This window comes from Numida meleagris, chromosome 3 (assembly GCF_002078875.1).
Source record: "Numida meleagris isolate 19003 breed g44 Domestic line chromosome 3, NumMel1.0, whole genome shotgun sequence".
In the NCBI taxonomy this organism is placed as follows: Eukaryota; Metazoa; Chordata; class Aves; order Galliformes; family Numididae; genus Numida; species Numida meleagris.
In genome coordinates this window covers 1911002-1983090 of record NC_034411.1, presented here as the reverse complement: position 1 = coordinate 1983090, position 72089 = coordinate 1911002, and the positions used below count along the sequence as shown (strand labels likewise).

General features: G+C 43.1%; 1 long non-coding RNA gene across 1 annotated transcript; it reads left to right on the top strand.

The window, feature by feature from the left end:
* LOC110396455 lies at positions 40780 to 70497 on the top strand. Its single transcript, XR_002436975.1, has 3 exons — positions 40780 to 40840; positions 65023 to 65143; positions 68289 to 70497. It is a non-coding gene; the product is annotated as an uncharacterized LOC110396455 (long non-coding RNA).

Here is a 72089-nt window from a genome sequence, read left to right as displayed (position 1 = left end):
AAGGAGCATGAGGGATGAGCAGGTGATCCAAGACAGCCAGCATTATTTCACCAGGGAAGGTCGAACCTGGCCAATCTGGTGAACTTCTATGATGAAGTGATGGGCAAAGGGAAGGCAAATGACATCGCATACCTGGACTCCTACATGGCCTTCGATATGGTCCCACACCACATCCTTATCTCTAAAATGGAGGAATATGATTTTGAAGGGTGGGCTACTGGGTGGTTAAGGAACTAGTTGGGAAGTTGCAGCCAGAGGGTTATGGTCAATGGCTCTATGTCCAGGTGGATGCTGGTGACACGTAGTGTCCCACAAGGGTCTGTTTTGGGATCGATACGCTTTAACATCCTTATCAATGACGTAGATGATACAATTGAGTGCGCCCTCAGCAACTTTGCTGATGACACAAAGGTGAGTGGTGCAGTTGATATGGCAGAAGGAAGGGATGCCATCCAGATGGACCTTGATAAACTTGAAAGGTGGGCCCCCAAGAACCTAACGAGGTTCAACAAAGCAAAGTATGTTGTTTTGCACTTGGGTGAGGATAATCCCAGATACATATACAGACTGGGAGAAGAACTTGAGGGTAACCTTGTTGAGAAGGTGTGTCAGGGACTTAAAGGTTCTGACCAGAGAATGATCCTGAGTTGGAACAAAGGATTCTGGGAGAGGACATAACTGGATGGCTATGTGACTAGAACCATGGGCCGTGTGACAGTTTTAAGGGAAGCTGTATTTGTGGCTACGGCTGTTTATCTTGTTTTGTAGGGAACTGACCTTGCCAGTTTATCTTGTTTTGTAAGTGGTTGAGCTTGCTTGCAGGCAGGTGTTCCACTCAGGCTCTTTATCACATGCTGGTCATGTGGGTGCAGTCTGTAAGAATGAAAAATACCCCGCAGACCCTGGGAGAGAATAAAAGCGGAGGGGAGGCTGTAGTGGGCTGGGGAGAAGTGTGTGTCTTGGAGCAGGGGGTGCCCTATTGCACTTCTTACCAAACCTGTTACTGGCATGTTTCCGTCTCCTCCTGCTCTGTGTTTTGTCTATTTCCAGAGGGTCAGTAAGTCATATTGTGCTTGCTTAAGGAAGCTTCTGTTTTAGTTTACGTGGATTATCTAACTGTATGCCTGTGTGAGCACGCTGAATAAAAACTTGAAGTCTCTAAGCTACCCTAAGGGTGTAGCTCCTTGCCTCTGCTCATAAGACATCTTGTCTCTCGGATCCAAAATGTACCCTGAAACAGAATAATTTAAGGGTTCTGGTTGATGAAAAACTTAACATGAGCCAGTAGCGTGCGCTTGCAGCCTGGGAGGCCAGAAGTGTCCTGGTCTGCATCAGAAGGGGTGCAGCCAGCAGGGCAAGGGAGTTGATTGCCCCTCTCTACTCTGCCCTCATGAGTTCTTATCTAGAGAATTGTGCCCAGGTCTGGGGCATTCAACACAAGAAAGAAGTGGAACTGTTGGAACAGGTCCAGAGGAGGGCCACAGAGATTATTAAAGAGCTGGAGCACCTCTGTTATGAAGACTGGCTGAAGGAGCCGGGCTTCTTCATTCTGGAGAAGAGAAGGCTATGGGGAGACCTCATTACAGACCTCCAGTATTTAAAGGGAGTTTGTAAATGAGAGAAATCCCCTTTTTACAGGGGTAGATGGTGTTAGGACGTGGGGGGAATGGTTTTGAACTAAAAGAGGGGAGACTGAGTTTAAATGTTGAAGAAATTCTTCCCTGGAAAGGTGGCGAGGTGCTGGAACAGGCTGCTCAGAGGTTGTGGATGCACTGTCCCTGGTGGTGTTCAGGGCCGGGTTGGATAGGGCCCTGGCAACCTGATCTAGTGGTTGGCAACCCTGCTTGTGGCAGGGGGGTTGGATTGTGGTGATTCTTGTGATCCCATCCAAGCCATTCTGAGAGAGTTTAAACAGGTATCTGAAGGAGATTTTGCATGGAAACTTGTGCATCAACAGCTGCACCTGAACCTTTCTGCTTCAACATACAAAATCTGACTGCTGTGGAGGAAATAATCTCAATTCAGTGGATAATGTTTTAGTATCACATAATTTATCAGACAAATATTTTATTCAGACTTCAGATTTTTTTTCTTATGAATAAGAAAAATTTCTTCTGTGTAATGTACTGTGTTTCACCAGGGAAAGATCTTTGTCAGCAGTAATTTGTAAATGTACATTTACTTCCTGACAAATATCAGCAGAAAATAACATGAAATTCAATTTTGGAAAGCTATGTCTTATAACAAATTCTCTCAAGGTTTGCCCATCTATCATGCAATATGGGAAGATATATATGGTAAGAGATAGCAGCGAACAGCAGAAGGTAGAGTTGAAGACAAATTTCAGGTGGATGGATTTAAACAATTGGTGGTTGAAGTTTTTTGTTTTCTTTTTCTTTCATGAATTTCAACAAATTAAGGGATGTAGCTGTATGAAACTCTGGTATTTGGTAACCTAACAATATATACAGAAATAGGAATTAAATAAACATTCATATTTTAAGTCAATCCTGCTTCTGCTGAAGCACTCATCTTGGAGAGCGTGATTTAAGGGGACCATGTTATTGGGATACTATATGCCTTTCTAACCTGGCTTGCAACTAATGGCTTTTAGTTTTTAGTTTCTGGTAGCAAAAAACGACAGTAGATTTTTCCAGGTTATTTGGAATTGCTTCAGCTTGCCACTGTACATTAAGCCAAGCTAGCAAAATGAAACCTCTTTCTTGTGTTCCCAGGGAAATCTTGAAAGCTTGTGACTCATCTGTCTGTGAAATTAGTTACAGTTCTTCACCTGGTCAGCAACAACAAAAGGTTATACATAAACTTTTAGCAGATTGTAAGGTTCAGTGTCATCTGGAGATGGATAGGTCGTTCCCTTGTTTCACTTCAGATTGAAGCGAAGATTAATTATGGTGTTACCTGCTTCTGAAACAAATTAGTTAATGGGAACTAAGTGTGAGCTCACCAAAGCAGCACTAATCTTGCAGCTCACAATGAAGTGTGTGTCTTTGATCAGCTTGTTCTCTCTCAGCTCTCTCTTCTCTGCAGGATATGAGTGCTTAGTTTATGATCATGTTAATTTTGCTTTTGGTTTGTCTTTAGCTGTTGGAGATTAATGAATCAAAATGGTGTTTAAATTTACAACTAGTTCTCTTCTAATCGCTTGGCAGTATTCCTAGCTGTTTTCTACTTTGATTACCTGATCCAATCATGTAAAGGTCTCCTCTACTCTGCTGTGTGACCAGGGGGTATGGCCTAAAAGGCCTGGAAACCAGCAAGAAAATGGTGGAGAGGGTCAAGGGCACTGTTTTTCTTTTCTAACTATTTCTTGTGTGGTCCATTTTCTGTAGTCATGGCCAAATCCAAAGTCACGGCTCTGCCTTTCCACTTCATGCATTTTTATCTGTACTACAATCTGCTCCTCTCGTAGAAGCAGAGTTTCCTTTGACTCCACAACATGCTTCAGGTGTAGTGGCAGTGTGTTGGGGATATTTCTTTCTTTGGAAGTGCAGACAGGACTCCTGGTATTTGACATCTAATCTCAAGAGAAGGGTATGCTTAACAGTCTGTGTATGCAAGCACTTGCATAAGCAGCTGGCATATGGCATCATGTAAGCGTCTTTGATTTCTTTGGGTTTTGTTGTGAAAGAAGAACTATGGTGGCAAGCTTGACTGTTGGGGATTCTGAAGGGTATGCATTTCCCATAGAGAACTTAGGTTTTGTTTTGTAAAGATTCGATTTGAACTCTAGTGCCCTTCAAAGGAGGTATACACAATTCTTTGCTATTGCAGTTTATCTTTAACGCGTTTCCTTTGAGGGGAGGAAAGTTGAGTGAGAAATGCACTTATTTTGGAGCGGGGGGGAAAAGAAATTACAACACAAGTGAGCTTTGCTAGATAACACCTAAAGAAGGAAAAACTTCGTAGTAGATACTGTTAAAGAATTTCTCTTGGGTCAGAATTAGTTGAGGAGAAGATATTGCCCTAATATGCAGCCTACTCCATTGTTTTTTTTTCTTTACCTGTAAAATTAAGGTAATATGGTAATACTTATCTTACAGGAGCACTGGGGCGTGTAAGTCTTTTATACTTAAAGTGCTTGCTTTAACTTGAATGGAAGCTGCTATAAATGAGAATGCTGTATTTTTGCTTATGAATAGCCTTACACAGAGAGCAGAAATATATTCTTTCCTCTGGTAGAAGAGGAGAGCAAACCTGTTTATCTTTGCATTGTTCTTTACTTTTATTTTGGGATGGGAGTGGGAACTCAAGTCTTTAGACAGCTGATGTTGTGTAGCACTGGTATTTGTTCTAGTTCATTTATAGTTGAAACGTGGCTGAGAGACTGTTTTTGGGCATTAAAGCCTGATGCAAATATCCCTGATGTACTATCTCTTATCACGTTGATAAGTCTTCTTAGTCATGAATCCATTAGTTTCACACAGAGATAGTATATAATTCTGATTACTGCTTGCAGGGAAAACTTAAAGAAAGGAATGGATGCCAATAATTACTGTAACAGCTCAATTCTGTGTGAGAACTGGAAGAGATTTTTCATATCCATTAACACTAGAGTAAGACCTTGCTGAAGCTGGTTCCCTTACACCTTTTTATGTGATAGCATTGTGACCAGCCTTGTGCAGAAGCTAATCATCTGTCCTGTTTCCAAAAAAAAAAAGTCAACTTGATTCTAAACTTGAGCCCATTAAGGAGAACTCTAAGCTGGCCAAGCTTCATCTAGCTGATTTCCTATACTTGAGACGAGATTCCCTTCCTTAGTTTGACAAAACTGATAGAGCTCTAGGGAGGTCGTATAGCTGTACTTGTTTTTAACCTTTTTTTGATCTGATCTACTGTTTGAAGGGAAATAAGAAAAACTATTCAATAATATCATTTCTGCTTTAATATGAAACACAAGTAAATAGTATTGATCCTCTTAACTACTCCCTCAACAATCAATTGGATAGACAGTGCTTAAAAATGGGTATAACTTCTGGGTGGAATTGTGCTCCTGTGGAGACCTGTTGTCTCATGGAGTTTACGAAAGAAAATACTGTTTGTTCATAGCATCTTATTTTCCCACAGAATGCTTGTTCCCACATTCCTTACACTGAAATGAGGAGAAGCAAAATGAAAGATAAAGAGAACTGAAGTTCTCTATATGCTTTCTTTCGTTCTGAGCATCCCATCTTATATTTTTGATATGGTGTTTCCTGAGCAATTATGAAGGGGCAACTCACAGTGGGTCACCATATTCCAGAAGGATGAAGAGGATGATATCTTTGAAAAAGTCAGTCTGACATAAACACTGTTCTGGCTTTTCCACTGTACTTCTCTCTCCAAACTAAGAGCAAAAAGTAACTAAACTTCACTGAAGTCTACTGCCATATTTCTTCTGAAGTAAAGTGTATAATAGAATCATAGACTGGTTTGGGTTGGAAGGGACCTTTCAAGATCATCTAGGTCTAACTCCCCTACTATACGTAGGGACACCTCCTTCCAGACCAGGTTGCTCACAGCCCCATCCAGCCTGGCTTTGAATGCTTCCAGGGAGGTGGCGTTCACAACCTCACTGGGCAACCTGTTCCAGTGTCTCACCACCCTCACAGTAAAGAGTTTTTTCCTGATATCTAGTCTAAATCTACCCTCTTCCAGTTTAAAACCGTTTCCCTTTGTCCTTTCGCTACCTGCTCTTATAAAAAGTCCCTCCCCAGCTTTCCTGTAGGCCAGTATAAGGTCTCCTTGGAGCCTTCTCTTTTCCAGGCTGCACAGCCCCATCTCTCTCAGCCTGTCCTTGTAGGGGAGGTGCTCCAGCCCTCTGATCACCTTCATGGCCCTCCTCTGTACCTGCTCCAACAACTCCATGTCCTTCTTGTGTTGAAGGCTCCAGAACTGGACACAGTACTCCCGGTGGGGTCTCAGGAGAGCAATGTAGAGGGACAGAATCAACTACCTCGCCCTTCTGGTATCACTTCTCTTGATGCAGCCCAGGATGTGATTGGCCTTCTGAGCTGCAAGCGCACGTTGCTGGCTCATGTTGAACTTCTCATCAGTCAGCACTCCCAAATCCTTCTCAGGGCTGCTCTCAAGTCATTCTCTGCTCAACTGGTATCTGTGATTGAGATTGCCCCAACCCAGATGCAGGACCTTGCACTTAGCCTTGTTGAACTTCATGAGGTTGGCATGGGCCCTGTCCAGGTCCCTCTGGATAGCATCCCTTCCCTCTAGTGTGTTGACTGTATTGCTCAGCTTGGTGTTGTCTGCAAACTTGCTGAGGGTGCATTTGATCCCACTGTCCATGTTGCCTACAAAGATGTTAAGTAACACTGGTCCCAACACCGATCCCTGAGGAACGTCACTCATCACCAATCTCTGTAATGGGGTAGCAGGTGAAGAGCTGGATAAGAGGTGAACACGGGCACAGTCTAGAGCAATCTTCTTGAGGCTTTTGTGGTTTTGGCTGAATTCCTCATCTGTATTCTCCCCTGAATTCTAACCAGAAAGGAAGAAGCAGCAAAGGAGTGAGAAGTAATGGGGTGAGAATCTGGGAAAGGATGAGAGGCAGATTAGGAAAGAAAATTATTACAATTGCAGCTTATTTGAACATCCTTAAGGACTACTTTCTTACGTTTGTACATGTGGCTATGTGTATCCAGTCACTTTTGTCTTGATGACTGGCAGATAAATATATGGGATGGTCAACACCATATAAATATGAAAGTGCTTTGAATTTGGTTTAAAATCTTCTAACACCTCTAAGTATTCTCTCAGCTATGGGCAAAATGAGTCAGAATAGAAACTGAAAACAGGAGATGAACAGCAAAAAAAAAAAAGATAAGTGTAATAATGTTCATGGCAACTGCTGGGGAATAAGGCAGTTTTGAAGGCTACCTTCAGGAACAGTGCCAGGTTGGGCGTTACAGTGTGTGAGAAGCACTGAAGTGCTTTGAGCTCCTGACGGAACACTTCATTTGCAGGTACACTGTGTTTAATTTCTTCTAAAATGCAAAGGGGAATCAGGTAGTATAAACACGCTCCATTCCTGTCTGCAACTTGTTTTTTTTTACTCTGTAATGAAAGAAAATAGCAATAGTGCAAATATTTCCACAGTCTTTCGTAATTCACAAATTCTTCACGTGTCTAGTAGTTACTTTTGTCTTTGTACTTTCATTTGCCTGATTCTGCCTAAATAATGTCTCTTTGGTCTTTCTCTTAATAATTTTATTTCAGTCTGAAAGATTGCATTTATTTGCTGTTAGCGATAATGTAATAAAAATGTGTTCCCAGGGAAGATCCCTGTGAAGACTTTTGGCTTTGACGTGCTTTTCTGTATCAGCTGCAGAAACAACCTGCACTTACAGGGAGCGAAGAGAACTACTGTGGTCCTTATGTGCCTGTAGATCTGGAAGGTGGTTCACATGTGTATGTATCCCATTTTTTAAACCACTGGTTCCTTTCCATGGTGGATGACTAGGATGTTTGCTAATACTTCTAAAGTATCTTGATTAATAAATATGAATAACAGTGAATAAGCTCTAAAGTTTGGATAAATAAAGCTTGTTGTGATGATCCTAGAAAGCAATGGATACTGTTAAGATGAACTTCCAGTTCACTCATCATCTTTCTAACAGTTGAGCTAGGCTGTACAAGTGACTAAATTCTATCCATATTGCTTTAGCGTGGTACTGCTGAAACAAAGGATTTGACTAAACTTTAACTACTAGTTTTATGAATTTTTTTCTGTTTAGTAGGCATAAGAGCTTTTCACGTATGCTGTGCAAACGGAACTCCTCTGTGACTGCGTATTCTCTAATCTGACTGTTTTCATGTGGTTCTACTGGCTATGCCATGTGATTTCCAGGTCACCTGTGTGAGGGGCATAGCAAGAGCAGAACTCAGCTCCAAATCTCGGGCTGAGAGCCTCTAGCAACAAAGCTGCAGTGATCTTCTGCAAGGACTGACCTCAATGTAGCACCCGCATGGGTGTGACAGAATTCATGAACTGTTGAGTTTTGCTTTGGGTTTCATTTTAATGTCCACAGTTTCTTCAAGAAAATAACAGGAAGTATTTTTCTTATTTTTTTTGAGGCATACTGTGATTAGGAGTTTAAATTTGTGTAGTATATGTTCTCCACCCCTAGTTTAGTCATGGCTGTGGAAAGAACCTACTTGCTAAATATCTGATTCATAACTGTGCTGTGAAAATTTTGTTGTTATGCAACAGGATGAGGTGGAATGTAAATTCGAAGTGAAGATCTCTTCTAAAGGGATAAAATAGATGCAGCTCAGCAGCTTGGTGCTTATTTTTACTTGTATAAATCTCTATTTTTCACAAGCAAGAGACTAACAAGTAGATTAATACCTTTGTCCTTAGACAGCAACTTTACAGACTGGTGTTAACTACATGTAGACTTCTTCAGTTTCTCCTTTATTTGTACTCTATCAGTGAAGCATGTAGGAAGATAAAAGTGCAAATTATGTTCAGCTACTTAAATAAGAATAACTAGGCTTTCATACTGCTGGTTTCATATTATAGTGTAATTAGTAGCCTTCAAGAGTGCCTGCCCTTGTGAAGTATGGAGCTTGAAAAAGATTGGAAAAGAAGCCTCTGTGCTATTCAGTCTTTACCACCAGCACTACAGCTTTCCAAATAGTATACAGTGGATTTACAGCCTAGTGAATATTTCTTGGCTTGCAAAAGATAAGACTTCACTTTCCTGAGAGAGTATAGACTGTAGAAAATATTGGTTTTGTAGTCACTAGTGGAATCCCTTTAATGCAGGCTAGATGATCTTGACTATTTAAAAACTAATGATAAGGAGAATCTAATTTTAGTGAAACAGAGTTCACTCTTGATAATGGTATTTCTAGAAACTTGTCCATTGTAACTGTAGAAATACCTAAATTTTCTAATCTTTCATGGAGAATGAGAACAGATTTTTTTGAATTCTTGGTAAATCCCAGAGCTGATAGTGAATGCTAAACACATTGCATGTATAAAAGAAAGAGGCTCTTTGGAACTTGCTTCCCATAAAACATTCTCTAAATCAGAGTAATAGCAGCTCAGTGAGGATTAATAATGAAGACGGTGGTCAGAGGAATGTAGCAGTGAAAGTCCTTAGAGGTAGTGGGGGGGGGGGGGGGGGGAAGGCTGATGTGGGGGTAAATTAATTTTCTGAATTGTTCATCAAGTGAATGTCTCTGATCACAGCCCTCCTTTAGGAAATAAGAAAGTATATTTAATAACAGCACTTGCAAAATAAGAAAATAATACTTTGTTCACACTAAAAAGGAGAGGAAACAATATGGACTTCTGTTGCGTAGGCAACTAAAAATCTGGAAAATACAAGGAATATAAAAGGTTACTTGAAGTTATCTTTAATGTAAAAAATGTGTAATGTGAAAGTCAGTGAGAAAGTGAGCGCTCTGCTTAAATTTGAACAGAGTTTGATATGGAGCAAGTTCAGGCTGGACTGGCACAATTTAAACCTGAACTGGTTCTTCAAATTCTGCTAGAAGATTGTTGCTGCTTCATCTTTCTTCAAACAGAAGGAAAAACGAAAGATGGAATGATGAGAGACTTAATTCCAGGTGCTTTTGTGTTGTGTTTTCATTGTTGTTGATGTTGTTGTTTTTTAAGTAAAAGGATCTTTCCTTGCTTGGAACACCCCTTTTGTAGATGACAGGTTGTAGTATTTGAATTTTTTCTTCCTAAGTTGCTTCATAAAGGTGGTTGAGGAAAAAATACCAGTGAGCAAGTCATGTTGCACGAAGATAAATCATGAATAATAAAGCCCAACAAGAAGGTATTCACAAACATATTCAATGCCATACTACTATAAGATGTGATTTTCTGTTTTTCCTCTTGCTAATTTTTTAGATATCTTCATTTATAAAGGATGAGCTAGATTCTCATCTGGTGAAGATCTGCAATGAAATCAAAGTTGCTTAGTTTAATTGGAGCCATCTCAAGCACCTCAACACTGAAGAGCATAACTTCTAGGTTGGGAAGGCCTCTGCCACTAGTGAAGGCCGCTTAATGCAGTGCATGAAAACTTAGCTTACAAGCAATATTACTCTGAAAGATTTTTTTTTCCCCCCTTCTTCTTGTGGAAGAGGGGAGAATATAGTGTGGATGTAGTCTCTTAAAATTTCTCAACAAGCTGCACAGGTAGTTGGACACGCAATTACTTCTTTATCTAACACAGTTTAGTTTTAATAGGTGGTGAGTGGCTAAATACCTGTGCAGATCTTTGAAAGTACAGTGATTCCCACAGGCCATAGTGACCCCCATGAGCACTTTAAACCCAGTAACTCGGTACTATTAGAGGAAACTTCTCTGATTCAAAACTGAAACTGGAAATCAGTCAAGTTATATATATATTTTACTCACGCGGAAAGTATTTTTTACCCGCATCCTCACCCTATGAGTGAGGACTTTTCTCTTTTCAGGAGTATAGAGTAAGATTTTTGTGATGCTCTTTCTCTGGCTATTGTAAGTTAACTGTAAACTCACATAAACTTGGACCGGCAAACAGCCCAGACAACAAGCTATATGGCTTGATGCACTTCCTAATCCTGAATACAGCATGTATGTGGTGACAGGGCTTGATTGTACTAGGTAATCCTTTTGTGATCCTGTCTGATTTCTCACTCCTGCCTTCTCTTTTCTTCCACTGGATGTACTTGCAGTGCAGTATAGAGTGGTGTGCATGTTTTTTAAACCTTGCCACCTAAGAAAGTTTCAAAAAACTTTAAAGTTTAAAAGTAAAATAATTTTTAAAATCTCCTATATAGACTTATTCCTTTATTTTCAGCCTGTGATTTCATTTGTTTCGTGCTGCTTGCTTAACATTTGTGCTTCTTAGCCAAGTAGGATGTTTTACACTTGGTGTAGCTGTTGTATGTTGTTAGTTAATACCAATGCAATTAAGTACCATTAGCACTGTTGACTCTCAGAAGTAGGATACAATTTCAGATAATAATACTTAGTTGTTGTTGTGTAGGGTAACTTCTTCATGAGTCTTGAGTGTACTCATAGAAACTGGAGATAATGACACAGGTGCAGGGACTTGCCTCTTGGTTGAGCTAGAGAAACAGAACCCATGAGTGCAGACTAAGATTTTAAAACCCAACATTCAATCATACTAATTCTCAGTCTGAATGTGAGAGATTGAGCCTGGCATTGCTCTCTCACCTAGCAGACCTCTCTGAGCTTGTGAGTCACTCAGTCCCTGCGGTCAGGAGAGAAATCTATCCTCTAGTGCAAGCCTTTGCAGCTGTTCTGCTTCTTGTTCTGCTGAGAAGTGGGCAGGGTTAACCATAGCTCATGTCTGACCAGTGCCTCCTACTGTGTTATTTATACCTCTCTTCATCTCTTTGAGAAATACTTGGCCTGATATGTTCTGTGATTTCAATTCTTTTCTTTTTTGTTTTCCAGGTTGAGATAATCACCATCTGGAAGAGCTGGAAAATACGTAAGTTTTTAGTTTAGGGTTTTTTCTTCCTCTTCTGAGTCACCTTCTGCAAGATGATGTCACTTATCTTGACAGTAGAGAGTTCACAAAGACCAGCAACAAAGAATTTTAAATGCTTAAGAACAAGTAGTGCAAAGGAGGGCCATGAAGGTGATCAAAGGGCTGGAGCACCTCTTCTGTGATGAAAGGTTGAGGGAGTTGGTTTTGTTTGGCTTGGAGAAGAGAAGGCTCCAGAGAGCGAGACCTCATTGTGGCCTTCCAGTACTTGAAGGGAGCTTACAAGCTGGAGGGGAACTGACTTTTTATGCAGTCTGATAGTGACAGGACAAGGGGGAATGGCTTTAAACTAGAAGAGGGGAGATTTATATTAGATGTTAGGAAGAAATTCTTTACTCAGAGGGTGGTAAGGTGCTGGAATATGTTGCCCAGAGGAGCTGTAGGTGCCCCATCCCTGGAGGTGGTCAAAGCCAAGTTGGATGGGGCTCTGGCAGGCCTGATTTGGTGGGTGGCCACCCTGCCTCTGGCGGGGGGGGGCGGGGGGGGTTGGACCTCTATCATCTTTAAGGTCCCTTCCAACCTAGGCCATTCTATGAAATGTTGAATTTTTCCAGAATTCTTGAAAACTTAAGTCATGTTTCAGGTTTTGCTGCAGGGAAACTTGAAGCAAAAGTGCATGCATGCATTCTGTTCTCCATCGGCAGCAACAGAATCTAGAAAAACACTTCTTTTGGCTATTTTTAATAAAACTTGTATAACAGGAGTAAGAGGAGTGGGAGAATCTATTTTTATTTGACCTTAATATCACGTTGCAATGCTGTTACAAAGTGGAAAGCACAGCAATGACAGCGGAGGATCAAGGTCCTAGGCTGCAGCAAGTGAGGACTTGCTCAATGCAACAGCTGTGGGTACAGAGAGAAGGCAAAGAATCTTACCTTCAGAAGGCCTCAAGTATGCAGGAATCTCCAGAGAGGTACCCTTGCCCACTGCCAACCCTTACATGAGGTTTGGGAAGTGGGTGGGTCCTGACTCCATCCCTTCTGGTCACTCAGGTGCATTGCAATGCACCTGAGCCCCCCGGGGTTGGTGCTGCCTTCCTACCAGGTGCTCAATCACTATCTCAAGCTGTGACTTAGCATTTCTGCTACATGTGTTTTGGCTACCATCTGTACAGTTACATGATTGCAGGTGATCTGGATTTGTTGTGCCTTGTGCTGTGTAAGTGATGACAGAGCTTGCACAGATTAACCTGTGTAGACACATGCATATCTTTCCATCAGTGTGTGAGACTGATTTTTACGAAGCCTAGAGATAGCCTGAAATTCTCCTATGGCAGATGCTCTTCTCTCAGAGTGTGCAGCTCTTCTTGATGGGGGAGGAAAAAATGCCTGCAGCTGGCCTTTAAATAGTAATAATAATAAACAGGATGAAATCTTTGTCCCTTGGGGAACTGAATATACAATACTTGCCATCTAGCGTGATTTTTCTTGGGGAAAATGTAACCTACTGCTCCCTCTCCTGGCCTCATAGGGGAAATATATGGAATTGTCAAAAGGGGGCATTCTTGTTTTTTCAGGAACATGAAAAAGAAGTCGAAGTATTATTGTTAGACTTGTCAATTAGGTAAAACAGAAATAGCTCGAGTTGTCAAAGTCTCTAGCCAAAGCAAACATAACAGATGTAATATTCCATATCAGAAGTGATTTGCAGGTTAATTTAATCTTTCCCTTTGTGGACAGAAGTTCTGTCTACCTGATCAAAGGTTTACCCAAAGCTTCTATTAATTAATGAAAATGTCCTCTGCACAGTTGTACGCTCTGTATAAATATTAAAATAATATAAAAGCACTCAGCCAGTTAATTCTGATTATTGTCAGAATAATTGTCACTATATCTATGAAAATATGAGAGTCCTGCCAGCCTGGTATAAGGATTTACTAAAAAATATTTTGCAGCTTGATCAGGCATATACAGAGTTGCATAGTTATAATCACAAACAATGCATGGTTATTAGAAGGAGAAGAACTCTTGGAAGGACAAATCATTATGTATCACCGCTCTCTATGTGCCTATACAAAACTGAGAAATAACTGATGTGCTGGGTAATCCTTCTTCACTGAAACAAGCAAATCCAGGTTTGATGAAACAAATAAGAGACTATGTTGGTTTAAGCCCCTATGCTAAGAGATGTGAACAAAGATGCTCAGTTCAGAGTTTGCCAGAGCACTTAAGGATTAAACCTGTTAAGAAGTAGGTTCAAATAGATGCCAGTAAATGCTGTTTATAACCTAACTGTTATTCTATTTCTCACTGATGCTTGTAATGTTATACTCTGGTGAAGAAAATCTTTGTTAGGGTGTGTAGGATTAGTTAAGTTGCCTTAAAAATATCGCAACTAATGTTTTACCACTAATATTATCAACCTTGGGGAGAAAAAGCAAACATGAACTGAATTTTAGAAAACAAAATCTGAAATTATATACTTATCTAAAGACTCATTTCATTCTCTCTGTATTTCAGTTTATCTAGCTAATGTGCATAGAAATTATTTTTACCTGCCCTAAGATTATAGCATTTTAGTTAATATGTTCTAGAAATACCTTGTTTTAACAGTTTCTCATTAAAATGTAGTTCCGCTTAGGTTTGGAGTAAAGATATTCCATAAGCTAGAAGGTATACTCTGAATACAGCTAGCACAACAAATAGATCTAGCAGTCAGATTTCTGGAAGTATGTGTCTCTAGAGCAGCTAAAATATTTAGGTTTAAAACAAGCAGAAAAAAAAACCTCAATGACCTTTCTCCTCTAACAGTCACCTCTTGTAGTCACTTATACTTGAAAGTCAATTTAGGGTGCTACCAGATAATACTTACTCAGCAAATCTATTAGGTAGTCATTAAGCTGGAGAGGAATGGAAAGTGATTACCATGAGAAAATTCAGTGTAATAGAAGAATTGCTGCATTGGCCTGCAGCACTTGCTTCTGAGCTCCTTGTGTCTGCTTAGCCAGCGTGAGAAGTTAATTTGGAGTTAGATATTTGCATTAAGTACTCATGCTTGTTATGCTTTGTCTTGCTAGTATAGGTATGCCCTTGTAGAGAAGGGGACCTGGATACATAAAAGAAATCAAGTCAAAATGAGAGAGAAGCAGAAGGAAAAGCTGAAATTGTCAGGAAGAAGTCTACTAGATGCAACCCTGACTTTTTTTGTCAACTCAGTAAAAATGGAACATGAACAGATAAAAGAATTGCAATGAAACCTCCAAGACAATAGTAAAAAGCTTTAAAAAAATGAAATATGTTAAAAAGGTACTAGGAGCAGAATGCACAGGGACAAGGTGACTAGTCTTCTACTTGGATTTAGTGAATGAGCATAGGTTTGCTGACTGTTATAGGGAGTGAGAAGAATACTCTTCCATTTCATGGCAGTTTTGTACTTCTTTGCACCAGGTGGTGCTCCTTAGGGTTGACTGCAGCATGAAATAGATTGCCATTTTTGTTTTGGTCAGATGATGCCCAAAGGCATGCTTTAAGCATGGCTTCACTCCACTGCAAATCAATAGGTCTCAGAAGATAAATGGTAATTTATTACTACAACTCTTGATTAGCAGTTTTTGGGAAATAAAATGCTGTACTAGAAGTGTTGTGATTAGAATGCTTATTAGTATGCTTGCACAAGTAGGAGGGAGTAAGATAATTAACCTTTAAAACTGTCAATTGTCTCCATGCCACGTAACCCATTAACAAAATCTCTATTTCATATAGACTACCTCAAAATGATGTATGTACAAAATTATGCTTGTGTCCCTCCTCCTCGAGGTGAGGGAGTGAAATCCCTTCCACTGTAAAAGAAGAGCAAGTCCAAGACTGCCTCTTGAGCCTGAATGTGTGTGAATCTATGGGACTGGATGACATGGGTCCTGAAGAAACTGGCTGATGGTGTTGCCAAGCCACATCACTCCCATTTTTAAGAAAGGAAGACATGGGGAACTACAGAACAGTGAGCCTAGCCTCTGTGCCTGGGAAGGTCATGGTGCAGATTATCCTGGAAGAGATATTAATACACATGTGAGACATGGAGATAATCTGAGACCAGCCAGTACAGCTTCACCAAGGGCAGATCCTCCCTGCTAATCTGGTGGCCTTCTATAGTGGTCTTCTATGATCCAACAAGCTGAGTGGTGCAATTAATAGAACAGAAGGAAGGGATGCCATTCACAGGGATCTGAACAAGCTCAAAATGTGGGCCCATGAGAACCTAATAAGATTCAACAAGGTCAAGTGCAAGGTGTTGCTCTTGAGTTAAGGAAATACCAGATATGCACAGACTGAGAGGAGTTCCTTGAGAGTAGCCCTGCCAAGAGGGACTTTGGGGTTGTGGTAGATGGAAAACTTAACATGAAACAGCAGTGTGCACTTGCAGCCCAGAATGCCAAGAGTATCCTGGGCTGCATAAGAGGAGGGATGACCAGAAGGGAGAGAGGTGGTTGTCTCCCTCTTCTCAGTTCTCATGAGATCCATCTGGAATACTGCAGCCAGGCCTGGGGCTCCCAGCACAAGAAGGGTACAGAGATAATGGAGTGGGTCTAAAGGAGGGCCACAAAGAGTATCAGAAGGCTGGAGCACCTCTCCTACAAAGACAGGCTGAGGAAGCTGGGCTTATTAAGCCTGGAGTGAAGAAAATTCCCAAGAGACCTCATTGCATCCTTTCTGTACTTTAACAAAGCTTATAAACAGGAAGGAAAACAAATTTCTTTTTTTTCCACAGGTAGATGGTGATAGGACAAAGGCAAATGGTTTTAAACTAAAAGAGGGGATATTTAGATTAGAGGTCTTAGGGAAATTTTTCACTGAGAGGGTGGTGAGGCACTCAAACAGGTTGCCCAAAGAACTTGTGGATGCCCAGTCACTGGAGGCATTCACAGCCAGTTGGGATGGGGGCTGTGGGCAGCCTCTTCTAGTGCCTGATTTAGTGGTTGGCAGCCCTGCCAGTAGCAGAGGTGTAACACAATGTGAAGTGCAGCAATGACAGCAGAGCAGCAAGATGGCAGGCTGTAACAAGTGAGAATTTGCTCAAACACAACAGTAGTGGGCACAGGAACAAGGGAAAGAAACTGCTTACCTTTGGAAGGCCTCAGGTATGCAGGGATTCCAGCAAGATACCCTTGCCTCCACTGCCAACCCTTAAATGAGGTCTGGGAAGGGGTGAATTCTGGCTCCACCCCTTCTGGTCCAGCTCCCCTGGATTGGCCTTGCCTTCTTACCAGGTGCTCAATCACTGTTTTAAGCAGTGACCTAGCATTTCCACTACACTCCACCCCTTCACAGCCTGAACCAATGACTGAGCAGGTTAAAGGTATGCCCTTTCCATTATGGCAATCCAGTACACTGTGATGCTTGTACGATTTGCCTGTTGTGATGTAGATTGACAAAATGAGACAACAATGATTGGTTTATGGTTGAAGTCTGTGTTCCTTTGTGGGCTGATACTCCATGGTTCTCCTGGAGTACCATAGTTGCTTGGACCAGGGGACGTTTGGCTCATGTTCCATCAGTCACATATAGTCACCTCTGGATGTCACACTGATCTTATAGTGACACTAGAGCACCTTGATGCCACGTTGCTCCTCCTGGTGATCCTGTGGACTCAGTGAGACTCAGAGAGAGTAGCACACATGTTTCAGAGATACAAGAAGGGGTAGGTCTGCCCTCCACAGCAAGATACAGGCTGCGTTCCTGTCCTGGATCAACACTTTGGCTTACATGGGGCATATCCTGGCAGTCTGCACCATTCTCTTTGGCTTGATATCTGAGGCTGCATAACAATATTGGGTACCAGTGCAAGGGGGTATGGATTTGCCATAGGGACATGATTAAGGTCCCCTTAGTGATGAAAAGTGGACTGTTGACCACGTCTGCAGGCCATGTACCTGTTACAAAGAGAACTACTGATTCCCCAACCTCCAACAATCTCCAAGGTGCACACCACTTTGGTCCTACTTGCACCTTCCAAGGCCATTCTATTCTATGGGTACCTGGTTCTAGATTCTCAGGAGCAGGGAGTGGATTATTTTCATTGCCAGTAGGAGGTCTTACCCAGTTATCCGTGCCCATAATTTGGATCCTAAGCAGGGAGGCCCACGTTGTCTGTAACATCTTCAGGGCACTAGGTCTGCTGTCTCTAGGTCTTTCGTTCAGATCCCGCAGGGTTTTGTGGAGTCTCTTTGTCTACCCCTGCAGGGACTGAGAGTCTGTCTTCAGGGCAGCCTTGAGAATACCATTATAACATTCAATAAAGCCTGCCCCTGTCAGATGATATGGAAGGTGGAATTGCCACTCAGTGTTGTTTTCTTCTGCCCAGCACTGTACTGTTGCACCAGTGAAATGAGTCCCTTGGTTGAGGTGTCCCAAAGGCAGCCATCAACTTTGTGAGTGCTGTGATGGTATATGCCTGGTTTGCTCTTGACACTGGATAGGCCTGCATTAGCCCACTTGCTGTGTTGAAGCAGGGCAGGGCATATCTCAGCCCCTTGGTCTGAGGGAGGGGCCCAGTGTAAGTCAGTTACCCTGAACCCATCCATATACAAGCATCATCAGGAATGGGATATTTCCCTTTGTGAATGGGACTCTTCTCCAGTGGAGACACCATTGTACCTTCTGGCACATTGCTGTAGTACATCACCAGGCCTATGATCTTCTGGAGTTCTTCTTTTAGTGGTGATGATGGGTGGGTTTGATCCCACCCTTCCATCTAGTCCAGCTGGAAGGGTGGGATCAAATATACCCAGCGTCTGGGCCTGTTTAACAGCTAGTTTTGCATTCTGGAAGGCCTCTTGTTCTGTTCTCCCCCAGTCCCATTTTTGGCCCTTCTTTGTGAGTCGATACAGAAGCCTCAGCAGCTGCACTAAGTGGAGTATAAAGGAACGCCAGCATCCCAATATACCCAAAAATTCTTGCAGCTGCCTTGGTGCAGCAGGGACTGGGAATGCCTGAACCTTGTCTATTATCACACTGGTTAGTACTTTGGCCTTACCCGACCAAACTACACCCAGCAATTTTACCGACAAGCCTGGTGCTTGCTCCTTCTGTGGGTTTATAGTCCACCCTTTCTCTTGTCATTGAACCTACTGCCTTTCCTAATGCCTCCAGTGAGTCAGACATCAACATGAGATCATCAATAGAGTGGTACAGTTTGATGTTATTAAGATTATCCCCATCTGCTAGGTCATGCACACTAAGTTATGACAATATGTAGGTGAGCACACGTACCCTTGTGGCAGGACCTGAAAGGTCCACTGCCTGCCTCTCTGCGTAAATGCAAACTGATATTGTCATTCTTCATGGATGGGAATACTGAGGAATGCATTTGCCAAGTCTAGGACACAATGGTAGGTTTCTGTCTCCCTACTCAAATTATCCATCAGGGAGGCAATATTGGGTACGTCTGCATGAGCGGGTGGTATGACCTTATTTAATTCTCTGTAATTCACTGTCATTCTCCCTGTGCCATCTGACTTTCGTACTGGCCAAATGCAGGAATTATATGTGCTATGTGCCGGTCTTATGATTCCTACATTTTCTAGTTCCTGCACTGTTCTTGGGACTTCCTCTTGCTCTGCCAGGAGTTTATACTGTTTTGTATTAATAATCTGGCACAGCTCTGCTGGGCAAATAGTCTCATGTTTCATATGGCCTGTTTAATATTGCCTGCACTGCCAAGATACTAATACATCTCTCTCTTAGTCTGAACGCTCCCACGGTCATCTGGAGAGTCAGATCCCATAGTACATCTATGCCCAGTATATACTCTGGGACTTGGGCAACAGACACCTTATACTCCTGGGACTGGAGATGGCCAACCCTCAACTTCAATCATGTCTCGGTTACAGGGATGAGCCGTCCCCCAAACCCACCAATCATCACCCTCTCTCCATGGAATTTAGTTGGATCACCATAAATAGAGGTTTCTGTGTGTCTACTAATGCCATCACTCACTGTGTGTTCTTCCAGGACCAAAAAAAAAAAAAAATAGTCAGTTCAACATAGGGCCCCCAGGAGGAACCAGAGGCTCTAAGTATAGGGGAACTGGCATCCCCTGTCACACAAGTAGCTGCACAATCACCAATTTTTTTTTCCTCAGATGGTTCAGGCATAGTGGCCTGGGTCACTTGAGGAGGCTTTTTCCTTTTGTTAGGAACTATGAAATCTTCCAAGTTCCGTGTTCTTATTTGAATTTGTTCAATAGTTCTTACCCCTGCTTTTTTGAGTGTTTTGAAGCTTTTGATTTTCCTCCAGCTGCCTTCATAGCTGGAGGAGGACATGATAGGGCTGGCAATCAATTTTTGCAAATTGAACACCAGCCCAGATTAAATTGTTAAACAGCTGTTTTTGGGATACCCAGATGGGTCCAGATTGAGATGTCTGCAGGGCAGGCCTCCTAGTTTTAGTTATAGGGAGGACCTCTGCCCCTTCCAATGTCTGGATGTTGCGCCTGGTCCGAAGGTGCTGTTTCCCCTACATCAGCCACCAACTAGGCAGCTTGTTGGACAATGGCCTCCGAGGCTACCAAAAGGTTTAGTATGGACACTAGTGCGCCATACTGGTGGGGAGGCACTTGTTGTAAGATGAAGCCCCTCATCCCTTCTGAGAACTTAACTAGGTCTGGACTCTCAAAAGTGTCATCGTAAGTCCCTCCTTCATTCCCTGATATAATTTTGAATTTCGTCCACCAAACTCCATAGACCAGTATTTATTGGGACATCTCTTTTATTTGGCTGTGTGATTCTACCTGCAGCCATTATCCATTGAATTAGAGAATATTTTTGTCATTATGCATTACAGTTGCATGTAGTCTTTGTCTGATGGCCAGATGTATGGTGATGGATGCAAGTTTAGAGATCTCCAGTCCATTAATAATTACACTTTTGGCCCCCATGGCATCTTAAGAGCCAAGCTGGTATGCTTTCTCATGGTTTCGGTTTAGATCATTGTAATAAATCCATGAGTTCGGCAGCCATGTATGGGCACACCATCACATGCAGTGTAGTGTGGTCCGGGGGCCACTCTTTGAGTGACAGCCCCACTGGTCTACCTTGGACTTGCTTAGATTTTTTTTTTTTTTGAGTAATTATGAGGTTCCCAGATCCTCTAGTAGGACTTCAGACTTCTTGATTTTCCTTTTATTTTTAGATTCAATTGGGATCCAAGGATCCTGTTGATCTAAGACCTTTTCCTCTTCTAATGATATAGTTCTTAATTTTAGAGGGGAAATGCCATTTAAAGATGAGGCATTTTGCTCCGTTAGAAGTGTAATTTTATTTTCTAGTTGTCTGATATGGACTTCTAAAAGCTCACTTTTGTCTTTCAATCCTTCTTTGGAGGAAGGATATGCGTTAATAGTTAGCAGTGGCCATGCTACAACAGATGCTGCTACTGCTTTTTCCTCAGTTGTTAGGAAAGCTTGTTCTAATTTACTCAAAAATTTGGCCATCTTGGAAGGGGATTTAATAATAGGGACCTATAAGGGACAACGGTTCCATTCTTCAATAATCCATGCAGCACTTAGCCATGGGGAACACAGAAATCCCAGGGCTTCCCCCAGGAGTTCCTCCTTTGGGGTATTAGGGGTTCTGATGACCAGCCAACACATTATCCTTTTAAGATAACCCATCCTAAATGCATACACTGCTTTCACACCCACATGACTCACCAGCTGTAACACAATGGACAGCAGAGCAGCAGGATCCCAGGCTGCAGCAAGTGAGGATTTACTCAAACACAGCAGCAGGCACAGAAATAAAGGAAAGAAGCTGCTTACCTTCAGAAGACCTCAGGTACACAGAGATCTCCAGTGAGGTGCCCTCACTTCCACTGCCAACCCTTAAATGAGGTCTGGAATGGGGTGGATCCTGGCTCCACCCTTTCTGGTCACTCAGGTGCATTGTGTACAGGTGAGGTGAGCTGGTCTGGTGCTGCCTTCCCACCAGGTGCTCAATCACTTTTTCAAGCTGTGACTTACCATTTCCACTACAAGAGTGTTGAAACTTGGTGATATTTGAGGTCCTTTCCAACCCAAGCCATTCTATGACTGTATGTACTTGATACATAAAGCATGTAGTTTGGTCCTTGGATGAGAGATTCCAAATGATTTTGTTACCGAGGAACACAGTACCTAGAGGTGAGCCGTGCTGAAGTATTGAGCTTGTTCCTGAAGTTAACCAAGAATGCTTCATTTATGGCATCATATGTCACTGCAGATTCACAAACTTTAGTATGCTTTTCCCAAAGGTTCTTCACATTTCTTTATACTCTGGTTTAGTGGTATTTTATATGTCTCTAGAAACCAGTGAAGATTTTTGCTGGTCTTTGAACTGCTGCCTTATTACTGAGGATTCTGGTCTGAGAATGATAGCAAGTTTGAAACAGTACAGCTTTGTCTGTAATTGTTTTATTGAGCTATGGGTTGACATCTCTGGAATAATTTTGACAACTTTCATTTGCTATTGGCTCTGAAGAACATCTTCCTGTTTTTCAGCTTTGGTCAGCAATCATCCATTTTACATTCTTTTCAGCTCTTACGATAACTGCAAGGTCCCAAAAGAAGCTTCAGAACTTCAGAAACCTGGTATTTATTTGTCCTTTTAATGCCTCTTTTGGTTATACAGCGGAATCAGTGAGAGATTTAGATAAAATTTGAGCTTGGAAACTTAGCATCAAAACTGTCAAACTTTGCATATCTCTCTGGCTGTGAATTTCCATGCACGCTGCTGGACATGCTTCATTTGAAACTGCATTCCTGTAGACCTTGGTCTCTTCAAAAAAGGAAGAATAAAACCTTTTGGGGGGGAAAGCTGAAGAGCTATGACACTAGTCTTCAAGTCTATACCTGCAATGAATGTTGTGTAGGAAAATAGAGAGAAATGAGGCTGATCTGTTCTTCAAACTCTCCTACAGAAACTACTCATCTGATACCACATGGGTAGTTAACATAAGCCAAAATTTCCTAGTCAAACATCCAAGTACCTTACCAGTAAGAGAAAAACTCCAGAGGATTGCTGGCATTTGGAAAAATGCAAGTCAGTTCTGGAATGCTTCAGGTATTAGTGCAAATATTGTATTACATAATAAATGAGGTTAGGAGGTGTTTTAGAGTTGTGGAGCAGTGGGTGTCAAGAAAAGGTAAACCAGAGCAGAATGATAAATAATGTGTTAGTCTCTGAAAGGAGAGGTGTTGTGTTATCCTCAACACTTCGACTGTCAAAAAGATGTTTTACTGATTTGACTTTGTGCTGAAGAACGCACAATAGTCACATACTAAGTGGTTTTATATGGAATCTCACCTATGTTATGATAAACCAAGCTCAAAGATAACGTGTCTTTTATACTTTTATGCTTTCTGGATGATAACTGAAAAATTATCTAGTGAAGGTTAGCAAACTGTACCTGTGCCCATTTTCTCATGACCTCTGAGCGATAAAGTTTACAATTCTGGATCATTATACATTGTCAAATAACAGGTTTGCCTGGCCAGCCAACAAGAAGTAATTGAGGAGTTTAATGGTTTTACAATCCATATTTCACCAAATTTTAGCTTTTTGAGCTGTTAGACCTGAACAAAATAGGTCAACACTGACAGAATAAGGTTGGCTCTACTCCTTCTTCAGTTTTTAACCACTTCTGTGTCTATGTGCCTTATGTCTAAAAGCAGTTTATAAGAACCACATTATTTCACTTACATAGCCCAAGTTAGGAGCTTTAGTCTTATAGTACAGTATTTTTGTGGTTTTGAAAATCTGTATCTTGAATCCCTGATCTGCATTAATTTAAGCAATTTGATAGGCTCCTGCAAGTGGGGAATTAAGAAACCCCTGCCAGCTGGAAAGATTTATTAGTGGAAGCTTTGCTGACCTAAGGTCAGCAAGACTTTTATTTTTGTAGGTATGGGGCCAAGATATGGAGAAACAGAGTTGCATCTTTTTCCAATTCTCACTGCTTCCCTTCAGCATTGGTTTCATCTGCTACAATCAAGTCATGTCCTGACTTGATTGTAGCAAAACAAACCACCCCTCAAAAAAACACCCAAAACAAACTGTTCTTTAAGAAAACACTCTTAGGCTTTAGGGCGGCAGTATCTGTGCACATAAATCCCTATGGCTGGTTTTCCCTGAAGCTGCTCAATACCTTCTGGCTCTGTCTTGGTGTTTTAGACAGTTTTGTCCTCAAATAACTTCATTCTCATGAAGTGTCTTACCTTGCCACTTCGAATCTGTATGAATCTAATAATAATAAAGGTGTAACACATATAGGCTCTAAGACAGGATGGTTTACGTTCATTCTTTTCCAGGCAAGCTATCTCTAGGAAGGGGAAGCTACAAAGAAAAGAAGCTGCTTTGGCTACAGAAGACTAAAACCCCTGTAGGATAAGAGAGTATTCAGTGGCAGCAAACACGAGAGATAAACATTACTTTCAAAAAGCTTTGTGTGTGGTACTGTACTAATTAGTATAGTGTGCAAGATGCTTCTTTTTGAATTTTACTCTTGTCTTAGGTTTTAGGGCTTGTCTCAGAATTGCAGGCAAGCAGTGATAGGTGAGACTTCTCACTGTGAACTGCAGCTTCTCTGTGCTTTAGGATATTTTCATTGATCTGAGAGATATACTCTTTAGGAAGCCTGCTTCGGAGTTCTTCCTTCCTCATTCTCAAGTGGGGCTGGACAGAAATATTGACTCTCTTTCAAGGGCATTCTTTAGCCCTTTTTCACTTTTTACAGGATAGAAAAGCCACCTTTAGGAAACAGTCTGATGTCATGCTGGTGGCCAAAGGAAAACTAATTGTTCAGAATTTTGTAAAAAGATTAGATTTCTCAATTTTTCCCTGAAGTTTTCTTTCCAGTGACAGATTTCTGAGAAACCTTGTATGATTTTATTTGTTTGTTTTTACTGGAAAAAGATATTTAGCTAACATTCTAGATGGCTTTGTTCCTTGCTGAGCACAAAACAAAACCTTACATTAGTCAAATGTATCAGCAAGGATGACACAGGACAGTCTATGCTTTGATACCTGTGTGGTGCCTGTCTAGTTCAGTCAAACAGTTTGGTTAAATAGACTTCACTGTAATCTGACAGCACAGGCACTGAGAATCCTCTGCTTCCACGTACGGGGAAAGCAGAGATCAGTATTTGTGCTATAGCAGTAAGATATTTCGTGATCAAACACAGAGGGGAAAAAAAGCTTTGATTTGAAGTGTTGGGAGAATGAAATGACTCTACGATGAAAATGTGTTTTTCAAATTAGACACAGTGTAGCTGCGATAGCACAGCTGAGACTGGTGTTGAATATACTTGAAACAGTAGAAAAGGAGTTAAATAAGCTCTGGAAATGCAATGATAGAACTAGTATGGGAGCCAAATGGTTTTCCTTTATATGAAGTGCCTGAACTCCTCGGTACAGACATAGTGAACATATGCTAAGGGCAAATGAACCAATTATGATATAGGAGAAATTATGAATCAAGATTCTGAAGTAAATGAAGTGCTTAAATATATGCAAAAAAAGAAAATACTGTTATGTTAGCAATGGTCTTCACCGAAGTACGTATTGGAATGAGGCAGCTTTGTGAAAGAAAACATCTGTGGAAGAAAAATGTATAACGGAGAAATCTTAAGTTTATAGCTTGTACCTTAATATTTTAGCATGGAATAAGATGAAAGATTTTTGAAAACAAAAATACTTATTCTGTTAGGAAAATATGCTTCTTCTACATATTTGATATTAGGAAAGATTTTTAAAGCACAATAGGTACGTTTTTTCCTCAGTCTTCAGTTGTCATGGTTTTGTGGAGGGAAAACAAAACATAAAGGTACACAAAAATAAACAGTTGAAGGATTTGGTAGCATATTGTTTCGTCCTGAGGCAAGATCAACTTCACCTGTGCTACTCAAGATGGAAGTTTGACTGGCTTCCCTTAAAAATCCATTATGATAAAGACTGTCTTCCTGTGTTCATCTATTCATATGCTTGGATTCTTCCTGGTATGTAGAAGTCTAAGGCCAGTACTTCTTGTCTTATCTAGGTTGATTAGCCTTTGCCGCAGCCCTTCACGTAGCAGAAGACTATTACAGTGTCCCCTCACATGGGCTTTGTTTCACAACTCATTTTTGTTAGAGGCAACCAGGTATAGCACAGATACAAAATAAATTGTGGGAAAGACAAAGATGATATTTGGAGCTGAACCCAAATGCTATTGTAGAAACACCCACCCTGTTTACTTCTCATATCTTCCCTTCCCGAAGCAAGAGTTTTTCCTTTGAAATATTCCCTTATAGGGCAGGAATAATTTTTTGGCTTTGCATCACTGCTCTGATTGATAAAGGGTATGGCTTCCTCAGCATTTTTTTCCCTCAAATTTCATAGCAGATGGCTTTTTGCTGTACTCTGTATTGGACAGCATAAAATCCTATGTGTATTTCATTTCCATGCTATTGAAAGGAGGGACTGGGTAAGTTGTTTCATGAACTACTCTGTCAAATAGCCTGAGAGACACCTAGGCTCCCATAAGACTTCATACATTTGAATCTCATCTATCAAAGGGAAGTCTGATATTTTCTAGGATGCCACAATTTGTGGAAATGAATGAGCTTAATTAAGCTCATGGGAAGCTCTCAGAAATGGCTAGAGATAAATATCAAATGGGGTCAACACACTGTCATGAGACTTTTGGCTTATTACTGGATGTTCTCATCCCTTTGGGATGGCCTAGAGGGCAAGGACTTCTGAGAAGATTGGGGTCGGCCATGATTAAAGCTATATTTAGAAACTTTTTTAATTGCATAGACTTCAGGCGCATTAGAGCTGGCTGATTTTTTTTTTTTTTTATGGAACAGTTTTCCTTTAGAAAATGTATTTTAGTGGAAATCAAAATGTTTCATGGGACTATGGCTATCTGACTACAGCTTTTGATTGGAGGAGGAGAAAATGAACTCAGTTTTTTGGTGTTTTATTAATATGAGTGTCATTTGGACTATATATTCTTTATTGAACTATTTGACATGTTTCATGTTGAAATTCCAAACAGAGTGAAAGTGATCATCCTAATCTACCGAGGTAAGAGTTTAAGTCTAAAATACTAAATATTTTATGTATTAAACAAATGAACAGTATTAAAATTGAACACTTCGATTGCCAAAAACGTTTTCCCCAACATGTCACTTCTGTAGAATGTTATTTTTTTTTCTATTTCAAGTTGGAACAAAATTACAATGAGCTTGAGGGATTGCATAGGAGCAGGGAGGTGGCAGCAGCTGAAGGAAAAGAGAAAAGCACCTTTGACCCCAGCACTATAGGACAGCTGTGTCTCTGTAGAGAAAAATATGTTGGTCTGTTCCTAGGTACTTGTTTAATATTGTGACTAGTTTCAACAGAAGCAGTAACTGAGCCTTACTGGCAAAACTTGCTTTGTCTCCAGACTTCGGGTGAATTTGGTGGTTGCCTCAGATGATGCAAGTACCCTGACTTCCAAAAAGAAGATAGCAATCTTCTGCATCTGGATAACAGCAGTTGTTGTCAAAAGTGGAGCAAAAGCTCTCTTTGTATTGCTGCATGCCTGAGTACCTGTATACTGGTGTTTTGAGCCTGCACAGCCTTGTTCAGAGCACCAGCTGTGTGAGGCCCTCTGTTCCACATCACGTAACTTCTGCTGTGCTGCAAAATTCCAGAACTAAGTTATTGACTTGTTTTGGAAATTTAATTCCTATACTTACAACTTGCCTGTTGTGCCCTTCCCAAGGAAGCTTGGAGAAATGTTTGTGGAGGTATCTACTCACAGATTTACGTTGCACCTTGCCAGCTACACAGGTGGGTTGATTGGCAACACAATTACGTGTGGTTGTTCTCTCTGGAGAGAAGAGAGTACTTGCTGCCTCTCAGTTTTGAGTTTAGTTTAAATGGTAGGTGAACTGCTTAGGACCTAGAACTGAGCAAATAGTTTGTGGTTATAATGCTGGAAACAAAGTGTAAAAATGGAACACAAGATGAGAGAGTATCTTCTGTTAATTTCTTATTTTAGCTCCTACTTGGGATTCCCTCTGAGATGTTGTTACAAAGAGCTAAGAATCTGCCTTCTAGTGCTGTTTCTCAACAATAATTTCATATCTAGGTTTGTGGTTCCTAGTTGGGCTAGGGAGTAGCTGGTTAGTATTGAACTTTCATAGCACAATGTAGTTTTGTACACTTGTTTTGTGGCCTTGCTTCAAGCTGGTCATTGTAAGAGAGAGTGATAATGCAATACACCCACGCTTCCTTGAACGTGGATCATAATGTGTGTGCTTAGAGTTTATGTGCAGATAAAACCCTGCAGGGTGGGTAGTTTTGCCTCTACTTCCAAAAAATCAGTTGCACTGCAATTGGAAATCTAGAGTTAAACGCTTCATAAGCAACCTATCAGAAGAGATATTTTAGCGTTATGGTTTATTTGGGTATTTTCCTTTAGCAGCATGATTGCATTGCATTCATGGCTTGAGTATTTTCACGTAGCTTGCCAACTTTGAAAGATGTCATCAACATGGTTTGGAGCTCCAGGGTACCAAGTTCATAGAATCAAAGAGTTGTTTGAGTTGCAAGGGACCCTTAAAGATCATCTAGTCCAACTCTCCTGCAATGAACAGGGACATATACTTCTAGATCAGGTTGCTCAGAGCCTGGTCCAGCCTGATGTTGATTGTCTCCAAGGACAGGGTAGCCACTACATCTCTGGACAACATGTACCAGTGCCTCACTGCCCTTATTGTAAAACGCTTATTCTTTATATCCAATCTAAATCTTCCCTCCTTTAGCTTGAAACCATTTCCCCTTGTCCGATCACAGTAGACCCTGCTAAAGAGTCTCCCTCTTCCTTCTTACAGCTCCCCTTTAGATATTGAGAGGCTGCTCTCTGGTCTTATCAAAGCCTTCTCTTCTCGAGGATGAACAGCCCCATCTCTCAGCCTGTCCTTGCAGGGGAGGTGTTCCATCCCTTGGGTCATTTTTGTGGCCCTCCTCTGGACACAGTCTAACAGGTTCACGTCTCTCCTGTACTGGGAACTTCACATCTGGATGCAGTACTCCTGGTGAGGTCACACCAGCGCAGAGCACCTCCCTTGACCTGCAGCCCAGGATGCAGTTGGCTTTCTGGACTGCAAGTGCACATTGCTGGCTCATGTCCAGCTTGCCATCCACCAGTAGTCCCTGGTCCTTTTTGACAGAATTGTGCTCTATCCTTTTGTCCTGCAGCTTGTATTGATGGTGGGGGTTTGCTGCAACTCAGGTGCAAGGCCTCGCAAGATCTTCTCCCAACTCTAGATCACACTATGTGTAGCGGCCATAGAATAGAAGTAATGGCACTGAAATAAAATATACTTAGGTTACCATTTTCGTAAGTTGTTGCTTTTTTGCAGAGCAGTACATTCAAATGATGTGTCTTCTTCTGAAGGGTGCAGAAAATGTAAAAAAAATCCAGTCACCCTTGATGACTAGGATACATCAGTCATGCACATAGTTATGTCAGCAGTGACAAGTTGCAAGCCCAGGTATTTCTGTTTGCAAATCTAAATCTCAGGTTATGCCCCACCTAATTTTCCTGATTAGTTCCCAGTTAGCAACCTCACCTTTACTGCTGCATCCAGGAGGCTGACAGAGCTTCAGGCGATATTTCCTGTTTTGCCTTGGTAATTGTAAGTTCTTCATGTATCTCACTGAGAAGCAGATCCGTACTTTGGACCCACAAGTTAAAATTCTTAAGTTGATGGATTTTTAAAATTATTTTCATTATTTAAATTTTTGCATTACATTGGCACGCGTGAGGTTTTTTTTTTTCTTAGTACATAATTCACACTAAAAATACACATGAAAACGATTCAATACAATTTAATGTATGTGCTCCGTTCCATCTTGGGGGGATGAATATGTCATTCCATATGCTGTAGCTAAACATAAATGAACTGTTATTAATGACTGCCCTAATGTTTTCTAGCAGTTAGCTGGCTGTGATTCTAGGAATTTTTTTCCACTGTGTTTTGAAGGGTTAGGTTATTTAAACTTACTATCAAATAGAATCAGATCAAAGTGAGCTAATTTTTCTTAAACACTAATCATTTTAAGGCTATTGAACTAAATATAGAGGCAGTTCATTAAATCATTAAAATAGCCTGCAATAATGCTCACAAAGTCATTATAGTGCTATTCCCCAGACAGAGAGGTGGTGTTGCCTTAAGCACAGTTTAATCAAATTAGATGGTGGGCTATGTCCTGGGGTTTCTCCTATTGATATTCATTAAAAATACATGATTTATCACTATTCTCTGTAAGGTATATCCTACTCCTCCAAATGAATTTTGTAAATGTCAGGGGGAAGAAAACAGAATAGTTTATTGTTATAAGAATTTAAGTGTGGTGTGATCACATTTACATTTATATACTATGTAATTTAGCAATAGATAATATTTTTAATGTGCCTTTAAATTTTTTGTCCTTAGTTAAAAAGCTAGCAAAAATGGAAAACCCTCAGGAACAGACATTTTATATTTTACTACTGTATGGGCATATGAATTAGCTTTAGAATTAATTATTTTATAGTTCTTCATACTGCTTGCTCTTATAGTTTGTCTAAGAAAGTTCACAGTTTAATTTCATGCACTCCTTTTGGCACGGTTTTTCTACTTCCTCTTTTTTTATTTAGAACAATTTAGAGTTGTCACTTCCGTGCCCTTCCCCTATCACTTTTTTTTTTTTTTTAATTTTACTTTTAAGTGTTTTCTTAAGTTTTTATTTGGCAGGAAACATTAGTGAGAAGACCAAACAGATAAACATCCTTCTCGGTACTATTCTTTTTTCAGTAATAACTTCTTCATTTCTATCATGTTCTGAAACACTTTATGAATGAAGTAGATTGATCATGTCACCTAGCACCTAGGCATGCAGCTGATTAATAGTTCAGTGAGGCTCTGCCACACTTCAGACAAGGAATAAACGCATCTATGATGACTGATAATTTGGAAGTAGTACAATCTAATTACTCAAACTGGAATTTGCCTGAATAATCCTGACTCTTGTAAAAAACCTTGTAAACCTAAATCCTCTTGGTAGGGTTGCTATTACTTAAAATCTCTGATCGTGCTTGGAACCTCGGATAAACATCCTGAGTGATCCCTCTGTTATTTTGAGGAATTCTTCAGATCATGTTGTGTCTGAAAGCCACCTACCAAACTTACAGTTATGGGCGCCTGCAGAGCTTAACCAACCAACCAAAGCCCTGAAGGGTTATCTGGGGGCTGTTGATCAGGCTGACAGTCTTAAAGTCTTCTGTCAAAACTTTGAGCTTACCTGATGCTGCTTAGCTTAAGGAATGTGGTGCTAGGTGGACACAAATCAGTAAAAAAGTACCAAGTCTTAGTCACGTTACCACAGAATTGCCACTTCACTGAGAGTGACATGAATATGAAACTGAATAGTTTTCTTGAAATTACTGAGATGTTCACATAGTAATCGTTGCACTAGGAACTTCGGTTGCGTTTTTAAAGTGCTGTGCCACTTGCTTTTGTCAGATGTGCCAAAAGCTATTCTCAATTACAGCAAAAGGTAAATTTGAGCAAATTGCTCTGCTGTTGATTTACACTGGCACATCTGAAAGAAGAGCTTATTTCTACACATTTTAGAAAGTGAAACATTCTTCAAGGCAAAGAATTACTCTGCTGAATATTTGAATACAGGTGTCTTTGGTTTCACTGGGCTATAGTTAAGTGTATCTGTGATTCCATAACAGTTCAAGCCATTTTCAGGTGGTGGTGTTGGAGGTCCACCCTGCCTCCCTTACTCTGGCGTGAGTTTCTCATACGTATGTCTGTTCAAGAACCTAAATCTGTAGAAAGCTGTTTGTATTAGCAGCTGAGCTCTCACTGTGGAATTTGATGAATGCTGATTCTGAGTGCAAGAAAGAGGACAGTGATGTACAATGAGGTGAAGAGAAAGCTAGACCAGAGCAGTTCTAGTTGGGAAGGGCTGAAAAGGACACTGAGCTGGTGTCTGAGTTGAAGAACAGCAGTTGTTTTGGTCACGATCTTAATTTCGACCATATATGCCTTTTTTTGTTCTATTTTCTTTTTCCTGTGCTTGGAGAAAATTCTTGTGATCACGAGGTTAGAAAATCTGAAATTTTTGTTTCTAACCTATCCCTGCTGGTAGTGTGAAGGAAAGCTTGAACATACAACCTGACTCCATTGGCAGATTTCACAGTGGAGTTCAAAAGGAGTTCAATTAGAGAAAAACACCCCCTTTTCTGGACTGTCTAATAATGGCATGCTTTTTAAATTAATTGTGTGACATGTCTGGAATGGAAAGTGTGTTTTATTTGCTTTTGGAATGCCTTGAGTTGGCAAAATTAGACTAAAGGAAGCTAGCTGGATGGCCCAGAAGATTTGTATCATTGGAGGTGCTGCTTCCATAGGATGCAGCATGGATGTGAGCAGCTCTGGCTACATGCAACTCCAGTGGAGTTTTAGTAGATCTATCAATCAGCCCGTGAGCCTTAATTCTGCAAATATACATCAGAGAATCACAGAACTGTGGGGTTTGGAAGGGACCTCTGGAGATCACCAAGTCCAACCCCCCTGCTAAAGCAGGTTCCCTACAGTGAGATGCACAGAAAAATGTCTAGACGGGACTTGAAAACCTCCAGAGAAGGAGTCTCCACAACCTCTCTGGGCAGCCTATTACAGTGCTCCAGCACTCTGACAGTAAAGAAATTATTTCTGGTGTTAATATGGAACATCCTGTGTTCTAGTTTCTGCTTGTTGCCACTTGCTCTATTGCTGCATGCCACCAAAAACAGTCTGCCCCCATCGACTTGCCTCCGCAGTTTAGATATTTATAAACAGTTATGAGATCCCTTGGCAGGCTTCTCTTCTTCAGGCTGAACACTCCCTGGTCTCTCAGCCTTTCCTCATATGGAAGATGCTTCATCATGCTTGATTTTACACTTGTGAGAAGCCCAACCTAAGTGAAATCCTATTAAACTGTGAGTCTACGGATAATTAAACACCTGCTTTTCAGTGTTGTATTGTTGTTTTAATTTTAATGAGATTATTTATAGTGTATTAGAAAGTACACATCTGTAGGATTGGTTCTACTGATTTGGGGGGGGGGGGGGAGGAGGAATTCAACAGATGAAATATTCTTTCATGATCTGTGATTTCCTGTAAAAATCAGTGAAGTGTTGAGGAAAGATAGCATGTAATTTACCTGCATTTACTACTTCATTTCAAAAGTTTTTTTCCAAAATAAAGGGAGAGGTACAATAGGGCACCTGGCTATTATTCATAGGCTCTTCAGCTCCAAAGGCCTTAAAATAAGTGAAGAGAGCTGCACCTTAATTATTTGCAATAACCGGCTTTGAAAAGAAAGTAATATACTGGAGTTCTTACAAAGTCTCTTCTTTAGTAGCTAAATGCATAATCCACGTGGGACATTGTTTTAAAATTCATTTCATCCTCAGTAATTTGATCAGAGAGAGTTGTATTGGTCATTTCTCTTGTGTATGAACTGTGTTGCACCTAAGGGCAAGGAACATTTATTTTCATGATTAATGCCTGTGAGTTTCATGGCCTAATGAGAGAGCCCCAGCTTTATTTGGAATGAAGAGTGGGAAAAACAGCAGTATCATTCAATTTATGTAAACACCTTGACTATTGCTCCTCTCCAATTGTGCACAAAGACCTTGTATTACCTGCTGGCACAGTGGCAAGAATATTTGTATTTGTGGTTGTAATATTGAGGTATGTGAGTTCCAAAATGAGTAATTTTATGTGGAAACCTGTGTGCATGTGTGTAATTTATACTTTTTAAAGATGAATAGCCCCAGAATTATGATAATGATTGTTAATGAAAGATTTTCCCCTGCTCTCTGTGGTACCCATCTGGCCTGACAAAGAAATCCAGTCATAAGTTTTGCATTGCTGTAGTGAAAGTTTGAGTGTTCTCATTGCAATCTCCAATTTGTTGAAATTCAGTCTGAAATATGTATGTACTAAAAAACAAATGAAGAAAAATCCGCCTTGGAAATGGTGCAGCTTGGCATGTATCTTGGCTTGGAAGAATTTTGAATGAATTTTAAGTGTTCTATTGCTTTTACCATCCACTCTCTGTGAGAATGAAGTATTGGTGTACTTTATAATCTCTCATTACAGTGTCCTTTTGCCTTTCTCTCATGTTGACTCTCATGGTGAACTACCTGTCTTTTATTTCCCCACCCAAACTCTCCACACTCATGTGGCTTTGTGTAAATACTAAAACAATCATGCTTAATTTGCTGGTATGTTTTTACATTTTTTTTTTTACATTTCTTCTCCCTGCTTCCCCCCATTATTATTCACTGAAACAGTGATTTGTTGGATTGTTAGGTGAGACACACAACAAAATGAAGGGAATGCATTTGGGGGGCTGAATGATTGGGGGAAGAGAAAGGAAGTGGAGCCTTCATCCATAGATAACCAGGAGAAGGCCTTTAGGCCTTTAGGATCTCCTTTAGGATAGGTTAATCTAATTACTGCTACCAGCACAACTAAATATTTATCCTATGGTGCCAAAAAGTACTAGTGGCTAGCCAGAACTCCACTGCATTCAGCAATTAATGAGTACAGAACAATAAAATGATTGGTGTCTTGTTGAACTGGCAGCCTAATAAGTGCTGCTTTAATACTTGTTGTCCTGTTTTCTAGCATGTAGTTGATTTTTGCATGTTGATAACTAGCTTTCTTCATCATTGTTTTAATGTTGTATTCATGTTTCTGTATTAGCCTTTGTGGTAGTGAAGTCATCTTCAAAAATGGGAGCTGATGGTGCATGTTCAGTAGGGATGTCCTGAGAAGGGCTTTGTAGAGCTAGCAGGGGTTTTTGTCATTCAACTCAGCTGGGGGTTAACATGAAAATCTATTTGCAACACCAGCAAATCCAACTGCTTAACCATTTCTGTGCACACCAAAACAGGCAGGAATGCATTTCTGTCAAGAGCAGAAGTCTGTTCAAAAAGGGTCCAGAATGTTGGTGAGCAACCTTACTGGGACCATGTTGTATGGTCCAGTGTCTTGCAGAAAGAATGGACCTACCTTTGGATAACAAATGTAACCATCAGAAGACAATCAGTGTTAGACAGTTCTTCAGTTGATAGGCAGGGAGTAAGCTGTGACAGCACAGCTGTATTTTCACCTCAGATTTTGGCATCGTGCTTTGCAACTGACTCAAGTTATCTGGTTCCCCCATCTGAGACAAATGCCACTAGCTTTAAGATGGTGAGCCTGGTTAAACGAGTTGTTTCATTAAGACATAATTGAGCTAAATCACTGCAGTGTAAGCTGTGACTTAGAAGAGATAGCTCTACTGATGAACATCCATGACAGATATGCAATCTCCACACTGCTAGCCCACTACAAAAACAATGCTGGTGGAAACAATGCCCTTTGTTTCCATTTGAGACACTGCTGTTACAATTTATTTGAAGGCTTAATTTTACCCTGTGCAGAAGAAGAAACAGTTTAAATATCGTGGCGGTTTATATTTAATGAGTTCCAAAAGAAGGATACAATAAAAGAGAGAAGCAGTTTTGTTTTACCAGAGAAGAGGAAGTAGTAATCTTGGGAAAGTCTCTGAGGATGTTTGCCATGAAGCCAAGTCCTGAGACTGTCTAGGGTATAGAGTAGGGTAGAGTTCCGCTCTTGTCTCAGCATATGAAACGTGCTTCTTGTGACCTATTGCATTAGAATCATCTGCTACCCGCATTCCCCCCCTCCCCCGAAAACCTGCAAATAGAATAAAACACTTCTTTGTTATTTTGCAGGAAGATAAATATTCAAAACATACATTTTTTACTTGACAACTTGTATGGCAGATTGATTTTGAAAGGTGGAAGTAGACGGAGGAGTATTATTTCCATTAATTACATGATGATTACTTTCCAGCAGGACAAATTAGCCCCTGCTGAGCTCCAGGCTCCCACAGTTAGTCTGCTACCTGTGCTTACATTCAGTATTCAAAGCTTCCTTCAGTATATCCTTCAGAGAACCACAGAATGGCTTGGATTGGAATGGACTTTCCAGGCCCACACACTGCTGGATCAAGTGAAGCATTTCATCCACTGCAAGCCCCATGTTCTTCTTAACAGGGCTGCTCTCAAGGAGCACTTCTCCTGGCCTGCACATATATCTGGGATTTCCCTGACTCCAGTGCAACACCTTGCACTTGACTTTGTTGAACCTTATTAGGTTCTTGTGGGTCCACCTTTTGAGCTTGTTCAGGTCCCTGTGGATGGCATCCCTTCATTCTGTTCTATCAGCTGCAAGTTTGCTGATGATGCTAAGATGAAGGTGCACTTAATCCAGCTGTCTATGCCAATGATAAAGGTGTTGAAGAGCACTGGTGCCAAGATGGACCCCTTGGGGCCACCGCTTATCACCAGCCTCCACCTGAGTATAGAGCCTTTAGCCACAACCCTCTGGCTGCAACCAATTCCTTATCCAGGGAACAGACCAGCCTTCAAATCCATAGATTTTAGTTTAGAGATAAGAATATGATGTGGACCATATCAAGGGCTTTGCAGAAGTCCAGGTAGATTGTCTTTCCTTGGTCCATCAGTGCCACTGCTCCATCATAGAAGACCACCAGATTGGTGAGGCCTTATCTGCCCTTGGTGAAGCCCTGCTTGCTGTCTTGGATCACCTTGGCATCTCAGTGAGCCTTAATATCTCCCGCAGGATGATCTGCTCCAAGATCTTCCCAGGCATAGACATAAGGCTCACCGGCTCCCCATATCTTCCTTTCTTGCTTTCTTAAAAATAGGAGTGATGTTTACCTTTTACAATCACTGGGAACTTCACCTGGCAGCCAAGACTTCTCAAGTGTGATAGAAAGTGTCTTGGCAACCACATGAGCCAGTTCCTTCAGGTCCCTGGATGCATGTCATCTGGCCCCGTAGGCTTGGACACATGCAGCCTCATTAGTTGGTCTTAAGCTTGCCCTTTTCTAAAAGAGGGAGGGATTTTGCTCCCCGTACCCTACTTAGAGTTTTAGATACATGAGAGATGTGGGAAGCCTGTCTGCCAGTGAAGACTGAGGCAGAGAACTTGTTGAGTACCTCAGCCTTCTCTGTGTCCATTGTCATTTCTCCCTTCTCATTTTTCAGAGGGGTACACTCTCTCTGGCCTGTCTTTTCTAACCAACATACCTGCAGAATCCCTTCTTGTTATTTTTCATATCCCTTGCAAGCACAATTCCATCTGTGTCTTGGCTTTCCTGATCCCATCTCTACACATCTGGATGGTATCCCTGTATATGTTCTCAGGCCACACATCCCTGCTTCCACTGCCTGTACGTATTCTTCTTACCCCTCAGTTTAACTAGCAGGCTCTTGTTCTGCCGTATTAGTTACCTACCTCCCCTAATTTCTTACACTGAGGGACTGAGAACTCTTGTGCTCTCAGAAATGTGTCCTTAAAGAGCTGCTAGCAATTTTCTGTTCCTTTCATTTCCAAGGATAACTTCCCAGGGGATCTCATCCAGCAATTCCTTAAATAGCTGGAATTTTACTCTCCTGGAGTTCAGGGTGCTAAATTTGCTTTTTGCCAGGCCCATAGTCCTCACAGTCGCAAACTCTACCAGGGCATGGTCACTACCACTCACAGTTCCTCTAGTCTTAACCTCTTTAATGTGTTCCTCTGTCTTGGCAAGCACCAGGTCCAGGAACACTTTTCTGTTTTGTTTGTCCAACACCTGGACCAGAAAGTTATTCTCAATGCACCCCAGGAGACTTTGGGATTCCCTGTAGCCTGTTGTGTTGCTTTCCCGGCAGATATTTCAATGGTTGAAATCTCCCATCAGGATGAGAGCCTGTGAGTGCAATGCTTTCTGTTGTTGAAGCTAGGAGGCCTCATCAACAAGCTCCCCTTGATCCCCTTGGCCTGTAATGGACCTCAGCCACCAGATGTCCTTTATTGGTCCAGTCCCTAATTTTAATCTACAACCTCTCAACCTGTTTATGACTGTTTCTCAGAGACAGCTCTTCACAGTCTGTCTAGAGGGCAACACCCACATCCCTCCTACCTTGTTTATCCCTTCTAAAAAACATATAGCCCTCGATCATGGTACTCCAGTTACGTGAGTTATCACGCTATGTTGCTATGATACCATAAGATCGTAGTTTTCCAGTTGCACCATGGTTTCCAATTCCTCCTGCTTAATTCCCATCCTGTGTGCATTAGTGTAAAAGCAGTTCAGCTGGGCTGTCAGCTGTGTTACCTTCTTGGAGGAGCCCTCTCAAATTTCTCTGGGACAAATCTGGGACAATTTTTCTTTGACTCCTCTCTGTCACTCAAAACTACATCTCTTTCCACCATCAATTCTAGTTTGAAGTTCTGTTAATCAGGTTAGCCATCTTTCTGCCCAGAACATTTTTGCCCCTCCCGGTCAGTTGTGTCCCACCTGACAACAGCTTGCCTGGTTTCTCAAAGTTGTGTCCAAGATCACAGAATCGAAAACCCTGAGCACCACATCATCCATGCAGCTATTCATTCAACTGATCCATTCTTCTCCTTCTACTTGAGTCCAAGTCTCCAACCAGTGGGTCTGGGGAGAACACTACACTTTAAGAACCACTTGTATATGTCAAGCCTCCTAGACCTGACCATAGATGCATATAATTTCAGTAGAATGCCTGCCTACTGGGCAAGTATAAATCACTTCTTTTCTATTGTATTTGAGATTAAAAAACAATGAGAAAACATACTTACAGAACTTTCTTATAATATTTCTATAAGGTTGTAGTATCACATAGAAGTGTCTGTATTAGTGTACATCTGAACATGTATGCACAAACATATAAAGTGAGCTCAACTCTAAAGCATCTGCTTATTTGATTTGTAAATTAGGTATTTCCCTGTTTTGCTATTGTCTTGACTTTTTTCTCTGGTTAGTTTGAAAGTGTCCATACACTCATGAGCTTATCTGCTTGTGGGCTGCATTTTTACTGTTCTGCTATTTAACCTGGAGCTAGAACTGTATTTTCCACATTCATGCATGCATCTGGTAGGTGGGTTGTTTACACGTTAGTGAGAGAGATCCAGCAAGGCTATGTTATGTGAATGAGAATTTCTGTTGAAGGTACCACTAAGAGTGCATGATTTGCCCAAGGAAATGATTTTACTACAAAGACATGGCTGGTTTTAGCTCTGGTCATATCTTTTCAGCATAGGTGGGTTTTGGCTATTGCAAGTTTTTGTGCCCCTCCCTCTCATCTCTTGCCCTTTCCACCACTGGTATTTGTGAGAGCACTGGGACTTCAGGTTGCTCTCAGTGCCTTCCCAACAGATGTTTCCCTTGCCTGGAATGACTTGCCTATTGTTGCTATTTATAACTGCTGAGCTTACCAATTCACTTTTACCTTTGGATGAGTGCGGGGTATGGTGATACTGTGGTGTAGCTGAATCCTTTTTTATTGATAACTCCAAATTTACTTCGTGAATCAACACAGTTTGGGACATTTCACCACTTTGGTTATCATAGAATCATAGAATCAGCAAGGTTGGAAAAGACCTACAAGATCATCCAGTCCAACCATCCACCTACCACCAATAACCCCACTAAACCCTGTCTCTCAACACAACATCTAAATGTTTCTTGAACACCTCCAGGGACGGTGACTCCACCACTTCCCTGGGCAGCCCATTCCAGTGCCTTAATAATCATTATGATTATTACTGTAGTAGTACAAGTCATCATACCCAGTTAGCAGAAGTCAGAGCAGTCGTTTACAACAATGTCAAGATTTAAATGAGATGGGGAAATAGTTCTATTCTTGTTTTACTTCATGGTCTCTTAAGAGTTCTGTTTTCACAGATTTTTTTGTTGCTTTGTTTGCACTTCCACATGTGTCTCATCTCTACTCGTCATGAGGCTGATATTATTTAACACACTTGGCCAGTATATGGCATCTGTGATTTTCCATACTCAGGCCTCTAGAATTAACAGTAGCAAGAAGCACTCCTTGTTTTAATGACCTCTGCTTCATAACTTGAATGCTCTTGTGTATAACTTCTGCCTGCTCAGTTCACCCCGTATTTACACTGTTCCTGCAAAGCACCTACTGAGTTACTGTCTCTTTGAGTAGCCATCCTGAGAGAGGATGGTTACAAACACCTGTAAAAACATTCCCTCTTGTAGGGTTTGTTCTCATATTCTTTCCATCCCGGCCTTGAGAGCAGTGTACACAGCATTACCCGAGCCTATTACCATCTCACTTTTATTTTCTACATTTCAATTAGTTTGAAGATCTTACTTAGGCCTTGCATCTTCGTGCCACAGTGCTGCTGCTGTCAGAAGCTAAGTATCATCCTACAATTTTTTTTTTTTTAATCACCTGTATTTTAAAGCTATAACATAGCAATTTTTGTAGTACGTGATGAAATATTCTGGGCTGCATCTCCTAGTGGGGAGAGCACCTATTTCTCTTTAATCGCTTAATCAATGGTGATGGAAAATGAGCACTTGTACATTGAACTGGAGTCGAATTGTACTGACCAGCCATGACTGTGCATGCAAGCTCTGGCTGAGCACAGGTTGCAAGCTTCTAACAGCGCAGTTTTGTGACTTCTGGATCCTTCTTCCACTCCTGCACAATAAGTAGCCAGACTTTCACATTCGCACTGTGCTGCAGGAGTTACCTGTTTGGTTTGGGTGCATGTTTTTTTTTTTCTGATGTCAGTGCTGACTTTTAAACTCTAAAGAAAGAAAGCCTACATCCTACTTCACTGAACACCTCCTTCTCTCGTGACATTGAACATCCCCATTCCTGTGGCTGTATTGGAGGCTGTGCTCACCAGCTTCTTAGGAAGGCTGTGCTGAATTCATGATGTCTGTATCACAACTTTGTCTACTGTTTGTACCAGTAGTTTGTTTGCATCTGAGAGCTCAACAGAAATGTTAAGAAGCACTAACAACATCTGATCCTAGCTGGATTTTTAGCAGCTCTTCTGAGTTGCTTTTCAGATTCAGCTTGCACCTCCTGTAGTGAGAATGGGGATGTCCTGTGTGTGGTTTTACAGCTGTTTCCAGCTTCACCTTGTTTACCTTTACTTTGGTGCTTTCTTGCCATCAGCTGAAGATACAGCAGTGCTCTGCCACTGCTTCTGCTATGCTGTTTCCTGTGCCTACATTCCAGAATATCATCAAATGTGATTCTGAATCTTGGAACTCCCATTGGTTGTTTTTGCTGATGTCATTAATGTTCCTCTGTGGCAGATCAGATCGTGCACATCATTCTTAGCCACCCGCATCCATCTGCTGATGTTCATCGTGTGGTGAGGTAACGTGTCCTACAGTAACCTATATCAATCTTTCTCAGTAATTACAGAGACAATTTTCTTCTGCCAAGTTAGGTAGTATTTCTTGATCAAAGCTTTTCAGTGGCTTTACAAAATCTGTGTATGCAAAGATGCAGTTTACCTCATTTTTCAGTAGCCTGTATGCTGCTTATCCAGCCTGTGGGCACTGATGCTTTCTCCAGCATTCATTTTTGGGCTCTCATTATTTCTCTGTGTGAAGGGTATTTGGTAAAGCAGGTGCTGTATTGCCTAGATTATTTCATTTGTTTTCAGGTGTAGCATGCCTGGAAGACATCCAGGTGTTGCAGAAACACCTTAGCAATATCAAAGATGTGTCACGGTTTTTGTTATTTGTTTGTTTGTTTGTTGTTGTTGTTTTTCCCCCAGTTTATGTATATGACTAGTGATGTCTCCAGATATGCTCTAAAAAAGCATGGCTGATCTACTCTCTACATCTTTCAGGGACTTAAATTTTAACGAGCACAGGCCCCTCTGCTGGCTCAGTCATGCTCTTCTCTAATTCAGAATTCAGTTTATTTATATAAAGTGAAAATAGGGCTTAAAAGGGGAAGCGGGGAGACGTGTCCAAAACACTAAATGCTCTGGTGATTAAGGTGTTAAACTGAGATGCAGAGGGCTGAAATTCATGTGTACCCACTCAAATTAGGCAGAACGGGAACACGAATTTCTGAGGTGAGGACTCTAACAGGTAGGTAGATGATTACTGCAGGAACTTTCCCTTTCTTTGTTTCCAAGAAAGTGTTTGGGAATTCCTGATGGTGGAAAGAAACTCTTGCTTGATGCCATTGAGTGCAGGGGACCATCCTTGTGAAGGCTGACAAGATACTGACATGCTACCAGTTCCTACACGTTTCGTGCCTTAAGAGACTGGTTCTAGAGCCTTCTCTGTTTAGGTAGGTGCCTCTCAGCCCTCATGGAACAGCTCGTGTCCTGGAGTGGGGCCCTGCAACAGGCAATTGCCTGCCTTTGGGTGTCTCAATGCAGAACATTGCAAAATCAGAGGGCTTTGGAGAATCTCTCTGAGGATGGATTTTTCCCAAGTGTTCTCAATTTCCTTAGGCAGAGCAGTGGCTTCTGTGCTACTGTTTATTTTAACCATGTGTTCTTTCTCCTTAGTCTCCTTGCAGTTTAATTTGTGGGATACTTTGTCATTTCAATTTTGCTTTTGTGGATGCAGTGTTGCTCTATTCTTTTGTCTAATGTTGAGGAATGCTTTATAGTTTCTCTGGTGACCTACCAGCAATGTGGCATCTTTTTCTTTTTGTGTACTCTTGCCCGGTCTTTGACTCTTACTCCATTTTATATTTCACAAATCAATTAACCTTGCTGTTCTGTATAACATTAATATCACATGTGCCCGAAAGTTGAAAGCAATTATTTTTTATTTTTATTTAATTAAAAAAAGAGCTTTAAAGGCTTCAGAAGGTAGAAAAAGTCAAAGTCCAGACTGCCTGGAGAACTTTAATCCAGGCTTCTTGTTAGTAAAGAGTATGTCACAAGCTTTAATCAAATGATTATCTGTTAGTTCTCCTTATCATTGTTCCCACTTGATGCCTTCCTCCGCACATGTAAAACACATACAGTGATCATTTTGTAAAAAAAAAAACAACAAAACTATAACAGACTTCAATTCTGTTGTCCTGTGATTGCCAGCTGTCTAACTTTACAGTCATTCTGTGGCAAATTCAAGATATTATCCTGTTTTCAGGGCCTTAATCATATGAAAGGACAAGAAGCTAAAGCTTATAAGCTTTTTCAATGTTAAGTCATACTTCATTTCCACAGCTCATGGAGAAAAAAGGAATCTGAAGGTGGGAGGATAGTAGTATATGGTCATGTAATTAAAGACTTGTTTCAATATGCCCCAAAGGGTCAAACTCAAGCAATCTCTGGTGATCTTCATCTTGCTATTTCTTAACCTTTTAAATCTTGAAGCTGACCAACTAAAAGATAAAATTCACGTAGGGTTTAGTAAATAACTTCCCATGTTTTGAAGATAATAGTAGGCAGTGTCTTTAGGTCTACCCTGGGGATATTCGCATTAATAGGACAACTGAAAGCTGCAGCAAATTGTCACTCTCTGTACAGCCTGGAAGTAAGCAGGGTTGCTCAGTTTTGCAAGAGTTTTATAGATATTTCCTGATAGTACAGGTGAAGCTTAAAAGATACTGAAGTCAATTCCAAGGTGTGGATATGAAGCATATAAGTGCTTCAGTGTCCACCCAAAGAGAGGATGACAAGAAGAGTTGCGGGATACGACGATTGTTCCCTTTGTAAGAAGAGTGAGCAGTATGTGTTGGTAGCTTGTTCCAGAACTGAGAAGGCTTCTGTTCCAGTGCTTGACTACCAGATTTCTGGTGAGAGTGCCATTCTCCAATGGGAACACAAAGAAGAAGAGCTCTTTGTGGATTTTAATCTGCAGTGGGGATCTCCCAAGCCAGCAGTGTGAAAAACGAAGATAATTGAATTGCAACTTGAATTAAATTGTTTCTTTTATCTAGATATGCAGGATTCACTATGCTGTATCAGTAGACACAATAGGGAAGTGAATTACCATGAGCCCAAAAACTATTCTGGGGGAAGGAAAAGATAAGTAGATGTGAGTTAACATATTTTGACAACTGTTTGCCAAAGCCATTCATTACATCTACCTCTGCATTAGAAGGGGCACAATATTTCTTTTTCCATTTCTTTTCACAAATAGAAAACTAACTGTGAAGACTTGCAGAAAAGTGCAGTTATAACTCGTTATGTATTGTTGAGGCTGTCTGTGATAAATTTATCAAGCTTAGACAAAAAGTACTCTGAAATCACAATAAATCCATCTTCATTAACATTCTTTAAGTGACAGGTACACCTGTTTGGAAATGGGAAGTGAAAAGCAGGCAAGTTTTCTCAAAGTGCAGCAGTTGTGGTCTCTGATTATAAAGGAAGATGTAAAATCTAAACAACATTTAGATTCATGCTCTGTTGCTGATTGCCGCCTTTCAGAGATCAAATTCAAAGCCCTGTTTTGCAAATGAACTATCTGTAGAAAGATACTGGACTGTTATTTCCAAGAGAAGTTATCCCTGATGAGGGATGTAATCAGGCAGTCAGTGGTTTCAACTTCACCCCTTATAGAGTCTGGCTCTGTAATAACTATGACATATTCTGTTTATAGAACTCTCCAGCCATAAAACTCTCTTATAATAGGTACCCATCCTGATACAGCTTATCTCTGCTGGTGCCATGCTGTGCACTTGAGCGGTGCTGTGGAAATTGTCAGAAAAGATGATGCAGTGCAAGGAAAATGAAACAGTTAACAGAAGGATGGGGCCATGTGGACATGTCAGGGCAATATGCTGAGTTGCCTTAGTAAGAATATACCAGAATACAGAATGATGAGGAAGAAAATGGAGATTACTGCACTTGTGCATGAAGGCGGGTGGACTTGCTGATGGATATCTGTCTGCTGAGAAGAATTTCCAAAAAGCTTGCATTTCACTGTTTTCCTCCAAATTCCTGAGCACAGGCAGCACAGGAGAGGGTTGCCGATCAACTGTCAGCCAGAGGCCTTACATGGCAACTTCTGCAGGGCTGAACAAGGTTTGTGTAAAGGGAGAGCATGGTGAGTGCCAGAGTACCCATCACTGTCAACCTAAGGCAGAGCACTCCCCAGAGAAAGACAGCCTTGGTGTATGTTTGACGCCCTACAGCTGTAAATTGTGATTTAGTTGTTAAATAGTTACCTGCAGTTTCAGCTGTTACCGGAGCACTAGAAAAGTTTTCAGAGTCACTCTCTACCTTTTGAACTACTTGCTTTATGTCTCCCTCTCTCCTGTTAGGTTGTAAACAGTTTTAAACTTCTGCTTTTCCTGTGTGCTTTTCAAATACTGCCCTCCACTCCTGCATTTCAACCCTTCCTGTACTTTTCTCCCACCTCTCTGAGTTTTTTGACTGCTGAGATCAGCCTTCTGTTTTTGCCAGTACTTCTTAGGCTTAAACTCCAACAACAAAAACAGAAAGAAGCTACATTAAAGTGAGTTCTATTTTTCTTGATGTGTTTTCCAAGAAACACAATTAAACTTTCAAAGAAAGGCAACTTTCAAAAGTCCGTATCAGCCTACTTCCTTAATTGATTCAAGTTGTTCCAGAGTTTCCTGAGTTCTTCTATTAAGCTATGCAGATATGAAACATTCCTCCTTCAGTCTGAGCATGTACAGGCCTCTCAGAGGTGGAGCATAATGGAATCTGTGTGATGCGCAGGAACTCATTCCTCTTGCAAGTTTCATTAGCAGAAAAGTATGTCAAAATTTTCACCAGATGACAAACCTCAGATAGTTAAAACTTCAAAACACAGGCGTAATTCTTTCTTGCCTAAGATGGCATCTGTTTAACTTTGTTCCTCAGATTTTCGTGGATTTAGTAACACAGATATCTGTCTAAGTTGGCACATTAAAAGTAAGTCAGTGCAGAATGCATCGCCGTACTTTTTGTTTTGACCTGTAGGCTAACGTGCAAGTGTAAAACTGTGCTTCCTTCAGTCCACAGCGGCACTGCAGTGGATGTCAGTGGAAGGTGTTCACAAAGACTCTAACTGTCCTAATGATCTCACTGTTTTACTGATAATCCCATTTCCTGTACATTTACAGCCTCACTACATCATTGCTCTGTAGGGACACGTGCCCTGTTTTAGGGCTAATATATATATGTGTTTCCCTCCCTTTCATTTTCTTTATTTTTCACTTCTTTCCCTTCAGTAGCTCCAAATCCTACTCTTCGCTATTCGCCGCTTTCCCATTTTATCTGTGATAATGCTTTCAGCAGAGCAGCTGACGCTGACTTTTTATCTGCCATTGTTCTGTTTTGGCACTGACATCCAAAGGTGGGTGAGAGAGTTTTCATTTCTTGACTGTTATTTGAGATTCTAACTTGGGTATGTTTCACCGCCTTGGTTAAAACTCCGGGCATGAACTGAAGATTCTCTTTTACAGTCAAACAAAAAAAAGTTCAGACACTGCAGGATTTGGATATACTGTTCTGGCTCAAAAAATATACCAAGTAGGAAGAATGGAGATACTAGCTTTGAATTTAGCACACCAGTGGTGTGTGGGCTTAAATTTACGATGTCTCAGTCTTATTATTCTCCTGCACTTTTCAGTAATGGTTATGTTACTGCTCTTTTGATGTTATTGATGGAAGAGTTTCAGATTTAGTCAGATGTGACTTTGACTTCTGCTAGTGTCACTTCTGGATTAGATTAGAGATTAGGTCTGTCATCTTTTTTTATTGTCCCATGTTTCTTCTCCTTCCTCTATATATTTGAGTCTACTGACTGCTGCCTTCAATACGATTTCAAATCTACTGCATTCAGCGACAGATAAATCTAGGGTTGATTCTGTGTGATCTAAGAAGTTGCTCCCTTTCAGTCAATGATTACCCAGAACATTCTGGGATATTCATCCTTGTCGATTCCAAAACGATCAAGCCTTTTCTTTTCAGCCACTTAGACAGTGGAAGGTGATGGGGAAAAAAAAGAAAAAAGACTGTACGAAAGCTGTGATTAATTGAATATTCTTGTCAGTTGCTATACAGCTGCTTCCCCATATCAGGCTTCTGAATTATATTCCTGAATCTTTGCCTTAAACCTTTTGCTGATATTGGAGAAAGACATTTTCTATGTCAGTAACATTCTGATATATCTGAATGTTTGCTTCTGTAGTCCGGCTTTCCAAAACATGATCTTTCATAAAGGGTATTTATAAAAACAGATAAGAATGACCTGCTTGAGTAATGTTTGTCTCTGGCTTTTGTTGCTTGCATTTGCAGATGTAAAGTATGGCTTTGGATTGTAGGTACTAGATATTATGATGCAGGGATATGTATTAATAGGATTGCTATGTATCATATGGTAACTTGAGCTCACATAAGCAATGACTTAACATGGTATGTGAAACATCTAGATAACCTGAAGCAATGGCCTGATTTCAATTGAATCCTTATCAGAACTACAGTAGTCAATTTAAGAAGTAGAAGCAGCAGCATGCAACTCATGACAGATTTCATAAATAGAATCATTCATAATTAAAATAATGCAGAATTTTAAGTAGAACAGTACATGGATACCCTTTTGGTCTCTGTGCACGTAATACTGAATACTTACATAGAATCCCACTTACATATCCCACAAAAGTTTGAGTGAAATTGAAGATTTAAGGAAATTGTGATTCCTAATTGACTACAGCATAAAATAGGCAGGATTGTCAAGTAAGTTTTTGTTTTGTTAGCTTACTCGTCTCTAAAATGTTTATTTAAGCTGGTGTTTTTCTAGATACGTGAAGGAGCACAAAAATTTAAACTAGAACTTAGTAGTGTGATTTTTTGTTTTCTCCAAATAATTAAACAGATATAAACCTTTGTGGAAGTACAAATATAGTTGCAAAAGTGCCCTGCTTCCATGTTGCTCATTCTATTCTTTCTTAGGAACAACTAAGAGAGAGTCAATGTCTTCCCATAACGTGGTGACAGAGGAGTCTGTTTCTGGCTCCCTCTCTGTTGGCCAAGGAAGCGCTTGCCATAGCTGCTGATCCTGCAGTGGCAGTGGGAAGAGCTGGGAGGCACATGGGCTTCAGCTCTCACCCTGTTCACACAAAAGCAGCCGGCTTATCTCTATCAGTACAAACAGTTGGCTTGAAATCGCTTGGCTGATTTTTCTGACATGAATTAGAGAATGAACATCTGAAGAGATGGGCCAAAGAGAGCATGCCCCCTCTCGTAAATGAGAAAAGTAGCTACAACATGGAGAAGGGTGAGGTACAAAAGGAGTTCCTTGTCTCAGTCTTCACTGGCAGCTAGGCTTCTTGTGTCTCTCATATTCCTGAACCTTGCATCTCTGAATCTCTACATGGGAGCTGGGGGAGTAAAACCCCTCTCACTGTAAGAAAAGAGCAAGTCTGAGACTGCATTATGAGGCTGAATGTGTATAAGTCCATGGGGCCCGATAGCATGCATTCCAGGATCTTGAAGGAGCTGGCTGATATGGTTGCCCAACTGCTCTCCATCAGATTTGAAAAGTTGTGACTGTCAGACAAAGTCCTCAGTGACTGGAAAAAGAGAAATATCACTCCCATTTATAAGAAAGGGAGAAAGGAAGACCGAGGGAACTACAGGCTGGTGAGCTTCACCTTTGTGCCTGGGGCAGATCCTCCTGGAAGATATGTTAAGGCACATGTGAGATGCAGAGATAGTCTGAGACAGCCAGTATGGCTTCACCAAGGGCAAATTGTGCCTGACCAATCTGGTGACTTCTATGATGGAGTGATGGCATTGGTGGACCAAGGAAGGGCAACTGATGTCATCTACCTGGACTTCTGCAAGGCCTTTGACACGGTCCCACACCACATCCTTATCTCTAAAATGGAAAGTTGTGGATTTGAAGGCTGGACTATTCTGTGGATAAAGAACTGGCTAGAAGGTTGCAGCCAGAGGACTGTGGTCGATAGCTCTATGTCCAGGTGGAGGTCGGTGATGAGCAGTTTCCCCCAGTAGTGTGTCTTGGGACTGGTACTCTTTAACATCTTTATCAATGGCATAGACTGTGAGATTGAGTGCACCCTCAGCAACTAAGCTGATGACACCAAGCTGAGTGGTGCAGTTGATGGAACAGAATGAAGGGATGCTATCCACAGGCACCTGAACAAGCTCAAAAGGTGGACACACGAGAACTTAATGAGTTTCAGCAAGGTCAAATGCAAGGTGTTGCACCTGGGCTGAGAAAATCCCAGATATATGTACAGACCAGGAGAAGAGCTCCTTGAAAGTAGCCCTGTTGAGAAGGTCTTGTGGTGGATGAAATGCTTCACTTGATCCAGCACTGTGCACCTGCAGCCCAGAAAGCCAACTTCTTCCTGGTGTGCATCATAACAGGAGTAGCCAGCAGGGTGAGGGTGGTGACTGTCTCCTTCTACTCTGCCCTCGTAAGGCTCCATCTGCAGTACTGCATCCAGGCCTGGGGCCCCCAGCACAAGAAAGAAGTGGGACTACTGGAACAGGTCCAGAGGAGGCCATGAGCATGATCACAGGGCTGGAGCACCTCTCCTATGAAGAGTGTGTAAGAAGCCTCTAGTTTTGGATATTACCAGCTCACCATGAATTACTTACCTGTAGAGATGACCAGAACTGGTGGGTGTATACTTAACTCAAAAAAGAGCTAGCTCCGTTTCACAACCTATCACAGTCTTACATTCTTCTGTATCATAGAATTGTTGTATTTCACTCTGAACTCTATTTTGAACTGAGTTCAAAGCAACTATATTTGATGCAACTGCTCATTTGTAAAATGAACTATTTTCTATTCCACAACTAAAGCTCAGTATGTCAGAAAGAAATGTCAGAAAGTTACTTCTCTTGCACTCTGGAAAGACTACCTCTTTTCTTGGGCAGGAAACAAAAGGTTATGGTACAGAACATATTTCTTGGAACCTCAACTCTATAAATAACTCTTCTGTAGAGCACATAAAATACACTGAATTTCTAAGTCTAATTTGGGCCATGGAGGAAGTTTTTGCAGAGCACGTTTGCGTCAATGCTCAATGTTCTTCTCCACTCCGCAATATATCAGTACAGAAGATGCACGTTTGCAAGTGTGACATGATTGTGCATTCTTATGTTTGCTGTCTTTACAGCAGGACTCAGGTTGTATTTCTGTACCTGGGCTCAGAAAGGAATTTTAACTTTCTAGGTATGTGCCTCTGCTGAAGTTATGGCAAAAGATGGAACAAAACGCTGTGTTAGCAGACTGGACTGTAAACACCAGTGTATAGCAAACACCAGGATAAAGGGAGCTATATTCCAGCTGATGTCTGAAGCAGCATCCTGGGGTGGAGAGAAGTGACCATGCATGCTTCTCTCAGCCTTCTGAGCTAGCTGCCTTCAGGTATTTTCTGTCATAACCCATCGTCAGAAATGCTTCTCGCTTTTCAGCCTCTTCTGAAGTCTCTGTTGTATGCAGATTAACTAATCTCTGTGAAGTTTTTATCTGCATTTCAGAAAAGCTTGGGGGGTAGTAAAGCATCTTCGGAATTCTGGACAGTCTGGAGTTGAGGAAAGCTGCAATCATGACTTTGCAATCTAGTTTTGAGAAATTACATTTTAAAATTTATTCACTTCTGCTGCTCATATCTGGAACTGAATCCAGTAAGCATAAATGACATACAAGCAGTGCAGAAAAGATGCTCTGAAGATGTACGTTTTTGTTACTCTTCTCTCTTTTAAAAACAGATTATTTAGCTGAGATTTTTAGAAGTACTCATACTGTTGTGGGGTCATATCAGTTTTTTGGGTTTTTTTTGTATGTGCATGTTCAGAAACATTTTTCTTAAAGCTTAATTTTTTTGGAAGGGAGATGCTCAGCACAGATCTGTTTCTTACCTCAGAAAAAAAAGTGATACTCTTATCACTACTGAAAATCTTGTACCAAAGTAGTCATTAATATCTTAATTACCATCAGATCAGTCTCTTATGGATGCCACAAAAGCAGGGTCTTATATGTTGATTTATGGAGGGAGTGAAGGTGAGAGAGGAACCTTCTGGACGTGTGACTATGTGTGGAGCTGGTGATGGTTCAAGTAGGAGAACTGAGAGTGCTGAGGCTACATGGCAAGAGATGAGAATGAATAAGCGGTGAGGAGAAGCTCGAAAATAAGAACAAAGCACTTGACAGTGTGATGGAATAGTGGGGGATGTTAGAGGAGTCTAAAGTGCAGAGGGTTGGAGCAAAAGGCAAGGAACATTGCCTTTGTAATCTGCATGGGGTGGGAAGGATCTAGAAGATGCCAAAGGGAAAAAGTGGGCTGAAAGAAGGGTTATTGTGACATGCTGCATGATAGGTGATGAGTGTTCTATTCTCTGAAAGCTATTTACCTTAGAAGGGCCTCAAAGAGTGCGAGTCATTCGACTGACTGCGGGCACCTGTCTGGTAGATATCACTACCTCAGCTTACTATTTAAACTATCTATATAGCCAATAGGAATATAAATCAATTCTAGGGCCTGATTCATGTTCTATTCAGCCAGGCACCTGAAACAGGTTGGTTGAGTTGCATTTCCAAATGGTGTCTTTTTCTCCATTGTTTCTAAAAGGAATCTAGACAATAGCTTTAGAGGTAAGTGAGCTACTTTGCATATATATATATATATCTACATATTTATATATATGTATATATGTATATGTTGTATATACGTACACATGAAAGTGAGGTGAGGTGGAGAGGCCAAGCCCTCTATCCTGCCTGTGAAAAGAGGGCAATATGAGTCGCATGACAACTGATGTTTCTAGCATCTTTGAGCACTGACTGCTACTCACCAGGGCAGTGAGTACTTGTCTTGTCTGTTGAGCTCGGAGTTGTGTAAACCACCCTGTAAGTGTACAAAGTAATGTCTTCTGGGGTCTGCCAGTTGCTGTCATAAATGGGTTAGGTTTCTTCAAAACTGTAATCATTATCAATGCAACATTAAAAATTTCTATTCATCACCAGGTCCCATTACACTCAGAAGATCCCCTGAGTTGCCAGTCAGCAGTCCTGGGGGTATTGGTCGATGCTTGTCTGAAAATGATCCAGCAGTGTGCCCAGGTGGCCAAGAAGGCCAATGGCATCCTGGCTTATATCAGACATAGCGTTGCCAGCAGGAGCAGGGAAGTGACCATCCCTCTGTACTCAGCCCTGGTGAGGCTGCATCTCAAGTAATGCATTCAGTTTTGGGCCTCTCACTACAAGAAAGACATCGATGCCCTAGAGCGTGTTCAGAGTATGGCAACAAAGCTGTGAGGGGTCTGGAGCACAGGCCTTATGAGGAGCAGCTGAGGGAGCTGGGATTGTTCAGTCTGGAGAAGAGGAGGCTCAGGGGAGACCTCATCGCTCTCTACTACTACCTGCAGGGAGGTTGTGGTGAGCTGGGGGTCAGCCCCTTCTCCCATGTAACTGGTGATAGGATGAGAGGGAATGGCCTCAAGTTGCACCAGGGGAGATTCAGGTTGGACATCAGGAAATACTGCTTCTCTGAGAGAGTGGTCAGGTGCTAGAACGGGCTGCCCAAGGAGGTGGTGGAGTCACCAACCCTGGAGGTGTTCAAGGAACATTTAGATGTTGTCTGAGGGTTCAGTGGGAAATACTAGTGATAGGTGGATGGCTGGACTGAATGATCTCGGAGGCCTTTTCCAACCTTGGTGATTCTGTGATTCAATTTATAGTATCAGACTGTTCTGTTGCATAGTACTACTTAAATGGAAGCTGAGCTCTTCTGAAAACAGGATAACAAAATGAAGGTTTGTTAGCACTTATAAATAGGTGCCCACTCAGACCCAAATTTCACTGGGAAGCCTTGGGTGTACCTGAAAATTAGAAAGCAAGTGTCTCTAATTCATAAAAGTGTAATCCGAGGAAAACAGAACTGTGGTGTCTAACAGTATGACTGTATTATGTAGTAACTATAGTCATAACGGTAGCTGAAAATTTAACATTTAGTTACTCTGCCAGTTTCTTCCAAACTCTTTAGGAAGGAAAAATAACATCTGTATCATGGATGTTGTGAAAACTAAATTTCCCAATGATAAGAACATACATAAGTCTCTAGAATGTCAACCCAAATTCTCATCTAAATGTTTTGTCTCTGAGAGTGACTGATAGAAGATGCCAAAGGTAGAAGAGATTAAAATATAGCAAATGGAGTGATGCTGTCTGGATTACTTTTAGCAGTCTGCAGACTACGAATTTTCTGAGTATGAGGTTGTTCAAAATACCTCGGTTAATAAGCCAAAATGGTTCTTTATGAAGGTGTTTATTCGATTTTTAAGACTGCTTCTGTACTGTAGCATCCAGGTCTTGTTATACAGTTATGTGCTACATGCAGTGCGCTCCAGTTGACTTAGGAGCCTAATGCACATTTTCAAAAGTGTTCTAAGAAACCAGGTGTTTTTGAGAGCCACTGGCTATTGTTGACAATGGGAGCTGAGGTCTGAATTGATCTTTGAAAAATGTTGCCAGCTTCAGTGTGGTGTGTTAGAAATGAATGTGAGGAAAGGATCAGAAAACTGTTGTCCTTGCAAAAGGAGTAAAAATTAGAAAATTGTTACAATCCTAGGTAACTCTAAGTGGAGAATTTGACTTGTGACAGTAGAGAGAAAATAGAGGGAAGGAACTTCTCACTTTTCTCGATGGAGGTGTTTGTAAGAACAACCTTGCAAAGTTTTTGTAACAGTCTGCAACAAATCTTTCACCTGAAAGTGTCCTTCTGTCTCCAGGAGAGCGCCAGTGACATGGGGTTCACAGTTAGAAAGAAATGACACAACTGGCTATTTTGGGACATCAGCACCTCCTGATTCCAAAGGGAAAATATACAGGTAATAGAAATATGTTAGCAGTGCACATATCCCAAATGAGCTGAGTTACCTCTAGGTTCTGGCATGCCCAGTGTCCTGACTGCTGATCAGTCTCTGACTTACCTGCCCTACCTGGAAGTCCCTTAGTGGCTTATATATACCAGTTATATAGTGAATATAACTGGTATCATCAGATGGTCTCTCCAGCAACTTGCCGTGAGCATACTTTCTTCTGTTATTTCTGTTATTATTATTGCCACTGGCAGCAGATGACTATAAAATGCTTACTCGATGGAGTACTCTGGCAGCTCTTTAGGTAAGCTGTAAGCAAACTGAAACCTGTATCCTCTGTGGCTACTGAGCAGAAGCATAAATGATCATTATGTATTAGCCAAAACTCTGGCCTGCTGAATAGCTGTCTCTGTTATAGGCAGAAACTTTAGTTTCTTTACCTTTTGTAGGTGGTTGTTGTCAAAGGATTTGAGGGGGGAGAGGGAGGTGGATCCCTGCTGTTCTTCTTTTCTACTAACTCCTCTCCTAGCACTTTCTAAAAGTAGCACTGAAGTCAGTCCAGGTCCCTCAACTTCTCCCAAAGGAGGATGTGAAAAGAGGTGAAAACGTCTACCACAAATACATAATTTTCTTTTCACTTCATTGCTCTCTCTCCATTTGACTTGGCAGATGTGCTGAGAAGAAATGGTGTGCAAATCAATCCTGAGGCAATCAATGACACGGCAGCTGGCCAGAGCTGAGCACCAATACGTTGATCGTCTCCAAATCAATTCACACACTGCTCTTGCTCTGGTTCCTTGCCACTTCAGAAGAAGAGAGGGATGGGGAAGTGAGAAGAAAATTGCAAAAAAAGTATTCTGGGTCCTTTCTAAATAGGCCACTTAGTCACAAGCCTTCCTCTCTTATACATGTATTTGTAATAGGCGTATAAGGTTACAATACAATGACTTATTTGGTGGCTTAGATGCTGCTCAAAAAGAACAGAGCAGAGCCCTGGTGAATGACTGGCAAGTTACGTGGAAGAGACAGCAGTCCTACATCCTCCCTGTTCCATGCCTCATGCATTAGGTATTTAAACTAGTTGAGCATTGCTGCTTGGATGTGGACAAGCTTAAATAATCACACGAGGCACTGAGCTGTGAGGAGCCATGCCTTCTAATTCCTGAACACTCCTTAAGGTGAATGGTTTTTGTTTTGCTTTAATAAGCCAGAAGTTGTGCATGTCGAAAGTGCCTTTTGTGCAAAGATCTCAATTTACTTGGCAAACTTCCATGAGCTGAGTCTCCCTGCTTTGCTGTCAAAGATTGAGGTATTGTTATCTCCATTAAGAACAAGTGAGCCAAAAATAAATGCTTAGTCTCTTTGTATTGCTGCTGCTTCTTTTTCTTCCTTTCTTCAGATGGATAGCAGCCCTTAATTTAGAGCACAAATTGCTGGGGCCAGAGATGGTTCTGGCCCCAAGAGAAGAGGCAGGGCATCTCATCCCTATGCCAATACCAGGACTTCTTCCTTTTTCTTCTCCTGGCTGTGACCCAGTTCAGCGTAGTCTTTGGGGATTCTCTTATCTGTGCCACAGTTGCCATGGTCCCTAGAGAAGCAGCCAGCAAATAATTTAAGCGTAGGACCACCCAGCATCTGCTTCTCCCAGCACTTCACTGACATGACTGTGCCTTTTGCCAGAGTCTCTTGCCCAGGAGCACAGATACGTACGCACAGAGGATAATCCAAAAGGGAGACTTCTCTTGTGCAAGGGCAGCGATGAATTGCATCCTTTGACTTCATGAATAGTACATAGCAATCTTAAAATAATAATGGTAAAAATGCAATAGGCTGAGTGAATTGCTCAAAGCAGTCCAGAAAGACTGTGGCAGATTTGAAAAAATAACATCATATACTCCGGCTCGTACTGTTTCTTCTTGCAATAACACTAGTGCTGTGCAGTTAAATATATTCAGAGAGAATCATTGCAGGACTGTGTGTGTGTGTCCTCTTACAGTTTAGGGCACCATGTGGCCTTATGTGGCATAGGAGCTATGGTCCTCTTAGACCGAAAGCTAATAACAGCATGCTCAGGACAGGTACGGCAATGTCAATAAAGAAGAACTAGCATTCATCTATTAATTTTAAGGAACGTTGGTGTACTTGTCTATTTTCAGTAGTATTATTCCAGCTAATCGTAACAGAAAGTAAATAATGTCCGCTGCCTTAGGAACACAGTGGATCACAAGCAATTTGTGGCAGAAATTGCCTTTTTGTTCAGCACACACGTGGTGAGGCCCTATTCCTAACTGGCAGCGAGAGTTCAGAGGGTGCCTGTCCCATCTTCTGCCTGTCCCATCTTCTGCTGCTCCAAGACAGAAAGAGAATGCAAGATAATCTGAGTGTAAGCCAGAGTTATGGAATTGCATAGTTGTGGGTTTTTTTTTTAATACACATTTATTATTTTAATATACGTTTAATATACCCTTCAAATTCCAAATCTCTAAGCAGCAAGTATTGTAGGGAGGCAGTACTTGGAATTGATAGACTGTGCTAGAAGCAGGCTGTCTTCATGGGCCATGCCTGGAGAGTTTCAGAGTTTGTGACTACAGAAAGCTTTGCCAAACTCCAGATACTGTAGTTGTGCAACACGTAAGAGCAGGGCCAGGACCAGGTGCTGAAGGTGGGAAGCAAAGTAATGGAGTGCTTTACTGATCTGGTTCTTGTGGTGATGCTTTTCACCTGTAACAGATGTCTCAAATCCGTGGCAGGTGCATTTCACCTACTCAGCGCGAATACTAGCTGGATTGTGCAAAGGACTAGAGATGGGCTGTTGAGCTTCCAGAGCCACCCATAGCTGCTTTGTATCGCCTTGCATGAAAGAATCATGGCTACAGAGATTGTCTTGGCACAGGGCTGGTGGCAGAACCTGCTTGCTGGGGGTCCCAGAGCTGGAGCTGAGAAACTATTCACGGGAACCCCAGCAGCTGCAAAACACTGTGGGACAGCCCTTGTAGGTGAGGGGCTCACACAGGTGCTGCATCCAAGCTACAGAAAAATGGCTGCACATTTCTGTGCCTGCATGGTATGCAGGCTTGGAGTGATCGCTGGGAAGGGAGGCGAGGTAAAAACGGAGGCAGAATAAGAGCTGGAAGAAGCCCCGCTCAACTTGCAACACTTGGTTCTGACTTTGGCCTGTACTTTCTCCGGGAGCCGGCCCTTGAACCCTTCCAGGGCACGTTTGCAGCTCCTGGGTTCTCTGGTTATTTTCCCTTCAGGGCCTCCCAGACTAAATTGCCACACTTCCTTCTTCTCGATCGTTCTGAGCAGTGACACAGAATGGAAATGCAATGCCACTTGACCCAGATGAGCAATAAAGGCTGGGTAAAACTGTACATTTTTGCCCGTAGTCAAACTTAGGCCATGCAAAGTAATAAAACTTAACTTGACAAAACCCTAACAATTTCTCTCTAGTAACCCGGCATGGGGCAGTACACTGATAACATTAAAAGCAAGAAGGCGATGGGAGGAGGGCTTTCCTCTGCAGCGGGGCCTGCAGCCACTCGGGCTTTGGGGCGCTCTCCCCTCCGCCCCGCGCTGCTCTCTCCGAGCTCCACCTCCGAGGAACGTTCCGCAGCCGCGGGAGCCGCTCCGCTCCCCGCCCGCCGCCTCCCGGCCTGCAGTACCGCGCCGCGGCCGCACGGGGGCGCCGTCCGCCAGCGGACAGCGCCTCGGGACAAAGGCTGGCAGCGGCGGGGCCGGGCCGCGGGACCGGAGCGCGTTCCTCCGCGGGACAGCCCGGGAAGGTCGGGGTTCTGCGGGGCGCGCAGCAGGGCATCCTCGGGCAGGATCCATGCCGCTGCTGGGCCAGGCCGCGACGCGACACCGGGTTGTGCTTTCATCCTCCCTTTCATTCCAGCCGATGTGTGAAAGAACCACGGTTAACACTCGGGCAGCTCCTGTTACCCCACGGCGTACAAATTCAAACACGAAGCAGTCGATCAGCTCCTTCCTTTTTCTTTTTCTTTTTCTTTTTTTTTTTCCCCTTTTCTTCCGAACTCCCCCCCCCCCCATCCCCCCTTTTTTTAAAAGTCCTGAAAAAAGTTTCTGACTGTGGTCCTTGGCTCTTCCCTGCTCTTCTTCCCTTCTTCCCCTTGCGATCTCGCTCTTGTTGGCTGTATGGGCTGAAGTCCCCTGGGTGGCAGCCTGAGCTACTCATTCATCATCATAACAACCATTTAGTGTAAAATTAACAACAACTTAACTACTACAGCAATAAACACGGTCCTGCATTACCACAGATTGATGAGGATTACTTAGCTACAGTCAGCTGGGGCACAGACAGGCGGGAAAGAAAGGCTGCCGAATCGATAGCTTTCCTAAAGTTTAAAACGAAACCTCCCCTCGTCAGTAGCGCTGGTGCTCGGGGCTGGCTGGGCTGGGCTGGGAGGAGGGAGAGGGAGGGAGAGGAATTTCCCACCCGGCCCGGAAAGTTGGCACTTCGTATTTGCTTTGCGGAAAGAAAAGTACAAAGTCTATTTTTATTTTTTTTTTTCTGCGCCTTTATCTGTTCACGCACCTAATTTCTTCGGCTCGACTCGAAAAAGGTCTGGTTGGTTGATTATCTAAATGTGTTTTCTCTTTAAATCCCTCGCCGTTTAAATACGCCGCTTAACCTTCTAAGACGCGAAAGCGAGGCCCCTAAACGAGCTGACAATCGATCCCAAAACAACATTGCATGAGAAAGAGAAAGGCTATAAGGCAGATCGGTTCAGACTCCAACTAATACAATTGCTTTGGTATCCGCCTCTCGTTTCCCATGTAAACTCAGAAACGCTCATCACGAGAAACAAAGGACAAGGGGAAAATAGTTAAGTACACCTAGAGCTGCATCCAAACAAAAGAAGAAAGACTAAACAAGCCCAAGGTTTTCCATTTCTCCCCGAGCCAAGTAATCCCTTTGATTACATCTAATACCTGCCAAAACCCAGATGGTATGCCCACCCATCTCACAGTGTGATAATGCCACATTGTGAAATCTACCCATTAATATTAATTGTCAGCTAGAGAATCTGTCTGAACTACTAAAGCTCGAGGTTGCCTTGAGAAAGCAGGGCATGATTTAGCAGGGATTTTAAGATAATTCTTATTCTTTCTATTCTCTACCTTACTTACCTAGAATGTTAAACAACAGCCTTAGAATGTGATTCGGGTTTCTGTGGATGTCTGCTTCTCACAATCCCCATCTTAAACCGCCGCGTATTTGGGGTGTCCACTTGCTGACCAAGATATCACCTTAAATTGCTGTGAGTGTCCAGGTTCCATGCGGGTACACTGTACATCACTGGCCAAGCCCTGGCTCCCCGCTCAAGACAGATATGCCTTACCAGGCCCTTGTGAATTCTCTTCTTTCCTTCCATCGCTTCCCAAATATCATTTCAGTAATGGATTTGATAATCCTCGAGAATTATTTGAGAAAGATTTCAGGAACTTTTTTTTTTTCCAATTTATTATACACGTTGCAAACTCAGAGGCTGAATTGTGGGGGGGGGGGGTAGGAAATGTTAAAAAAAGCAATAGCGTAGCAGTAGAGCTGTCCTTCATAAGTTTAGAGGAACTGCTATTGGGGTTGAGACAAAAAGGTTCCTATATCCTCTGAAAAGGAGAGAAAGAGAAGTGTGAGCAAGAGAAGGCAAGATGAATTTCTGTCACCATAGTTCTCACTGGCTCATTTCCAGCCCTATTTTCAGAATAAGAAGTGGTCGTTATTTGTTGTAACACCTGTCTCTTATAGTTCATCTCTAGACCTAAAAAGACTGACAGTGGCTTTGCTCATGTGACAAAGTAACCACAGGATGCTGCTGTGGCCCAGGTAGAGCCCTGCAGAGCCAGGTTCTGGCCTCAGACAGCGTTGGGCTGCCCAGGAGGCAGTGAGAGGGTTGTTGTATGCTCATGGCCTGTCTCTCTATACCACTGATCTCACCTGGCTTAGAGAGGAGCTCTAAATGTTGAACCTGCAAATATTACAAACATGTGTGCTTTGACCCTGAGACAAGCTGCTTTGAAACCGATCCCAAGCAGGGATGTTGTGTATACCAGGGGCTCGGTGTAACCTGGAAGTTCGAGGAGAAAGTAAAAAATATACACAAACACGACCATGGCAAATCTGCTGAGGCCTGGAAATTTGGATTCCAAAATCTGCTGTTCCCTCCTTCCCTCATTTCTTTGCATCTGGCTATTCTGCAGCAAGTTCGGTCATGAGGCTCAGAAATGGGAGCAGTCTGACATATAAATATATGAATATGTAAATTACGCGCATAGTATCAGATGTTCATATCAGCATAGGCGTGCATGAGGCCATGCTTCTTCCTTTGCCACATTTTTTCCCACTAAAACTCCATGTGGCTTTTTTGTCTCATTGGAGCAGCACCTGGATTTCCCAGGACCCTGCCAGAAGAGCTTCTTGGGTATTGCTGACGCTGACGTTCCCCTCTTGGAAAAGTACAAGCAACACGTACCTAACACTACCCAGAAAACACGTTAGCATGGGCTCTATAGAATGCCTGAAAACCTGTGTTGCTTTCCCAAGATGCTGCCACCCCCCAACACCAGCTCTGCAGTCACGAGCAGCCATCCTGGGCCTGCTGCACTGTGCTTTCACATTCTCTCTCTGCTAACAGCCGAGAGGCACCGGGAAGAAAGAGATGTGAAATACGAAGTGGAACAAAGGACCCTTCTCTTGCCGCCACTGAAGCTGATGGCAAGAGTCCTGCTGTCTTCAGCAGCACTAACGCTGCTGAGAACAGGTCTGTGCTAAAGCCACTGTGGTGTCTCCATCTCTTGTAGAATTCTCTTGGCTTACAATATGTGCACACATGCATGGTGAGGGGAAATGCACAGGTTTTTTGGCAATTGAAAGTTTAATCAAAAGGCCACTTTTCCCGCCTGTTATTTTTGGGCCCAGCCTCCCGAGGGTCAACCCAATGACATTTCATGCTGCTTCTAATCAATTTTATACCAGGAAACAGTGTGGGAGCTGACTAGCAGAGAGCTGGTGGGATGAAACCCAGCACAGGGAGCAGAGCTGGAAAAATATGTTGGGGATTTTGGGGCATAAACAAATGTTTCCTAATCTGGACTGCAACTCTGCTAGGCATGTACCAACAAGTAAATGGAGCTGAAAACTAGCAGGTTCAACTACAGCGTAACCTGTAAATCCACATCTTGACAGGCATGTTGTGGTATGCAGAGGAATAGTCTCCGGGAAATAAGGTAACGCAGCAATCAGATCACAGAATAAAACAGTGTGATTATTGCTTTGTTTCTTGCTTTGTGTAGCCAAAGGAAGTAAGTAGTGGTTCTTACTCATTATTTCCTGTATGACTGTTTAGATCCAGCTCGATTTTTTGAAGCTCACAGCCCTGGAATATTAAATGATTTCTAAGACATGGACCTTTTCTCCTAGCCTGCTTTTATTCTGTATCCTTTCCTTCCTGTGACCGTCTCTTCCACGGCTGGGCTGGCACAGATATGTACAGATATATCATTCCTTGGGGCTCTGTTCCTCGCTCCGCACACCCTGCAGAGAACCACACGGGAACCACACACCAGAAGAGGAACAGCTAAGAGTACTGGGGTCAGAGCCGGAGCAAGACTTCTCAGCGGCATTGGCAAGACTGAATTTTGCTGCCTCAGCCCTGAGAGCTTGGGACCAGGCTTGGTGACCCCACAACTGTCAGGTTGGAAGGTGGAGAATGACTGCTGCTGCCAGAAGGGAGCTGCTTTTCCAATACAGGCTGCAGCAGCCACCCCAAGCACTTGCTTTGTGGCAGCAACAACAGCAGCAACCTGGAGCTTGGGGGATTCGACAGGCCCTGACTGGCCGCTTTTGTAGCCCGTCCCTAGAAATACAGGAATCTATTTATTTGAAAGTCCTTAAAAATATCGAGAGGAATCTGCTGGAAATACACACCTCAGTGTTCTCAATCTGCAGTGTGCATTTGGAAGCGTGGAACTTCCCTTTAGGGGAATTTCTAGTACATTTGCAGGCAAAAAAATGCGAAGAGCACACCCCCATGGGCTGTTTGCACTTCTGCCTTTTCAAGTAGGTTAACTCTATGTCGTTCTCAATAGAATCCGCAGGCTTTGGATCTAATGAAGCCTCAGTAAAATAACACCATACGGTTTCCATCACACACAGTTGTGACTTCCTGTGTCCAAGGCTGGTGCTTCTGACCAAGCAGTCCTTAGTTTCTGAGGACAGGTTTCCTTGGTGCAAGTGACACCAGCAGGGATGGTTGCTGCCTGTATCAGCAGTGACACATGAGATGCTGAACTCACTTCAGGGTTAAAAAATGAAGCTGCTGCAGGGTTAATAGCGGGCAGTTTGGGATGCTGTTCACCATGCTGCACCTACTTTGAAAATCAGGGAAGAGGCAATATTTTAAGGCTGTTATTTTTTTAGTTTAACATACAAATGCTACTGTAAGAACACGGCGTGTGAAGGATTTTTACCATTGCAGCCCACCTTGGAGGGCAGGCCCTAGGTGACATAAGGAACAGAATTCTGGGTTTTTTTTGCTCGTATTGCAGAGCAAAGCTGGGAGAAAGCATCACGTTCAAGCATTTCAGCTGCTCCTGTGCCAAAGTTAACCCTCAATAGCAGCTAAATCTAACAGTGTGGTTCTGTAGCTGATCCACATCAGTACTGCACTGGTTTGCTCTCTTCTCCACCCTGCAGCTGTGGGGTCTTGTTGCTTGCCGCTTCTGGTGCTCAGCTCTCCCTTCAGTTACTCGCTCCAGCTTGCTGAGCACTCCGAACACCGTCGCAGCAAGAGGTGGGCGTTTTTTTGTCGGCTTAGAGAGCTGCTGGAGGTCGGCGAGGGGGACGGTGCCAAGCGTGGCATGGAGGCATCTTGTAGGGGCAGCTGTGATCCCCATGGGTGGAAGAACCGCTGGGCAGCTCACCCTGCCTCAGGCAGCACTCCCTGCTCTGCCGCATGCTGCTGGCCCTGTGGGGGGCTGTAGGGCAGGCCCAGCCCCTTCCACGGGGAGATTCAAGGAGCGTTCCCCATGGAGGGCCTTGGCAAAGCTTGCTCCTGATTACAAAGAAAGGCAGTCACAGAGCCAAAATATCAAAATAATTGCAAAGGAGGAAAGCTTTTTTTTGTTGTTGTTGTTGTTTTTTTTTTTAAAGAAGGAACTCCAGCGCACCTTAGGAAGAAGACACTTAGAAAGAAGCATCCTGAACTTGGACTTCTTTTTTTTTCTTTTTTTTTTCCCGAGCACATCCTGGTCGGGTTGAGGTGAAGCCGTAAACCGCAACAGGCAGGGCCAGGCCTTCAGCCCAAGGGAAGGGCTGCAGTTCTGCTGCTCCTCCACCGGGCTCCTCTGCTGCTACGGGCACCGCAGCCCAGTGCTGAGAGCCCGGCCTGCACAGCGGCCCAGCACTCAGAGCCCAGCCTGCACAACAGCCCAGCACCCAGAGCCCGGCCTGCACCGCAGCCCAGCACCCAGAGCCCGGCCTGCACAGCAGCCCAGCACCCAGAGCCCGGCCTGCACCGTGGCCCAGCGCCCAGAGCCTGGCCTGCACAGCAGCCCAGCACTCAGAGCCCGGCCTGCACCGCGGCCCTGCTGCTGCTCACGCCTGCCTTACCAGCACTAGCAGGTGCCTCATGGGTTATGCTGCTCTTAGTGTTAGTCTGAGTTAGAAAAAATCCCGAAGCATTAAAACCATCTGAGGAGAAAAGGTGCCGCTGAGATACTGGAAATCCTGTTACATGGCGCTGCTCTTCTTTCTGGGCTGTCCACATGATAGGTTATGGATGATACTGAAGCTTGGAATTATACAATGACTATTGTGTTCCGTGCCCTCTGACTGAAACAGATTTCTTTTCCTATTCACGTTTATTTTACGCCCAAGTGAAACGAGACTTTAGTTTTATACATTCTCTCTATTTTTCTAAGTGTTCATGAAAAATGTGACAAGATGTCCACTAAGGTCACAAATGCAAGCATAAACGCTGCAATTTAACATTAGTAGTTAGCAAACAAGATACCCTCGAGGTAAGAAGGCTGATAAAAAGAGGGCAGCAATGTATTATTTGAGGTCTATGGATATAATTTAGACTTCGCAACAAGGTCAGAGTGATTTAATTCTCTCTACAAAGGTCAGTCTGAGGCTTGGCTGTACTAACCTCTGTGCTCTCCATCTGTCTGCACTCTAAGCCAGGCACTTTCAATAGGTGATTGTGTGTTCATGACCGGTTACAAACAAATTGAAATTATCTCCAGGTCTAAGCCTCCTAAAGTGTTTACTTGGAGCCATCCCTGCCTGGGAGTAACTCTTACCTATGCAACGTTACACATGGCTGCTGAGATCGCTGGATATTCGTGATTTCCTAATGCTGCACATGCTGATGAGTATTTGGCTTCATAAACACACCGTGTAGAGTCATAAACTCATGATGCAGGTTTATTCTGTGGCCCTTGAAATATGACTTTTTTCAGCACTGGTAAAGGCATAATAGTTAAGTAAAAGGGGGAAAAAAAACCCTGCGCAGTATCCACTTTCTCCAAAATGAGGAAAAATGAAGAAACAGGCGTTTGTGGGCATCTTTATTTAAAGGTCCCAGTCTTTTAAATTTTTTTTCTCCATAAACAGGGAATTCTTTAAAAATAATTGACAGGATGAAACAAATATGCAGCATTCTGGTGTCTGTTAGTCATTTTCTTGCTTCTTTTTTCACTTCATGCTAAACATTTCTGAATTCTCTTTTCACTTTAACTAGGAAACTGGTTTATTAATCTGAATGCATCAACTAGAGAAAATGAGGCCAGTGAATGCTTTGAGCTTGCAATAAATATTTAGCTCACTGATACAGCCACATAAAGTAAACAGCGCTTGCTTTCATGAAAAAGGCTTGTAAGTTTAGTGGAAGATACACTGCATTTGAAAGAGAGTACTGGTGATTGGGACTAGAATGAGGTTATGAATTGATACTGCTTTCATTTTAGGTGTCAGGTAGCAGTATTAATTGATAAATTATATAAAATGCTGTGGAATGATTGAATGTGCTGTGCTAAAAAGCAAACAGGAGAAGCCCCTCACAATGCTCTTTCTCTCTGAGGTAGCGTAGGCCTTCTTAGGTACAATGCTCACATACACCAGGTTTCATTAATTATTTCACAATCATGTGATAAACGGTCGTTTTCAAAAAAGGCTCTTTCAAAGAGGGGAATCTGATTTTCAACAAACAAAATCCAAACCTGGAATTCCGAGGTTAGAATAGACCCACAGAGCACCTCGCCCTCTGCTGTCTCCAGCCTGCCTGCTGTATGTTTGCCCAAGCAGAGGACACTGCAGGGACAAGAGTGCAGATCAGGAGGTAATTTTAAGTCACATTTTCAAATTTCTGCCCGTATCCCTTATTTTAAGTAGCACTCTGGTAACTGAATTCCAATCTCACAAAATGCAGGCTTTTTTTTCCCCAGATATCTCACAAGCTCAGCTATTGCTCTTATGCATGATGTGCGCTGAAGGAATCACAGATAGTGTCTGGCTCTCAAGGCTGTTTCAGTCGCCCAGTTTTGTTTTGTTTTAAAGTAGATGAAGATGAGGAAAGAATCTATGCAGACATTGGAGAAAGGTTTAGGAAAGTGGTAGGTGCAGAACCCTAGGCTTAGAGCATTTGATGCCTGACCCCACACATCCATGCATGCACGCACCCATGCATGAGCATCTCTTTTCTTTCTGAGAGTGCCTGCCAGCTCACTGCCTTTGTGCTCACCGCAGGGCTTTGGGGTACCTTGGCTTTTGGAAAAAATGCTTGGAGTAGCCCAGGGAATCCCAGAGAGCGACACAAGGAGTCACCCTGCCTCTGTGGGGCCCTGGCTCCTGCTGGCTGAAGGAGCAGGTATGTGAACTTGAGTTCTTTTCATGGAGCGGGTATGTTTAGAGTAATTACCATTTGTGGTATTGTTGTCTAGCTACAGGAGTATTAAGGTATTCATTACACAGGCTGTTTGCAGTAAAATACTTTGTGGGCGAGCTTTTATTGCTCAGGAATGGTGCCAGATGGACAGTCCTGTGGAGCAAAGTCCTTGTGCTATCTGCAGAACAGCCATGGCACCGGCAGTGGCACCGTACATTTTCCTCCTCTGTCTCCCTCCACCATCAGCCTGATCTCAGGAGGAAGAGGATACCCCAGAACCTGTGCCTCCTCAAAGAGAATGGCATCGGGGCCACCTGTTGGAGTAGTGGCTTTGGAGATGTTGTAGCTGACACACCTCCTCACACCTTCCCCCAGAGTTCTGCTTGGGATCAGGCTCTTGGCAGCCTCCTCAAGCTCCTGTTTTCCCACAGGTGGCGGCAATGCTTTTGAGCAGTTGCTGCACAAAGCAAGCATTACATACATTTCTGACCCCAGCATCTGCAGCTGTAACAAGCCTTTTGGAGTCAGTTCTAACTCTCCCTTCGGTTGCATGTGCATGAGGAGATGGAGCAGCAGTGAGGAGCTGGCAATATCCGTCCTTGTGTAAATAGCGCGGCCATTCACGCAGAAGAAAATACCTGTTGCGTGTGGTTCCCTAATGACAGTCCCTCCGCTTTGTTTGCATCTCCCTTAGAGTGCCATACCATGCTTATCAGATGCATCTATATTGCAGACTGCTTTGTAAAATAGGGGCACTTTCATATGCACTTTTCACCCTCTCTGGCTCTTCCCTTTCCTGAAGAGGCGAGGTCAGGACAGACTGAAAAAGCCACCAGCACCAACAGCTGTGCCCACCCCCTGGTGAACGCGCTGCTTTTCAGATGGCCAAAGGAGGGGCCCCTTCCAGCAGCCAGCACTGCTGAAATGCTTTGCTGCTGGAGGAAAGGAGCCCTGCCCGCCTCTGGCAGGCACCTTGGGGTGCAGAACCCTGCCTGTCAAACTGTGCCTGGCTCTGATACGTGCTGTCAGACAGAGCTGTCATTTGTTTGAGACAAACCCACGTGGCTTTAGGAAAGCAGTGAGGTATCTAAGTTGTTTCTTTACAAAGTCTCCGAAGTCCCTGTTCTCATGCTGCAGATTCATGACCTGGAAGAGGTTCTATCATTCCTGTGATACAAGAACAGGCATGTGAGCCTCTAAAACCAATAAAACTCCCTTTGTTCCTACATTATAGCTGGTTAAAAATAGATAACTAGATAAAAAATATGTGATTTCCCACGTGTACTTGCAAATGGAGCTACCTTCCCCCACTCGAACTCAGCCTGGAGGTGTTTTAATACCCAAGAATAAGCCTGTCTAAGTCTTAGAGTGGACAAACCCTGCAGAGGACAGCAGCAGCAGTTTCCTGCGTGGCAGTGCCCTGCTGCAGCAGCTTCTCGGCTCGGGCGCTTTGCTTACTTCTGCACAATGTAACAGGAAAAAAAAAAAAAAAAAGAAAGAAAATCTGGGAGTCTCATAGAACTGTATGTTTTTCTCAGCACAGCAATTAGTCCTGCCATATGGCTTGGCCTCGCGCTGCTCTCATATGGAGCTGGTTTAAGGGCTCAGGCTCACCTCTTCCCAGAACATGCATTTCACCTTTGAAACCTTTTGCCACTGAGCTAGGCAGCTATTTTTGATCATGCACTCGTGGCATTTCTTCTTGTGTGAGACATGACACACTCTGTCAAGCCACGATGTTCAATCTTCCGCTCCGGTATTTCATTTGTATTAGTGATGGAGGACGGGGGATTTGAATCCTATTGCTACAGAGGGCTGTGGATGTGAGGTGCAAAGCACCCAGCGCGTGCTGTGCTGCAGCTATTGCAAAGAGCTTGTGTGCTCTGCATGTAACTCTTGAGGCAGCTTGCTGGTCCCGGCCCTAATGGGAGCACGATGGAAATCAAAACGTGAGGGGTGCAGGCCTATCTAATGCCACCGTATTTGCCTTTCCTTCTTCCCTTACATTGTATTTACACTCCAGCCAAGTCCCAAGGGAGCACGAGATCTGCCCCTTGCACTCCCTTTTCGGAATAGTGCTTTTAACAAATCGGTCTTTCAGAGAGCAGGAAGTGTCAGACGTTGGGCAGCGGAGGACAATTTATGCTTTGCAAACTGGCCACGTGAAACACACGCTCCTTGTGTGGGGCGGGCCTGTAACAGCTCACAGCTCCCTCCCTAGCGCTCCTGTGAAACCCAGCTCCAGTCTGCGTGCTCCCAGAAGGCTCTCCCCTCCTCTCCGTAGCTGCTAGGAGCAGCGTTTGGGTTGGTTAGCTGAGCAAGAACTGGAATAAACAGGTTACAAAAGTCAGGGCTCCCAGCTGCACAAAGGTAGATGACAGCAAAGAACTAACTCCGGCTAAGTAGGAAGAAACAAGCTGTTATTTCGTGCTCTTGTTGTGCAGCGAGCCCTGCCACGGGCAGCGGCGGTGCTGGCAGGGAGGGCTGCCGGAGCCAGGCAGGGCTGCCAGGGCCATGCCTTCCCCTGGGGTGAGCAGAGGCCTCCCAGCACCTGGAGCTGGCCTCACTGGGATGCACACAGCTCTCACGGGAGGGGGCTGCATCACAAGCACTGAGGCAATATGCCTTAGTGCTGGATACAGTGTAGAGCAGAAGAGGCTCTGCAGGCCGCTGCGCTGTCGGCTGGTGTCTCGGGGCAGGCACATGCAGACCTCGGGGTGGTTGTCCATCCAGGAATGTTTCAGCACTGTCACATGGGAAGATGGATCAGGCTTTTAATGTCTGAAATTAAAAAAGGACACCCCGCTTAATGGGAAAAAAAAAGAGTTCTGTGCCACTTCTGCAGCTAGGGAGAAGAAGGGGTGATTAACAACGCGGACAAAGTCCTGAGCTAAGGTACGACGAACTGAGCCGGTGCCTTTCATACAGCCAGAGGTTTATGGTGTGCTGGAGTATTGTTTATGTTACTATAAAAAAAAAAAAAAAGAAAGGTGAGAAAATATATGCAGTTACTTTCTGTTCCCCCCCCCCCTAACGCACACACGCTCTGAGCAGATGGCAATTCTTAGCTCAAATTGTTTTCGAAGCCATTTCATTTTATTGATAAGTACAATATGCTTTTAAACAGGAACCCCCACTCGGGCATTTCTGCAGAGACGACACGGCTGCTCAGGTAGCTCGGCAAGAAAAGAGCTGATGGATTCTGTTGTGTCACAAGGGTGGATGTTTTTCGGTTACTTCTCACGCTGTAGGAAACAGTAAAGAAAAAGAAAAAACAGCACCCTCCTACTTCTGGTTTCAAATGATTTCTAATTTGGAACAGCACAAACAACACGGCGCAGTCACTCTGACTGGGTTTGCGATTGTTTCTACTGGCTGATGTGGGTCGAAGGAAAAGCAGGTCTCGAAATGCTGAATATTCTTTATGTTTTAAATGGGTGCGTAAATTGCCATTGGGAAAAGCAGCTCTGTTCGGGGAAGCTTTGGTGCTCTAGAATAAAACCTGTTAGGAATGGAAAATTCTCACCCGCCGTAGTTTTATCCGTTACGGTACGAGAGTGCGGAAATAAGGAAGGAAGAGAGTTTTTGTATTATTAATTGACGCTCATTTTTAGCTGGCATGCGGTGGCAGGTCCTGCACACAAACCATAGGCTGCACGAAGCGCAGATTAGATCCGAAACTTTTGGAAATGTTCTAAATCTTCGTAACCCCGCAGATAGGAAACGTAATGGCAAACTGATAAATGGAGTAGATGTATTTTTTTTTCAGCGTAATTCACCGTTCCTTCCTATAATTTTTTTCTACCCGTGGAGATAAAGCAAAACAAATTCCTCCAAAGGAAGAGAAATATATTTCCAGATCCCTTTTCCCATTAAGTAAGATCTCTCTCTTGCGCATAGGTACTGCCAGATATCAATCTGCACCTTTCCTACTCCGCACCTTCGAGCAGAGCTGTCGGCTCTGCAGATACTGCAGAAGCTGTGTGTGTGTGTGCAGGAAACTCTGTACCATAATTACAGCGTGCATAGATGAGATCGTCATTATAATTTTGCGTAATCTGTTATATAATCTCAAGACCGGCGTGAGACGAGAAAACGCGGTCACGCTGCAATTCTTGGGAAGCAAAAGCAAATCGCGGATGCTCAGCGAACGTCCTGGCAACTGAGGAACCCACACGGAGATGAGAGGAGAGGAGATGAGAGGAGAGGAGAGCACGGACGCGGCGCTGTCCGCGGGGCGAACCCCAGCGCGGCAGCTTCCGCGAAGGGAGCGGGGGAGGGAGCGCGGCGGAGCGGCTCGGCGGGCGGAGCGGGGCTGCGCGGGGCTGCGCGGGGCTGCGCGGGGCTGCGCGGGGCTGCGCGGAGCACGGCGCATTTCCGCTTGGGCTGTGGGGGCGAGGCGGCGCTGGGGGACAGGTGCAGCTGCAGAACGGAGAAGAGGGGAAGAGAACGAAGCACAGAGCGCTGAGCGCCGATTGATCGCGGGAGCCTCTTCTCGTTTCCAGACGGAGAAACGCGCCCGAGCGAACCGGCAGTCGGTGCCGGGGCTCGGACAGAGCCGGTCCTCCCGAGCCGGCCCCTCGAGCCTGCCGGCAGAAGCGCCCCGGCATCCCCGAGGAGGCCGCCGCCGAACGGGGGAAAAGAACAGAAAGAAGAGAGAGAGAGAGAGAGACGGAAGCGAGGACGCAGGAAAACGATGGAGCGAGCTGCAAGGAAATAAATAAGATGCCAAGTAAATCAGATCAAATCGCCAGGCGTGCGTTCCCGACAAACAGCCAGCTTTATAATTTCCAGGTGTCGGGGAAAGCCGTTGTCTTACAGTTTATAAATCCCTGCCGAGGGAGGGAGGGGAGAATCTTTGGAGGTGAAGGAAATATCAAATCACAAGCCTCTATGTAGATTTATGATTGCATAAGAGGCTCGATCGTTTCCATATATTGAAATGCGCTGTCCTTCCTGTGACTGCCCAGCCCTGGGAGGGAGCGAGCCGCTCGATTTCGTCTTGATCAATGCTGCCTGTGAAGCAAGGAGGAGGAGAAGGGGGGGACCAGGCTGGCACCAGATGGAGCAGGGTCTAGGGAAAGGTCAAGGTTAGCTCAGGCTGCTATTGAATCGGTTGCAGCCTCACAGATAGATCTCTGCCTCGGAGGCACCCACTGGGGCTTCTCAGAATCAAATCTAATAGAAAAGGCAATCACAGAATGAAATCGTTTTTATCTGAATGCTAAAATTGTTATTAGGCTACATTAGAGAGATACCGGGCACGTGATTACCAAAAAAGGAAGCACGCCTAGCAGTTGGTGACTGAAATAAAAGCTGTGAATATGTCGATGCCATCAGCAGCGTGCGAGTATAATAGCTAACGGCAGAGCGGGGCAGGGAGAGATGGGCGTGTGCAGCGAGCAGATTAACGTATCTAGATGTGTGTGCGTATCTGCACACAATTTTTGGCGCACGCATCTGTGTCTAGGAGAGGGCACGCTGGTGCAGGTGCTGACGGTGGCACTTGGCTTCTCCCAAACCCATTGGGGGCTGTGGTCCCCAGCACATGGGGATGCCCAGCGCTGGCAGCGGCTGCAGGCGTGCACCGAGCTGGGCGCTGCCTCGACGAGAGGTTTGCCGGCCCTGCAGGCGGGGCTCTGCCTGCAGCCACATGCTCTCACTGCGCTGCAGCACCGGGAATTTGCCTCTCGATTGCAAGTCTTCGTGGAATGGAGGCATTGTCTCGAGGCCTCTCTTCTTCCTCGTCTCATGCAAAACTCTTTCTGCAAGGAAATGTCGTGAGGTGCGTGCACGCCGGGCACGCGAGCGTGGCGAGAGCACGCACGTATGTGTTTGGAGCGGGGATGCTGTCAGCTGGCTTTCAAAGATCAAAGTGAACTCTTCCCAATTACCATCTCCTACACGCTAATGACTTTTTAACCTACAGCACAGACGTATCTTAAAGAAGGATTTAGTCTTGTAAAATAAATGCTGGCTACACTAGATTAAACACAATGACTGCACTCCAAGGGTTAGTAAATTTAGAATTAGCAGATCATCCCAGCTTGATACAGCTACTATAGATGATTTAATATGCAGCGTGAGCAGGTTGACAGTCAGCTCACAGATGCAGATAAGATCAAACAGTCTCTCGATTCAATGGATCGGATGGTTGTGCCGTGTCTGGAAGGTGGGTGACAGTTTGTATGCGGCAGGGGCTCTGCTAAAGAAGGGCCTTGATTCCCAGCTGCTGTACGGTGCGCTGGTTTTGCTGTTCCAGCAGTCAGCCTTTTCCAGCAATCAAACCTGGAGTTGACATGAAAAAAAAAAAGTCTCCAATCTAGTTCAGGAAAGTGACTCGAAATTTTCAGCGATGACAAACTCTTGAACTTTACCAGGAATCCCCATTGCTGCCTCCAGCCTGCAGTCCGGATTCCTTCCCCGCGGACGAGGCCGTCGCCTCCCGCCCCGTTTCACGCGGGCGTGGATCTGCCCACAGCCTTTGTCCGCCCGGCCGTCCCCGTCTCCTTCCCAGCGGGACCCGGCTCCGCGAGCAGAAGGAATCTCGGGGCAGAGCGGCAGCGCCTCACCCCGCCCGTGCTCCGCGCTCCGCGGGCGCAGCGCTGTCCCAGCACGGGCCGGGCTTCCGCGGCACGGAGCTGCGGCGATCGCGGAGGGATGGACACAACCCCCCGCGTTTTATCAGCCGCCTCGCTTCTCTGGCTTCCAAGTAACTTCCGCGGCTTTTTTCCTTCTCATCCTCCTATTCAAACAGGAACTCAAAACAGTTTGTGTGGAGGCTGGTAAGCAATGAGATGACGGAGAGGACTCTTAACCATTTTTATTAATTAAAGCGTCGGCGCGATGCCGATGTCGGTTTAACAGCAGAGTCCAACCAGAATCCACAAACGATCGCATTTTTTTTCTTTGCGATTTTTAAAATGGT